General features: G+C 47.3%; 2 protein-coding genes and 1 long non-coding RNA gene across 17 annotated transcripts; all 3 read left to right on the top strand.

Moving 5' to 3' along the window:
- The first annotated feature begins 476 nt into the window (after positions 1 to 476).
- On the top strand, positions 477 to 1,145 carry LOC141040879 (uncharacterized). The gene has a single exon (XM_073506995.1). The coding sequence runs from the start codon at positions 477 to 479 to the stop codon at positions 1,143 to 1,145; it is 669 nt and encodes a 222-aa protein (XP_073363096.1).
- A 53,470-nt stretch (positions 1,146 to 54,615) lies between these two features.
- On the top strand, positions 54,616 to 59,382 carry LOC109766459 (receptor-like serine/threonine-protein kinase SD1-7). 11 transcript variants are annotated; one of them, XM_073508350.1, is made up of 6 exons: positions 54,680 to 55,362; positions 55,466 to 55,562; positions 56,300 to 56,432; positions 58,079 to 58,165; positions 58,704 to 58,775; positions 59,021 to 59,382. In XM_073508350.1, exons 1-2 carry the CDS (start codon positions 54,855 to 54,857, stop codon positions 55,495 to 55,497), a joined length of 540 nt encoding a protein of 179 aa, XP_073364451.1. In that variant the 5' UTR covers positions 54,680 to 54,854; the 3' UTR covers positions 55,498 to 55,562; positions 56,300 to 56,432; positions 58,079 to 58,165; positions 58,704 to 58,775; positions 59,021 to 59,382. The 11 variants fall into 11 exon arrangements, with proteins under 11 accessions (XP_073364441.1, XP_073364451.1, XP_073364446.1 ...); XM_073508345.1 differs by having other exon boundaries at positions 58,681 to 58,775; XM_073508343.1 differs by adding an exon at positions 55,660 to 55,703 and having other exon boundaries at positions 56,300 to 58,165; positions 58,681 to 58,775.
- Positions 59,383 to 62,070: 2,688 nt separating this feature from the next.
- Positions 62,071 to 65,407, top strand: LOC109766465 (uncharacterized). 5 transcript variants are annotated; one of them, XR_012202264.1, is made up of 9 exons: positions 62,071 to 62,433; positions 62,509 to 62,776; positions 62,864 to 62,908; positions 63,010 to 63,076; positions 63,255 to 63,346; positions 63,473 to 63,545; positions 63,859 to 64,003; positions 64,144 to 64,294; positions 64,933 to 65,407. It is a non-coding gene; the product is annotated as an uncharacterized lncRNA (long non-coding RNA). The 5 variants fall into 5 exon arrangements; XR_012202266.1 differs by having other exon boundaries at positions 62,072 to 62,776; positions 64,962 to 64,997; positions 65,243 to 65,407; XR_012202263.1 differs by having other exon boundaries at positions 62,072 to 62,776; positions 64,933 to 64,997; positions 65,243 to 65,407.
- The last annotated feature ends 6,682 nt before the right edge of the window (positions 65,408 to 72,089 follow it).

The raw sequence follows: 72,089 nt of genomic DNA, 5'->3' as shown, positions 1-72,089 counted from the left end.
TAAATGATTTTGTTAACTCTATCCTAGGTTCTCGTGATCACATCCATCCGGAGATTTGTAATACGCCTTTCTTGAGTTGAGGGCCAGGATCTGCTTCACATTGTTCACGGACCGCAGGATCCTTTTATCAAGGGCACCCTGCGTCGTCCCCTGCAGATTCCTCACTCTAGTGGTTTTCTCTGACGTTGATGTAGCCTTTGCTATGTCCCGTTGTTGTATCCTTCCATCGCGTGCCAGCGTGCCGCCTAGTATGCCTAGGATGATTCTCTTGTCCGAACTCATACTAACAACGTGTAAATGGCTCTGTAGATGTATATGTATGTCTTTAATGACTACTGCTTTGTACATACTACGCCTTTGCTCATTGTTCAAGTTACATCATGAATTACACCTGCTCCAACCTCTTGTTAAAACTGCTCCCTGATGTTCTTAGCAGGATGGCTGACGATCCTCCACCTCCACCCTATATTGCCGCAATGATGCAGCAGTTTGAGCTGAATCGTCAGTTTATGACTAGAGTAATCACTCAGTTTCCAATCCAGAATGCTCATCAACAGCATGCCCCAATAACACTGCCAGAATTTGTGCGCCTCAACCCATCCATTTTCCACAACTCCACCAATCCTATGGATGCTGATGATTGGCTTCGTGACATCCTGTTTGAGATGGAGTCAGCTAATGTTGCACCTGCCAGTTACGTCACCTTTGCGACATTTCACCTGAAAGGTCCAGCTGCTCAATGGTGGGAAAGCCACAGGGGCATGCTTCCTGCAGAGACTGTAACCACTTGGCAGGAATTTCAGTTAGCTTTCCGTGCACGACACATTCCTCAAGGTCTGATGGACCAGAAGAAGAAGGAGTTCCGCAAACTTTCACAGGACACAATGACTGTGGATGAATATCAGAGGAAGTTCCTTGATTTATCTCGCTATGCTGCGGATGACGTCTGCACTGATGCCCGCAAGCAGGAGAAATTCCGTGAAGGACTGTGTCCCAATATAAAGCTCGCACTTGTTGCTCATGATTGTGCAGACTTTGCGACACTTGTTAGCCAAGCTTTCCGAACTGAAACCGGACTGACTGAGTACCAGGAGTCGCTCAAGCGTACTCGAGATGCTGCCCCATCCTCGAGTCAGCCTGCTTAGAAATGTCGAGTCTGGATCCCACACAATGTTCATCACCGACCTGCTCCAACACCAAGGCCATCTTATGTTGCACCTCGTCTGCCTCCGCCACCGAGACAGCTAACGATTCAGGGTGCACAGTCCAATACTGTGGCTCCTCCCCATAATGATAGCTTATGCCACAAGTGTGGACATCTAGGACACCTTACCCTTGATTGTCACCAGGGTCAGTCCCAGGATGCACCACGTCCTCCTGTTGACCGTAAGAAGGGTTGTCGAAACCGTCGACTCAGAAACCGTAATATCATACCACCTGTTGTTGTACTTGGCCATGCCAATCACGTCGATGCTGAAAAGGCTCAGAAGGAACCGACTATCGTGTTAGGAACTCTATATGTGAATTCAGTACCAGCCTCTGTTCTCTTTGATTCAGGGGCATCGCATGCTTTTGTGTCCCAACAATTTGCTCAGTCACATGAGTTGTACCTGGAAAAATTACCCACTCCTCTAATGGTTCAGTCCCCGGGATCCAAGTGGCAAACCATAATGGTAAGCCCTCACAACCAAATCGAGATTGGAGGTCTACTTTTTCCGGCTTCTCTCATTGTACTCGGACCTTCCAACATAGACATCATTCTTGGTATGGATAGGTTGACAGCCCAAAATGCTAAGATCGACTGTGCTGCCAAGACAGTACAGCTCACTCATCCTTCTGGCCAGTTGATCAACTACTCAACTCAGATGGTCCAGGATGCCGAGAATCAGATATATGTTCTAAATGCATTGAATGCTTCACCTCTCGAGGGAATAGAGAACATTCCAGTCGTTCATGATTTTGAAGATGTCTTTCCAGAAGAACTTCCAGGAATACCCCCTACTAGAGCTGTCGAATTCGTCATAGACTTGAAACCGGGCACAACTCCTATTGCCAAGCGACCCTACAAGATGTCGCCGCATGAACTCCTTGAGCTCAAGGAGGAAATCGACACTTCACTTCATCAGGGTTTTATTCATCCAAGTTCCTCTGCTTGGGGAGCACCTTCTCTTTTTGTCAAGAAGAAGGATGGAACTAATCGTTTGGTCCAAGATTACCGTCCTATCAACCAGGCAACAATTCAGAACAAGTATCCGCTTCCCAGAATCAACGATCTGTATGATCAGCTTGCTGGTTCCTCGGTATTCTCAAAACTTGATTTGAGGTTGGGTTACCACCAGATTCGGGTTCGTGAAGAGGATATTCCCAAGACCGCCTTCGTTACTCATTATGGTTCATACGAGTACACCGTCATGTCCTTTGGTTTGACAAATGGTCCAGCGACATTCTCTCATCTGATGAACTATATATTCATGGAATACCTCGACAAGTTCGTCGTGGTTTATCTGGATGATATTCTTGTATATTCCAAGAACAAAGAAGAACATGCTGAACATCTTCGACATGTTCTGGAAAAGCTTCGAGAACATCAACTATATGCTAAGTATTCCAAGTGTGAATTCTGGCTACCCGAAGTGACCTACCTTGGGCATGTCATCTCCAAGGATGGTATTGCCATCAACCCCGAGCGAGTTCAGGCTATTCTCGACTGGACTCCTCTGAAGAATGTCAAACAAGTCAAAAGTTTTCTCGGGCTCGCCAGCTATTGCCGTCGATTTGTCGAGAACTTGTCCAAGATAGCCAAGCCCCTGACTGGTCTGCTTCACAAAGGCGTCAAGTTCGAGTGGACAGAAAAATGCCAGGAAAGTTTCCAAACACTCAAGGACAAGCTGACTTCTGCCCTAGTGCTTGCTCCTCCCGATACTAAGAAGGATTTCGTCATTTACTGCGACGCTTCACGACAAGGATTAGGCTGTGTCCTAATGCAAGAGCGCAGAGTGATTGCTTATGCCTCTCGTCAATTGCGTCCTCACGAAGAGAACTGCCCAGTTCATGACCTCGAGCTTGCTGCTGTCATACATGCATTGAAACAGTGGCGACATTACCTCCTCGGTAATCATTGCAGATCTTCACCGACCACCAAAGTCTGAAGTATCTGTTTACCCAGCCAGACCTGAACCTCCGTCAGCAGAGATGGATGGAGATCGTAGCTGACTTTGACATGGGCATTTCTTATACACCAGGCAAGGCTAATGTAATGGCTGATGCTTTGAACTGCAAGTCATATTGCAACCATCTCGAGGTTCGCAAAGTTCAGCCCTCGCTTGTTGAAGAATTCAGGAAGCTGAACCTCCATATTGTTCCTCCGGGTGCACTCGCTCCCCCTCCTCCAGGGTACCGCAAAGTGAACCTCCACCTTGTTTCCCAGGGTTCTCTCAATACCCTGGTTGCTAAACCAGATCTCGTGGATAGCATCAAGGAACTGCAGAATTATGACTCTCAAGTTGAGAAGATTAAGCGCTACCTCGCAGAAGGAAAGCCCTCATTCTTCACTGTTACTGATGATGGCACTTTGTACTTCAAAGGCCGCCTAGTGGTGCCGTGTAAGGAGAAAAACCTAGATATGACTAAGGAGGTTATGGAAGAAGCTCATGACACTCCGTTGTCTATTCATCCCGGTAGTACCAAGATGTACCAAGACATTCGTCAGAGATTCTGGTGGTCTAATATGAAGCAAGACATTGCTCGTTATGTTGCTGAATGTGACGTTTGCCGTCGTATCAAAGCAGAACATCAAAGGCATGCTGGAACTCTGCAACCTATCTCTATTCCGGAATGGAAATGGGACCATGTTGAAATGGACTTCGTCACTGGGTTTCCCAAATCGCAGAAAGGTAATGATGCTATACTTGTCGTCATTGACCGGCTTTCCAAAGTTGCACACTTTCTGGCCGTCAAAGTTACGATCACTGCTAGTCAGCTGGCAACCCTTTACATGTCCAGAATTGTTTCACTCCACGGTATTCCATTGGTTATCAGCTCAGACCGTGGCAACTTATTCACTTCAAGATTCTGGGCAAGTTTCCAAGAAGCTACGGGAACTCATCTGTCTTTCAGTACTGCTTTTCACCCTCAGTCGCAGGGACAAGTTGAACGTGTCAATCAAGTTCTCGAAGACATGCTTCGGGCTTGTGTCATTTCCTTTGGCAAGAAATGGGAGGAATCTCTCCCGTACGCTGAGTTCTCCTACAACAATAGCTATCAAGCTAGTCTGAAGATGGCCCCATTCGAAGTGTTATATGGACGAAAGTGTCGAACCCCTCTGAACTGGTCAGAAACTGGGGAACGTCCACTCTTCGGTCCGGATATTATCCAACACGCCGAAGAACAAGGCTGCGTCATTCGCGAGAATCTCAAGACTGCTCAGTCACGTCAAAAGAGTAATTATGACCGTCATCATAAAGACATGGTCTATCAACCTGGCGAAAAGGCTTATCTTCGAGTCACACCAATGAAGGGTGCTCACCGCTTCGGAATCAAGGGCAAGCTAGCTCCTCGCTATATTGGTCCATTCACTATTCTCGAAAGGCGTGGAAAAGTGGCATACCAGTTGGAACTTCCGTCGAACCTTTCTCAGGTTCACGATGTGTTCCACGTGTCACAACTCCGCCGCTGCTTCAAGGACCCAATCCGAGCAGTGGATCATGAAGTGCTCGAGTTGCAATAGGACCTGTCCTATAAAGAGCATCCGGTCCGCATTCTCGACCAAGCTGAACTCCGCACACGTCAGAAGGCGATCAAGTTCCTCAAGGTCCAGTGGTCACATCACTCTAAAGACGAAGCCACTTGGGAACGCGAGGATCGCCTACGTGATGAATACCCCGCACTATTTCCTTCTACCTCCTAAATCTCGGGACGAGATTTTTGTAGTGGGGGAGAATTGTAACGCCCGGATGCTTATGCTACAGTAATCCCATACTATTGTTGCCACGTCACCGCGTTTACTATTGTTAACCTCGCGATGGTTCAAACACGTTCGAATTCTGAGTTTGAAATTAAGTCAAACGGCAAAAGTAGATAAAAGAAAAAGAAGAAAGCAAACTAACAAAAAAATAAGACCCCCAGGCCCAACTGGGCCAATCAGCCCAGCCGGTCGGCCCACACCTGCTGCCCCCTGGCCTATTAGGCCACTCCCACCCGAACCCTAGCCCCGATCCACCCCACTCCCCCATGCTTCCCTCGCTCCTCCGCCCACCCCCCCCCCCCCACGTCCCGATCCAGATCGAGGGGCGGTGACCCCGGCAACCGCGCCGCCCCGCTCCTCGACGCCGGCGCCCGTCCTCGGCGCCGCCTCGCCGCCGTCGCCTCACCCAACCTCCCCGAAGCCCTCCCTCGTTGCGACGCCCCGGACGTTGCGCCCCAAGCCCCGTCGCCGCTATCGCATCGTTCATCACCGTCCCACGTCGCTCTCCCTCATCGGCTCCATCGAGCCTCGCCGACCCCCTACTCTGCAACGGGGGTGAGCCCTCCTTTCCTTCTCGTTCCGCATCGACCAAACGCCATGGCCGCGCCCTGACCGCGACCCATCGCACCGCCCGCGCCCGTGGCTCGCCTCCCCAGCTTCACCCGCTTGCGGCCACCACCACCGTCGCAGCGACCGCGCGCTACCCGCCCCGCTGCGGCCTGCGCACATCGTGTCCCGCGCGCCCCTCTGCTGCGCACACCGCTCGCACCGTCGGCGCCCCTGGCCGCTACCGCCGGCGCCCTCTCGCTCACCGGACCGCGCGTCCGCGTGCCCAACCGCGCCTCGCCTACCATTGCCCGCTCGACCGGCGCCCCGCTCCGGTCACTTCTGCTACCGACCCACGTGTCGGCCGCGTCCCGGGGCTGCCCCGCCGTGGACTCGCCACTGCTGCCTCCGACGGCCGGCCTCGCCGCACTTCCCCCTGGCTGGTCGCGCCCGGGGCCAGTGCCTGTTCGTGCGGCGCCCACACCGGCCGCCCGTTACGCTCGCCCCGCTAAGGCCACTTGGGCCAATGACAGTTGGGGCCCACGCCCCTCTTAAAAAAAAGAAAAAAAAACCTTAATATATATAACATTAATAAGAATAATATTAATTAATTAATTAGTTTAATTAATAACTTAACTTAATTAACTCTGTTTAGTATACATAATTAACTTGATTAGTTAATTAATACCTGTTAATTAAACTATGGCTATGACAGCGGGACCCACATGTAAGTTTGACCAGTCAACGCTCTGTTGACTGCTGAAATCATGATGACGTCAGGCTGACGTCATAATTCCAATTTTGAATTAATAATAATTTCAGAAAATGTTTAAAACTTTGAAAAATAATATAAAATAATTCGTAACTCGGATGAAAAAGTTTTCTACATGAAAGTTGCTCAGAACGATGAGACGAATCCGAACATGCGGTCCGTACGTCCGCCACACGTTCCTAGCATAGCGAACATGCAACTTTTCCCCTCTGGTTCATCTGTCTGACAAACGTCCGGAACCGGGAAAACTTCCCCGGATGTTTTCCCCCTTCGCTAGTATTGCCTAACGTTTCGTTAGAACACGGCTAGCTCTGCTCGTTGTCCTGTTATACACTTGCTTGCTATGTATTTACTGTTTCTTCCCCCTCTTCTCTTCGGTAGACCCCGTGACGGCTGCCGATGCCGTTGTGATCGACTATGTCGACGACGACCCCTTCTTCCCTTTCAGCGGAGCTTCCAGGCAAGCCCCTCATTTGATCATCCCGATATCGCCCATTCTATTCTCTCATGCTTGCATTAGATTTTTCTACTGTATTTGATTTCCTCTTTCACCATTCCCGATACGGCTCTATCGTTCAACACCTCAAGTGTGAACCTCGAGGGTGGTCCCTCTTACGTTCACCTTGATGATTACATTGAGTGGAATCCTCCAAGGGTGATTCCTTGGGTTTTCCCCTTGATGTTTGGACACACGGATACCTTGACATTACTGGAGACCTTGGTGGAAGTCGGGCGGGCCCGGAGAGCACCCGCAAGATGGTTACGAGGCACGGCCGGGAAGTCAGGCAGCCCTCGAGTGGGCTGGGCTTGCCCTTGCCGTATTTCCTCGAGACGGGGCGATGTGGTCACATTATCGTGAGTCTCTGCTCGTCTCCGCGAGCCCCCAATGCACTAACAGGTTTGGGTATTTGTTTTGAGTTGGCCTTTGGCCTTTATGCACTAACCACCACGCGAGAATAGATATGGGCCTCGACGTCGTGGTATCAGCCGAAACTTTGTCAGATGTCCAGTTCAGCATTGTGGCACGGTCGGATCGTGCCATCCACTACACGGGTGGCGCTGGTATCCACCCTGCACACAACGACCCGGAGTGCAACGGGCGATGGGCCCAGACCCCGGAGTGCATAGGATGTAGACCGATGGGGACCTCTCTGCTGAGCCTAGGTAGGGCTACGACGTGTTGATCTTCCGAGGCCGGGCATTGACCCCAGAAAGGTGTGTCCGGCCAGAGTGATCGAGCGTGTTGGGTAACGTGGTGCACCCCTGCAGGGAAGATCTTTTTTCGAATAACGTGTCCACGGTAATGGACGTTCAGACTTATATCTTGATCTAATACAACTAGAAATGGTTACTTAAGATATGTGGCTCCGGGATTGCTTTCTCGCAGGGAGTCGAGGAAGGATCTCTGGGCATTGTTACTACAACATGCTTGTTAATATAAAATGCTATTCTTTACTCTTCTACATGCTGCAAGATGCTTGGAGCTGCTTGAAGATGCTAGTCTTCGATAGGCTAGGCCTTCCCCTCTATTCTGGCATTCTGCGGTTTAGTCCACAGATACAGCCCTTCCATTTGATACCAATGCATACTTAGTATAGATCTGATGCTTGCGAGTACTTTGGATGAGTACTCACGGTTGCTTTGCTTCCCCTTTTCCCCCTTCTTTCTTCTTTCTGGTTGTTGCAACCAGATGGTGGATCCCTGGAGCCAGATGCAACCACCGACGGATACTACTACATGGAGACCGTCGACGACCAGGAGTAGTTAGGAGGTCCCAGGCAGGAGGCCTTGCCTCTTCGATCGTTGTTGCTTTTCTGTTTGCCTTCTCAAGGCATCCTTGTTTAACTTATGTCTGTACTCAGATATTGTTGCTTCCGCTGACTCTTGTGTATCGAGCCCTCGAGGCCCCTGGCTTGTAATATGAAGCTTGTATTATTTGAATTTGTGTCTAGAGTTGTGTTGTGATATCATCCCGTGAGTCCCTAATCTTGATCGTACACATTTGCGTGCATGATTAGTGTGCGGTCGAGTCGGGGGCGTCACCTAACTTGTCTAGGCTAGAGAATGTTCTTGATGACCCACTACCTATTGATGATAGCTTTCCTGATGAACAATTAAATGTCATATATACTTCTCGTACTGCTCCATGGTATGCTGATTATGCTAATTATATTGTTGCTAAATTTATACCACCTAGTTTCACATACCAGCAAAAGAAAAAGTTTTTCTATGACTTGAGACATTACTTTTGGGATGACCCATATCTTTATAAAGAAGGAGTAGATGGCGTTATTAGACGTTGTGTACCTGAGCATGAACAGGAACAGATCCTACGCAAGTGTCACTCTGAGGCTTATGGAGGACACCACGCTGGAGATAGAACTGCACATAAGGTATTGCAATCCAGTTTTTATTGGCCTACTCTCTTCAGGGATGCCCGTAAGTTTGTCTTATCGTGTGATGACTGTCAAAGAATTGGTAATATTAGTAGACGCCAAGAAATGCCTATGAATTATTCACTCGTTATTGAACCATTTGATGTTTGGGGCTTCGATTATATGGGACCTTTTCCTGCCTCTAATGGTTACACACATGTTTTAGTCGCTGTTGATTACGTTACTAAGTGGGTAGAAGCTATTCCAACTAGTAGTGTTGATCATAACACTTCTATTAAAATGCTTAAAGAAGTTATTTTTCCGAGGTTTGGAGTCCCTAGATATTTAATGACTGATGGTGGTTCACATTTTATTCATGGTGCTTTCCGTAAAATGCTTGCTAAATATGATGTTAATCATAGAATTGCATCTCCTTATCACCCGCAGTCTAGTGGTCAAGTATAATTGAGTAATAGAGAGCTAAAATTAATTTTGCAAAAGACTGTCAATAGATCTAGAAAGAATTGGTCCAAGAAACTTGATGATGCATTATGGGCCTATAGAACTGCATATAAAAATCCTATGGGTATGTCTCCGTATAAAATGGTTTATGGAAAAGCATGTCACTTACCTCTCGAACTAGAACATAAGGCTTATTGGGCTATTAAAGAGCTCAACTATGATTTCAAACTTGCCGGTGAGAAGAGGTTATTTGACATTAGCTCACTTGATGAATGGAGAACCCAAGCCTATGAGAATGCCAAATTGTTTAAAGAAAAAGTTAAAAGATGGCATGACAAAAGAATACAAAAGCGTGAGTTTAATGTAGGTGATTATGTATTGCTATACAACTCTCGTTTAAGATTTTTTGCAGGAAAACTTCTCTCTAAATGGGAAGGTCCTTACGTTATCAAGGAGGTCTATCGTTCCGGTGCCATAAAAATCAACAACTTCAAAGGCACAAATCCGAAGGTGGTGAACGGTCAAAGAATCAAACACTATATCTCAGGTAATCTATAAATGTTGAAACCAATGTTATTGAAACCGTAACCCCGGAGGAATACATAAGGGACACTTTCCGGAACGTTTCAGACTCCGAAAAGGAATAGGTATGTGGTACGGTAAGTAAACCGACTCCAAAACAGTTCTAATGGCAATTTTTCTCCATTTTGGAATATTTAGAAAAATAGAAAAATAAGAAGCAGTCCGGGAAGGACACGAGGCCTTCACGAGGGTGGAGGGCGCGCCCTACCCCCCTGGGCGCGCCCCCTGCCTTGTGGACACCTCGTGCGCTCTTCGGACTCTGTTTTCTTGCACGTTACGTATTTTGGTCGGTAAAAATTCATTATATATTCTCCCGAAGGTTTTGACCACCGTATCATGCAATTATCCTCTGTTCTTGTTTCGAGCTGTTTCTCTGACAGATCTAGATCATCATGACGTCTCCAAGCGCCCCCAAGGACAAGTTCTTCGAGAAGGTCATCAACCCCTACCTCACGGAGGTGCTGCAACACCCTCAAACCATTGAGATGCGTGATGGGTTGCTGCACATCCGCGATGTTGAGGGACCATGGAGGACCGGAAGCGTGGAGACAAGGCTTGAAGCAATGGAGCAACAAGTTTTCAAGTGCCAGGAGATGGTGGAGCGTGGACTTGACTCCAATCACATAATGATCACGGAGTTCACCAACAACCACAAGCTGGATGCCAAGGACATTGGGGAGGCCATCTTCAAGCTCCATGAGAAAATCGAGCACCTCCAAGCCCAAATCTATGACTTGCAAAACCAAAACTGTGAGTATGAATATAGATTCAAAAGGATGAGTTTGGCTGCAGATTTAAGGATCCCGGAGACTCAATCATCTTTCTATGATGGTGAGCCTATGCCTTGGAAGATGGACGACATGCCTACACCATCAACAATCCCTTCACCAGCAAAGGAGATATAATCACATGGGTATGGGCACTCCCCTTGGCAACTGCCAAGCTTGGGGGAGGTGCCCCGGTATCGTATCAACCACATCTCCTTTCTTTACCTTTTTCTTAGTTTGATCCTATTAAGTAGTATCTTGATCTAGTAGAATAAAGTTTTGGTATGATCTAGTTTTGAGTTTTGCTTTATGATCTTTTTTATGTAATCGAGTCCGTGAGCTATATATAAGAAAGATTAGTGTTGAGTCAAGGGCTTGATTATCTTGCTATGATCTTGAGTGAATAAAAGAAAAGAAAAAGAATAAAAAGAAACAAAGAGATCATATTGATCTTATGGAGAGTAATGACTTCACATAGAAAGAGTATGATGATTAAAAATTGTTGAGAGTTGACAAACATAGCTTTGGTCATCGTTGCAATTAATAGGAAGTAATAAAGAAAGAGAGGTTTCACATATAAATATACTATCTTGGACATCTTTTATGATTGTGAGCACTCATTAAAATATGACATGCTAAAGAGTTGATGTTGGACAAGGAAGACAACGTAATGGGTTATGTTTTCTTATATCTGAGATAAAGTATATTGTCATGGATCATCCAACATGTTGAGCTTGCCTTTCCCCCTCATGCTAGCCAAATTCTTTGCACCAAGTAGAGATACTACTTGTGCTTCCGAATACCCTTAAACTAGTTTTGCCATGAGAGTCCACCATATCTACCTATGGATTGAGTAAGATCCTTCAAGTAAGTTGCCATCGGTGCAAGCAATAAAAATTGCTCTCTAAATATGTACGATTGATTGGTGTGGAAGAAATAAGCTTTATACGATCTTGTGATGTGGAAGAAATAAAAGCGACGGACTGCATAATAAAGGTTCATATCACAAGTGGCAATATAAAGTGACGTTTTTCGCATTAAGATTTTGTGCATCCAACCTTGAAAGCGCATGGCAACCTCTGCTTCCCTCTGCGAAGGGCCTATCTTTTATTATTATTTTCTACCTTATGCAAGAGTCATGGTGATCTTCACCTTTCCTTTTTACATTTTATCCTCTGGCAAGCACAGGATGTTGGAAAGATCCTGATATATATATATCTAATTGGATGTGGGTTAGCATGAACTATTATTGTTGACATTACCCTTGAGGTAAAAGGTTGGGAGGCGAAACTATAAGCCCCTATCTTTCTCTGTGTCCGGTTAAAACTCCGTAACCACAAGTATTGCGTGAGTGTTAGCAATTATGAAAGACTAAATGATAGTTGAGTATGTGGACTTGCTAGAAAGCTCTGACATAGACTCTTTCTGATGTTATGATAAATTGCAATTGCCTCAATGACTGAGATTATAGTTTGTTAGTTCTCAATAAAGTTTCTGATTCGTACTTTGCATTGTGAACAGATTATTACTTGAGCATAAGAATTCATATGACAATATCCATATATGTTGTTGTTATGAGAATAATCATGATGCCCTCATGTCCGTATTTTATTTTATCGACACCTCTACCTCTAAACATGTGGACATATTTATCGTTATCGGCTTCCGCTTGAGGACAAGCGAGGTCTAAGCTTGGGGGAGTTGATACGTCCATTTTGCATCATGCTTTTATATTGATATTTATTGCATTATGGGCTGTTATTACACATTATGTCACAATACTTATGCCTATTCTCTCTTATTTTACAAGGTTTACATAAGGAGGGAGAATGCCGGCAGCTGGAATTCTGGGCTGGAAAAGGAGCAAATATTAGAGACCTATTCTGCACAACTCCAAAAGTCCTGAAACTCCACGAAAGTTATTTTTGGAAATAATAAAAAATACTGAGCGAAAGAAATACGTCAGGGGGGCCTCCACCTGTCCACGAGGGTGGGGGCGCGCCCTACCCCCCTGGGCGCGCCCCCTGCCTCGTGGGCCCCCTGTTGGCCATCCGGTGCCCATCTTCTGCTATATGAAGTCTTTCATCCGAAGAAAAATCATAAGCAAGCTTTCAGGACGAGACTCCGCCGCCACGAGGCGGAACCTTGGCGGAACCAATCTAGGGCTCCGGCAGAGCTATTCTGCCGGGGACACTTCCCTCCGGGAGGGGGAAATCATCGCCATCGTCATCACCAACGCTCCTCTCATCGGGAGAGGACAATCTCCATCAACATCTTCACCAGCACCATCTCCTCTCAAACCCTAGTTCATCTCTTGTATCCAATTCTTGTCTCCAAGTCCGGGATTGGTACCTGTAGGTTGCTAGTAGTGTTGATTACTCCTTGTAGTTGATGCTAGTTGGTTTATTTGGTGGAAGATCATATGTTCAGATCCTTTATGCATATTAATACTCCTCTGATCATGAACATGAATATGCTTTGTGAGTAGTTACGTTTGTTCCTGAGGACATGGGAGAAGTCTTGCTATTAGTAGTCATGTGAATTTGGTATTCGTTCGATATTTTGATGAGTTGTATGTTGTCTATCCTCTAGTGGTGTTATGTGAACGTCGACTACATGACACTTCACCATTATTTGGGCCTTGAGGAAGGCATTGGGAAGTAATAAGTAGATGATGGGTTGCTAGAGTGACAGAAGCTTAAACCCTAGTTTATGCGTTGCTTCGTAAGGGGCTGATTTGGATCCACTTGTTTCATGCTATGGTTAGGTTTACCTTAATACTTTTGTTGTAGTTGCGGATGCTTGCAATAGGGGTTAATCATAAGTGGGATGCTTGTTCAAGTAAGAACAGCACCCAAGCACCGGTCCACCCACATATCAAATTATCAAAGTACCGAACACAAATCATATGAACGTGATGAAAACTAGCTTGACGATAATTCCCATGTGTCCTCGGGAGAGCTTTTCTCTATATAAGAGTTTGTCCAGGCTTGTCCTTTGCTACAAAAAGGATTGGGCCACCTTGCTGCACTTTATTTACTTTTGTTACTTGTTGCTCGTTACAAATTATCTTATCACAAAACTATCTGTTACTTATAATTTCAGTGCTTGCAGAGAATACCTTGCTGAAAACCGCTTATCATTTCCTTCTGCTCCTTGTTGGGTTTGACACTCTTACTTATCAAAAGGACTACGTGTAACGCCCACGATGCGGCTATATCTCTCACGTGTCGAGGCACGACTTAGAGGCATAACCGCATTGTGGTTTTGTCGCAAGAAGGGTCATCTTCACACAATCCCATGTAATGAACAAGAAAGGGATAAAGAGTTGGCTTACAATCGCCACTTCACACAATGCATAAATAAAACATACATCATTCAGAGTACACACACAGGTCCGACTACGAAACCAAAAGAAAAGAAGACAACCCAACTGCTAGATCCCTGATCGTCCCAACTAGGCTCCACTACTGATCAGCAAGAAAAGAAACAACACAACGGACAAGATCTTCATCGAGCTCCCTCTTGAGCTCAGCTGCGTCACCTGCACTGTCATCGTCGGCACCTGCAACTGTTTTGGAAGTATCTGTGAGTCACGAGGACTCAGCAATCTCACACCCGCGAGATCAAGACTATTTAAGCTTATAGGAAAGGATGGGATAATGAGGTGGAGCTGTAGCAAGCACTAAGCATATAAGGTGGCTAACATACGCAAATGAGAGCGAGAAGAGAAGCAACGGAACGTTCGTGAAGCTATCAATGATCAAGAAGTGATCCTGAACTCCTACTTACGTCAAACATAACCCAGAAACCGTGTTCACTTCCCGGACTCCGCCGAAAAGAGACCATCACGGCTACACACGCGGTTGATGTATTTTAATTAAGTCAAGTGTCAAGTTCTCTACAACCGGATATTAACAAATTCCCATCTGCCGCATAACCGCGGGCACGGCTTTCGAAAAATAATACCCTACAGGGGTGTCCCAACTTAGCCCATTATAAGCTCTCACGGTCAACGAAGGATAAACCTTCTCCCAGGAAGACCCGATCAGCCTCGGAATCCCGGTTTACAAGACATTTCGACAATGGTAAAACAAGACCAGCAAAGCCGCCCGAATGTGCCGACAAAACCCGATAGGAGCTGCACATATCTCGTTCTCAGGGCACACCGGATGAACACTACATACAACTAAAACGAATCCTCGAGTTTCCCCAAGGTGGCGCTGCAAGTGGCTCTAGTTTGGACCAGCACTCAGAGGAACACTGGCCCGGGGTTTAAAATAAAGACGACCCTTGAGTCTGCAGAACCCAAGGGAAAAAGGCTTAGGTAGTCAAATGGTAAAAACCAAGGTTGGGCCTTGATGGAGGAGTTTTATTCAAAGCGAACTGTCAAGGGGGTCCCATAAATCACCCAACCGCGTAAGGAATGCAAAATCAAGGAACATAACATCGGTATGACGGAAACTAGGGCGGCAAGAGTGGAAACAAAACACCAGGCATAAGGCCGAGCCTTCCACCCTTTACCAAGTATATAGATGCATTAATTAAATAAGAGATATTGTGATATCCCAACAATATCCATGTTCCAACATGGAACAAACTTCATCTTCACCTGCAACTAGCAACGCTATAAGAGGGGCTGAGCAAAAGCGGTAACTTAGCCAAACAACGGTTTGCTAGGAAAGGATGGTTAGAGGCTTGACATGGCAATATGGGAGGCATGATATAGCAAGTGGTAGGTAGCGTAGCATAGCAATAGAGCAATCAACTAGCAAAGCAAAGATAGAAGTGATTTCGAGGGTATGGTCATCTTGCCTGCAAGTCCCTGAAAACAGAAACATCACGGAGCCTAGTTTGCATGCTTGTGCTAGTCACCACAGAGATCACGAAAATACATGGCATACACCTCTGTAAAGATGGCATGGCATACATCAAAACACATGTAGAGCTCATGCCCATAAGATGCACACAATAAATGCAACACAAATAACAAATCCTCAAGTTCCGATAAGTAACAGCAGATAACAGCAACTAGCACTCTTGCATCAGAGATTTGGGCATCAAGATGGACTCAAATGAATATGGTGAAATGGAACAAAATGAAGAGCATCTCGAGACGAACATTTCGATATATTACACGCATGAAACGGAGCTATATGCAGAGAGTTATGATGCGTCAAAGTATGCAACGGAATGTAAAATATTCGGGACTTAGGGAAAATCGAGAGGGGGAGAAAGTCAATCCTTGGTGTGAGATCTGGATCGGGCCTTGAGCTCGGGCCGCCAGAGTTCGGGGCGCTGGGGGAGAGGAGACATTCGGGCGGCGGCCGGAGGGAGAGGGCGAGGAGGAGCGCCGGATGGGGAGGGAGGCGCCGGCGCGCGGGGGCGGCAACCGCGGCGGGAGGCTGGTTGATGCGGCGGCGGCGGCGGGCGAGCTCACCGGAGAGCGGACGCCGGCGCGGCGAGGCGACGCGGGAGGCGGCGGTGGCGCGGCGACGGAGGGAGGAGGCGCGCGGGGCGGCGCCCGCGGGTCGCGGCGGCGGTGGGATGGGCCCCGCGGGTCCGATCCGGGCCTGGCGGGCCTGGCGCGGTGGAGACGGCGGCAGGGTGACGTGGCGCGACATGATTCGCCGGGCGCGGCGGCACAGTTGACGGGCGGACATGTCCGGGCGGGGAGGATTTTGTCCGGTGGCGCGAGGTGGAAGGAGGCTAGGGTTCATCCGCGAAATTTCGGGGGGAGGTGCAAATATATAGGCAGAGGGAGTTAGGAGAGTCCAAACGGGGTGCGGTTTTCGCCCACGCGATCGTGATCGAACGACCGAGAGCAAGGCGGTGGCTTAGAGGGGTTTTGGGCTGTTGGAGGAGGGTTTTTCTGCAACACACAAAAGGACTTTGCGGTTACCCGGTTAACCGTTGGAGTACCAAACGACCTCCAAATGGCACGAAACTTGACAGGTGGTCTATCGGTGGTATACCAAGGCCACTTGACAAGACTCGGTCCATTCCGAGAACGTTCAACACCCGCTCACGAAAGGAAAACAAGAGGGGTGCGCCGGAGGAGGTGGGAGTGCCGGATTGCAAAATGGACAACGGGGAAAATGCTCGGATACATGAGACGAACACGTATGCAAAAACGATGCACATGATGACATGATATGAAATGCATGACATGAACAAAATGCAACACGGAAAACAAAACCCGACCACGGAGGGAATATCATAACACATAGCCGAAAATGGCAAGAGTTGGAGTTACAAATATGGAAAGTTACATCCGGGGTGTTACACTAGGATAGATCCCCTATACTTGTGGGTCATCACCCACCGGCTGTATCTTTGCACGAAAGGAAGTGCCTCCTTGTTATGCGAAAAAAATTATTCCTCCCGTTGACAGTTGGGACCCGTCAGATTTGGTGGCTGACTTGTGGGCCTACTAAGCGGACGAGTACGCAGGGCTTTGTCAACTTAATCAACAAATGATTCTAGCAGCTGGACCGTTGGATGTTAATCCAACAGCCGTGCTCCTTCTTCAACCTCTGTTCTTGCTCCTGTCTCCCGTGGGTGGCACCGCGGCTGTGCTGCCGCACACCCGAACCAGTCAAGTTTCCCACTCCTCTCCATCTGCGACTCCACTGCCCCGTCTTCCCCATCTCCGGGTCGTTCCAGTCTAGGGCCTCGCCGTCGTCCACCGGCCTTTGGTGCGCTCGGCACGGTGTGGTCAACAACCGAGAGTCATCGGAAGATGACTGTACGTGAGGGGCTGACAGTGGGGAGGCACCACGCCCATGGACGCATGCATGCAACGGAACGCGGCGTGGTCAACGTGGTCAAGGAACGACTTCCATCGGAAGTGTATTGTACGTGGAGAGGCTGACAGCAGGGTCCACAGCCGCAGCAAGGAAGTGCATCCTTATTACGCAGAAAATAATGATTCCTCCACCTAACAGCAGGGACCCACTAGACGGGCCACCGTATTTTGCGAAAAAAATGTTTCCCCCCTGACTGCTGCGATCCACCGGACGGGTCACCGTATTTCATGAAAAAAACGTTCCCCCCGCTGTCAGCTCGGACCCACCGGAAGTGCCTCCTTATTACACAAAAAAAAATGAATACTCCCCCTACTAGTTGGGACCCACCTTGGTGGGTGGCTGACTTGTGGGCCTACTAAGTTGACGGGGATGGAGTGCTTTGTCAACTTAGTCAATATGAACGATTCTAGCTCCAGTGATCGTACGATGTCCATCCAACGGCCGTAGTGCTTCTTCAACCTCTGGTCTTCTTGCTCCAGTCGCCCAAAGCAGTGCCGGTCGTGCCACATGCTCCTGCCTCCCGTGGCCAGCTGTGCTGCCGCGGAGACCTCACCGCCCCTACTATTCCCACCGCTGGTCAGGCCCTGCGGCGACGGCAGCCTCACAGCGTAGCCGAACTAGTGAACCCTTGTACTCCTCTCCGCACGGGCTTCCACTGCCGCGTCTTCCCCGGCTCCGCGTCGTCCCCTTCCTAGGCCTCTCCATCGTCCATCGCCCTGGTGCTCTCGGCGCGGCGTGGTCAACGTGGTCAAGGAGACTTCCATCGGAAGAGTACTGTACGTGGAGAGGCTGACAGCTGGGTCCACGGCCGCAGCAAGGAAGTGCCTCCTTATTACGCGCAAAATAATTATTCCTCCACCTGACAGCGGGGACCCATCGGACGAGCCACCGTATTTCGCGAAAAAACATTTCCCCCTGACTGCTGGGACCCACCAGCTACATCTTTGCATGCAAGGAAGTGCGTCGGAAAAAAACAATTCGCCCCCCTGACTGCTGGGGCCCACCAGCTACATCTTCGCAGGCAAGGAAGTGTCTGACAGTCGGGACCCACCTGGTCGAAGCATACGTAGCGTTGTCATTCTGGTCGCAAACGTGTACGTACATACTGGTCGATGTAGAGGCGCGCACGTGTCATAGTAGAGGCACGCACGTAGCATGTACACGTACGTACAACGGCCAAGGTGCAAGAAAGTAAATACGGCCACGTATGTACATATGGGCGGGGTCTCGAACGCCTACTCGCACGTACGTACGGCCAGGGCTCGTGTACATGGCTGGGTCGGAACGAAGAAACTGCGTCGTCGTCGTGTTCATGGGGAGGCAACGGAATGCGTCGTGTTCATCGGGAGGCAACGGAACGCGTGGGAGCCAACCGGCTTGGACGGAACAACCGATGGAAACGAGGCCTGGCGTACCGCAGAACGGAGGAAACGGCCTTGTGTTCGACCGGCCACGTTCGAAACGGTATCCTGTTCATTGGGAGGGGTCTAGTGTACCGCAAAATGGAGGAAACGGACCTCCTATGATCGAAACGGGGGTCCTGTTGATCGGGAGGGGTGTGGCGTACCGCAAAACGGAGGAAACGGACTTGTGTTGGAGCGCTACGGTCGAAATGGGGGTCATGTTCATCGGGAGGGGTGTGGCGTACCGCAAAACAGGACTCCACGGGATACTGTTCATCTCCACCGTCGACCCCCTCCAGCCTCCACGGGCTACTGTTCATCCACCGTCGACCTCCTCCAGCCTCCACCTGCGACAGTTCATCCACGTGCTCCTGTTCATCCAGCCTCCACCGCGCGCTACTCCACCGGCTACTGTTCAACCAGCCCTCTCCACGGGCTCCTGTTCAACCACCCCTCCACGGGCTACTGTTCATCAAGCCCTCCACCGTCTACTGTTCATCCTGCCCTCCATGGGGTGGTCCTGTTCATCCAGCCCTCCACGGGGTCCTGTTCATCCAGCCCCAACCGGCTCGATCGATTGGGGTCATGTTCATCCAGAGGCAACACCACGGGGTCCTGTTCATCCACCCCCACCGGGACTGTTCATCCAACCCCCCCCCCCCAGCAACACGCACTGTTCATCTAGAGGCAGCATCGATCGGCTTCAGTTAGCAGCAGTAACGAAGGAATCGCTCGATTGGGTTCAGTTAACAGCCATCGATCGATCGCTCGGGTTCAGTAACGCGTAGCCTGCAGTGCAATCGCTCGGGTTCAGTTAGAGCCCAACGCCTCGCACCCATGCGTGTGCGTGTACAAGAGAAACGCGCATCGCTCGGCCCCGACCACCCACCATAACCGGGAACACCCTGATATTTTCCTCTCTCTCACTTCTACCACGGTTTTTTCCGTCATGGACGGCCCAAAGAATGTCATGCAGCTTCGTCTCTGGCCCGCCCAGGACGAAAAGCCCATTTTCTGTCATGATTTTTTGTCATAGAAGTAGGACCCCACCACATCTATGATGATACCGGGTTTTGTCACAATTATCGTCATAGAAGTGTCATAAGTATGACAGAAAAAAAATTCGTTCGGCCCAAAATGTCACGGATGTGTCTCTTTTTTGTAGTGAGAAGGAGTTTCTCTCGAAAGAAGTGAGTGGGAGGAAAGTAGAACTTGATGAGGTAATTGTACCTTCTCTCGAATTAGGAAGTAGCTCATCACTGAAATCAGTTCCAGTGATGCCTGCACCAATTAGTGAGGAAGTTAATGATGATGATCATGAAACTTCAGATCAAGTTACTACCGAACCTCGTAGGTCAACCAGAGTATGATCCACACCAGAGTGGTACAGTAAACTTGTTCTGGAAGTCATGTTGCTAGACCATGATGAACCTACGAACTATGAGGAAGCGATGATGAGCCCAGATTCCAACAGATGGCTTGAGGCCATGAAATCTGAGATAGAATCCATGTATGAGAACAAAGTGTGGACTTTGGTGGACTTGCCCGATGATCGGCAAGACATTCAGAATAAATGGATCTTCAAGAGGAAGATGGACGCTGATAGTAGAGTTACTATCTACAAAGCTTGACTTGTCAAAAAGGGTTTTTTGACAAACTCAAGAAGTTGACTACGATGAGATTTTCTCACTCGTATCGATGCTTAAAGTCTGTCCGAATCATGTTAGCAATTGCCACATTTTATGAAATCTAACAAATGGATAGCAAAACTGCATTCCTTAATGGATTTATTAAAGAACAGTTGTATATGATACAACCAGAAGGTTTTGTCAATCCTAAAGGTGCTAACAAAATGTGCAAGCTCCAGCGATCCATTTATGCACTGGTGCAAGCATCTCGGAGTTGGAATATACGCTTTGATAAGTTGATCAAAGCATATATTTTTATACAGACTTGCGGTGAAGCCTGCATTTACGAGAAAGTGAGTGGGAGCACAACAGCCTTTCTGATAAGTATATGTGAATGACATATTGTTGATCGGAAATGATGTAGAATTTTCTAGAAAGCATAAAGGAGTATTTGAAAGGAGTTTTCCAAAGAAAGACCTCGGTGAAGCTGTGTAATGCCCAAGATGCGGCTATATCTCCCACGTGTCAAGGCACGACTTAGAGGCATAAACACATTTTGGCATTGTCGCAAGAAGGGTCATCTTCACACAATCCCATTTAATGAACAAGGAAGTAAATAGTTGGCTTACAATCACCACGTCACACAATGAACAAATTATTCATACATCAATCAGAGTACACACAAGGTCCAACTACGGACGGAACCAAATGAAAAGAAGACAACCCCAAATGCTAAATCCCGATCGTCCCAACTGGGCACCACTACTGATCATCCGGAAAGGAACATAGTAACGACCAAGGTCTTCGTCGAACTCCCACTTGAGCTCGATGGCAGCACCCGCACTGGTATCATCAGCACCTGCAACTGTTTTGGTAGTATCTGTGAGTCACAAGGACTCAGCAATCTTAAAACCTGCGAGATAGAGACTATTTAAGCTTATAGGTAGGGTGTGGTTATGAGGTGGAGTTGCAGCAAGCACTAAGCAAAAATATGGTGGCTAACTTACGAGTACAAGAGTAAGATGAGAAACTACGCATCGGACGCAGAGCTAGAAGTGATCAAGAAGTGATCCTGAACTAGTTACATTCATACATAACCCAACCGTGTTCACTTCCCGAACTTCGTCGAAAACAGACCATCACGGTTACACACGCTGAAAGTGCAACTATCCCTGGGTGGTTTTGGTAATTCCTAACAACATATAGCTCATTGAGCTAATGCTATTTCAAGATAAATATTTCAGGAAAGCTCAATGATTGGCATGGCATGGATTAGAAAGTGGACCCCTCAAAATGCTAAGGACAAAACATTGGCTCAAGCTCAAAGCACAAGACTCTACATTTTACTTTTAGTGATCCAAGATCACATTAAGTCCATAGGAAAATCCAATACTATTAAAAGGGGGTGAGGTGTTGCATAATGAGTTACTTGCTCAAAATGCTTAGTGATATGCTCCAAAAACCCTCAACTACTTTCTCATATCCACATATGTCCCAAACCAAAAGTCAAACTCGGCCCCACCGAAATCTTCTATCTGGCGCCACCGAGTTCACTTGACATAGCCACTGCCACAAACCCTAATCACTTCCGTCTCACCGGTAGGGATCTCGGTCTCACCGAGATGGGATTGCAACCTCTTTGTTTCCCTTCGTAATGTTTCGGTCCAACCGAGATGAGCGATCGGTCCCACCGAGATTGCAATGCAAACTCTCTGTTTCCCCTTCGTAACGTTTCGGTCTAACCGAGATGGGCGAATCGGTCCCACCGAGTTTGCCTGACCAACTCTCTATTTGTCTATTACCAAAATCGGTCCCACCGAGTTTGTGTAATCGATCTCACCGAGATTACGTTATGCCCTAACCCTAATGGAATCGGTCCCACCGAGTTGATCATGTCGGTCCCACCAAAATGCCTAACGGTCACATTATGAACCAAATCGGTCCGACCGCGTTTTATAATTCGGTCCCACCGAGTTTCGTGATTTGTGTGTAACGGTTAGATTTTGTGTGGAGGCTATATATACCCCTTGCTACCTCTTGAGCACTGCGTTGGTTTTCCCTTGAAGAGGAAAGGGTGATGCAGCAAAGTAGCATAAGTATTTCCCTCAGTTTTTGAGAACCAAGGTATCAATCCAGTAGGAGGCTACGCGCAAGTCCCTCGCACCTACACAAAACAAATAAATCCTCGCAACCAACGTGATAAGGGGTTGTCAATCCCTACACGGTCACTTACGACAGTGAGATCTGATAGATATGATAGGATAATATTTTTGGTATTTTTATGATAAAGATGCAAAGTAAAATAAAAGCAAAGTAAAAAAACAACGGAAATAACTAAGTATTGGAGGATTAATATGATGAAGATAGACCCGGGGGCCATAGGTTTCACTAGTGGCTTCTCTCAAGATCATAAATATTTTACGGTGGGTGAACAAATTACTGTTGAGCAATTGACAGAATTGAGCATAGTTATGAGAATATCTAGGTATGATCATGTATATAGGCATCACGTCCGAGACAAGTAGACCGACTCCTGCCTGCATCTACTACTATTACTCCACTCATCGACCGCTATCCAGCATGCATCTAGAGTATTAAGTTCATAAGAACAGAGTAACGCCTTAAGAAAGATGACATGATGTAGAGGGATAAATTCATGCAATATGATAAAAAAACCATCTTGTTATCCTCGATGGCAACAATACAATACGTGCCTTGCTGCCCCTACTGTCACTGGGAAAGGACACCGCAAGATTGAACCCAAAGCTAAGTACTTCTCCCATTGCAAGAAAGATCAATCTAGTAGGCCAAACCAAACTGATAATTCGAAGAGACTTGCAAAGATAACCAATCATACATAAAAGAATTCAGAAGATTCAAATATTGTTCATAGATAAACTTGATCATAAACTCACAATTCATCGGTCTCAACAAACACACCGCAAAAGAAGATTACATCGAATAGATCTCCACGAGAGAGGGGGAGAACATTGTATTGAGATCCAAAAAGAGAGAAGAAGCCATCTAGCTAATAACTATGGACCCGAAGGTCTGAGGTAAACTACTCACACATCATCGGAGAGACTATGGTGTTGATGTAGAAGCCCTCCGTGATCGATGCCCCCTCCGGCGGACCTCCGGAACAGGCCCCAAGATGGGATCTCGTGGGTACAGAAGGTTGCGGAGGTGGAATTAGGTTTTTGGCTCCGTATCTGATCATTTGGGGCTATGTAGGTATATATAGGAGGAAGGAGTACGTCGGTGGAGCAACAGGGGGCCCACAAGGGTGGAAGGCGCGCCCCCCTACCTCGTGGCTTCCTCTTTTGTTTCTTGACGTAGGGTCCAAGTCTCCTGGATCAAGTTCGTTCCAAAAATCACATTCCCGAAGGTTTCATTCTGTTTGGACTCCGTTTGATATTCTTTTTCTGCGAAACTCTTAAATAGGCAAAAAACAGCAATTCTGGGATGGGCCTCCGGTTAATAGGTTAGTCCCAAAAATAATATAAAAGTGAACAATAAAGCCCAATAATGTCCAAAACAGAAGATAATATAGCATGGAGCAATCAAAAATTATAGATACGTTGGAGACGTATCACCCCTCCACCCACTCTTCATTCGTGGAGAGAGCCATCAGAACATGCCTATACTTCCAACATACATTTTCTGAGAGAGAACCACCTACACTTGTGTTGAGGTCAAGATATTCCATTCCAACCACATAAATCTTGATTTATAGCCTTCCCCAAGTTGCTTTCCACTCAAATCATCTTTCTACCAAATCCAATCCTATGAGAGAGAGTTGAGTGTTGGGGAGACTATCATTTGAAGCACAAGAGCAAGGAGTTCATCATCAACACGCCATCTATTACCTTTTGGAGAGTGGTGTCTCCTAGATTGGCTAGGTGTCACTTGGGAGCCTCCGTCAAGATTGTGGAGTTGAACCAAGGAGTTTGTACAGGCAAGGAGATCGCCTACTTCATGAAGATCTACCCTAGTGAGGCAAGTCCTTCGTGGGCGATGGCCATGGTTGGATAGACAAGGTTGCTTCTTCATGGACCCTTCGTGGGTGGAGCCCTCCGTGGACTCGCTCAACCATTACCCTTCGTGGGTTGAAGTCTCCATCAACGTGGATGTACGATAGCACCACCTATCGGAACCACGGATAAAAAATCTCCGTGTCTACATTGCGTTTGCTCCCTCCAAACTCCTCCATTTACCTTCATATGCAATTGTTTTACATTTCGCTGCTATACTCTTAGAATTGCATGTGTAGGTTGATTACTTGATTTGTGCTAAGTTGCTAAAATCTGTGAAGATTTAAAATTGGGAAAAGGCTAGATTTTTATTTGGTCAAGTAGTCTAATCACCCCCCTCTAGACATACTTTCGATTCTACAAGTGGTATCAGAGCTTTGATCTCCATTTGCTTTGATTTCCATAGCTTTTGGTGATCATAGCCTTGGTTTCACAACCTAGGAGAGTATGGCGTCTAGCGAGGGAAATTACCACCGTAGAGGTCCAAAGGTAACACACCCCGAGTATGTTGATTTTAATAGTGATGAAGATGATTTGCTAGGAGATGATGATTTACTTGTTGACAACTCTACTTATGAAATCTATGATGAACTTGCTATTAATCATGATAATCAAGATAAAACAAATGACAGTGATAAGAAGGAGAAACACTCTTAAGTTAGCTTATGAAACTACCTTAGAAGATCATCGAGAACTGTTAAAGACTCATGAGAAGCTACGCTTTGAAAAGATCAACCTTGAGCAAGAGCATGAGTTCTTAAAAGCAATCAATGATGATCTTCGCAAGAAAAGTTCTTCTTACATTGCCAAGCGTTTACTCTTGTCTACTTACATGCCACAAGTTAAATCTAGCAACAAGAACAAGAAAGATTCTTCTTCTAGTAGTAACAACAATCATGCTAAATCCAATGTTGTTGCTTCTAGTAGTTCTCTTGATTCCACTAATGATTCTCTTAGCCAAGTTACACTTGAGCAAGAAAATAGCTTATTGAAGGGAATTATAGAGAAAGGTGTTTACAAGAATCTTGCCGGAAGTAAGCAATTTGAGGAAATTGTACGCAAGCAAGGAAGACACCGGAAGAATCAAGGTGTTGGTTTTGAACGAAAGTTCAATGCCAATGGAGTTGAGTGGGAAGAAGATCAATACCCCAAGACAAAGTTTGTTCCTCAACAAGAGAAGTACGATCCTACTTCTTTCCAAGGAACACAAGCTCAAGATGATCTTCCACCACAAGACCACAAGCTAAAGGGCAAGGACAAGCTTCAAGAGGAGATTGATGCATTCGAAGAAGCACCTAAGGCCTTGGTCAAGTGGGTTCCCAAGACTACATCAAGTTCCACTTCATCAAGTACGACTACAACTCCAAGGATTCCCATCAAGATGGTGTGGATCCCGAAGAAGAAGAACTAGAGAGTTCTTGAGGGTGACTCCGCCAACATACTTCACTCTTATCATTTTGGCAAGGACAAGTGCAAACAACGTCCATATCTTGCACTAGTTCAAGGAGTCACAAACCCTCTTGTTGGTAAAACAAGGGACAAGGGAACCTAATGCATTCATGGACATCATCTCATGTGAATATCACTCTATGTCTATGGATATCCTTGTTTGTTCCTTATGGGACTAACCCGTGTAGGTATTGAAAGTGCAACTCACTCCAAAGGATTGCTCCGAATGATCTACATCAACATTGAGCATCTACATCTTCAACACCTACATGAAGTCATCATCGACAAAACCCAAGGTTAGTTCATCCCTCTTAGGGGGGATATCACATCTAGGGGGAGCTTTACTCAAATCAATTGAGCTAAAGCAACTCTAATGATGTGACCACAACAATGCTTTATGTAAAAGTGGCAACCCCACTTGTGCTTAAACGATAAGTATGACCTATGATCAAATGTTCTCATTTGATTCCTAAGTCAATATACTCATATATAGATGACCTAGTCATCGCCAAATTTCTTGATAGATGCTAGAGTGATTGTGCATGCTTTGTCGCATATTTCATTTGTCATTTTATTGTGCGAGCATGTTGGATGCATATTTTACTCATTCGAGGACATCCATTTGTTGCTTCGATTGTTTGGCTTTTTCACTTTTGCCAAATGGATGGACAAGAGTGCCTAAGAACTCCCTCTAGCTATCTATGCTTTTCTCGTCTCAAACTCTATTCATGCTACATCACAAAGTTTGATCAAGTCAGATTCGAACCACTCTGTGTGGGGAGCACTCGGAGTCCCCGATTCATCATAGACTTAAACTTCCAAAACCTCTTTGTGCATTTCGGTATGACCGAGTCATCCATTTCGGTCACACCGAGATCACTAAGTTGATCTAGGTTTTCAATCTCGGTGCAACCGATTTGAACTTTTCGGTCACACCGAGTTGCAGTAACCGCTTGCGATTCTGCATCTCGGTGCCACCGAGTTGTTCCACTCGGTCACACCGACAGGGTCTCGATATATAAACCCACGGGTGAGATTTTGGAAATTTCTCCGAAACATCTGAGCCCGCGCGTATCCTGCTCTGCCGCCTCGGGTCTCCGGATCGTCTTCTCGCTGCCAGCGACCTCCCGCCGCTAGTTTCCATCGCCGTCAACGGAATTCTGCCCCTCCGTTGCCGCCGTAGCGAACTCCGCCGAACTAGGGTACGAGTTCGATCCTTTGTGCTATTCTTTTACCTCTGATTCGTAGCACATTGCTCTGCCGTGATCATCACCACGTATGCAAACACTCTATCCACTGAAAACATCCCTTAGGTTAGGTTTGATTTGAAAATTTAGGGTTAGGTCTCCGCAGAACTCATCTCGGACCGACCGAGTTGTAGAAATCGGTCTCACCGATTTGGCTTAGGCCATTGCACTTGCACTTTCGGTCTGACCAAAAACTGCAAATCGGTGTGACCGAGTTCGATTCTCTGTGAAACCCTAGCAGTCTCGGTGCCACCGAACTATGACTCAGTCTGATCGAGTTCACTAGTTTAGGTTCCAAAAGCTGCTTCGGTATCATCGAGTTTACAAATTGGTAGATCCGAAATGCTTTCTGTGAAGAACTAAAACTAAGTTTTAAGTCATCTGTTTTGCAAAAACTCTGCACTTTGTGATGCTCATCCACTCTACCTCATCTATATCTATTCACAGGGTCTGCTGTCAGTAATTTTGTAGAGATGTATGATCAAAGTGACAGCCAGAACAGGTCTGAGGAACATGTGCAGATGAGTGAGGGTTCAGATCCCTCTAGCACTTCTGATGATGGCAGCAGGAGCACTCCAAGCAACTTGCCAAAGGCAGCTACCAGATCTAGGAAGAAGAGAACCTCAGAATCTGAGGATGAGGATTATATTGCCACTAAGGAGGAAGTAAGATCCAAAAAGAAGGTGCTGAAAAGGGAGTATGGCACAGCTGCTGCAACAAAGCCAAGATTGAATAAGAAAGCACCAGCAAGAAGGATTCCAATGTCAAAGCCAAGGAAGGTTGCAACAGGAGAAACTATGAAATTCACCACAGAATTTGATGAAGGTGAAGCAGCAGGAGATGACAAAAAGAAAAGGAGGGAAAGAACCACAACTGCAAAAGTTCTTGGCAAGCCCTCAATGATGAGAGATTCTGAAGAAGAGGAAGAGGAAGAGGATGTTGCACCAGCACCCAAAGCTTAGAAGCTCATGGGAGATGCTATGAAGTCAGGGGCTGCTCCATCTAAGCCCAAGCCTGCTCCCAAAGCTCCAGCTCAGAAGCCCACTAAGCCCAAGAGGAGCACCAGGAACATTCCTGCTGAGAGAAGAACAAGGCCCCAGTGCCTCAAGCTGAAGAAGAAGATGATGATTCACTTGTTTTGAGAAAATTGAAGCCCAAGATTCCTGACCATAATGATGCTCATCCAGTAGCTGAAGATATGCACATCAGAAAGGATGCTGGACTAAGATTGTGGAGACAGTCTGATCCTTATGCTGTAAGGAGGAGAACAGCAGTTGACTACGGGTTTCACACAAAAGAACAGCAAGACTTTTATGAAACTATTTTGCTTGACAATAAGCCCATTGTTTGTGACATGAGATGGGTTGATTGGGAATTCATCAAGGAAAATGAAGATCACTTCCCAGGAGTACATGACAGCTTCAAAGCAGGTGGAGTTGACAAATTTGTTGCTCAGAAGCTCACAAAATGGAATGATGAGCTGATCATGCAGTTTTACTCCACTGCTCACTTTTACCCAGATGGGAAAATCATTTGGATGTCTGAAGGTACTAGGTACCAATCCACTGTTGAAGAATGGGCCAAGCTGATCAATGCCCCAGAGGAACATGAGGATGACTTGGATGTATATGGTGACAAGAAGAAGGACCACAACACTATGGCAAACATGTACAAGGAGATCCCAGACAAAGCTTTGGAGACACATAAGCTTGGATCAGTACATTACCTATTGTCTGGTCTGCCTACCATCAACTGGATCCTAAGTCACACATTGCTACCCAAGTCTGGAGATCACAAGATGATCAGAGGACATTCTATCAACCTGCTACAGCTTTTTGATGTACCTCAGAAGTTCAAGGTCATGAGTTTGATTATAGAAACAATCAAGAGGACTGCTGCTGACCAGAAGAGAAGCTGTGGGTATGCTCCACACATTCAGGAGCTCATCAACTCCAAGATGGGCACAAGCACTTATTTGTTGGACAAGGAGCACTTACCCTTATATCCTGAATTTGAAGACAACAAGGTTGTGATGAATGAGGAAGAACCATCTTCAGTGCAAGCACAGGAGAAGAGAGCCAAAGCAAAGGCTGAGAAAGCTGCCAAGATGCCAAGTGTTGAAGAGGCATCTCAAGTTTTCCTGAAGAGCAAGCAAGATCAACTTGCATATCCGATCTAGTCTACACTGAGGATTGAGAAGGGCTTGGCCACCCTGACTCAAAACCAGGAGAGCTTGGAGAGGATCATAGAAACCAAATTTTATGATGTTGATCTGAAGGTAACTGAGATTCAAACATCAGTTGAGCAGCTTCAGGAGGAAGCAGAAGAGAAGAGAGGAAAGGCAACTACAGATGCATTTCAGCGAGTGCCAAGGAGTCAGAGGTCTGCTGCAGTGCCAGTGACAGATTCTAGAGCTATAGCACCAGCAGCTACAGCTCCAGTGCCACCTCCAGCAGCCACTCCACCAGCTCCAACTACATCAACAGATGCCTTTGTCCTTGGAGTTCTCTCTACACCACCTCCTGAAGACCAAGCCTGAGAGACGCATAGCACTATGCATATTTGAACTTTTTGGTAACTTGTTGCCAAAGGGGGAGAAATATGTATAGATCATAGGCTTCGAGAGAGAGTGTCTTGCTTTTTATCTCTCTTGCTTTTGGTTGAATTTTTTGATTGTGTGCTTGTGTGAGATACTTTATGTCCTTGTGAGATACTTGTTTGATCGTGTGGTTGATCATTTGCTACCTTATTGCTTGTTTGGATGATACTATCTTTTATATCTTATATATGATCATTCACTTGCTTGGTGATGAGTGCATGCTTTTAATTTCTATCATTTTGAGCGCTCCACCAAGATGTATGTGACATGGAAGAGTAACCCATGATCCTAATCGATTGTGCATTTGCATTCAAAAGCAAATTTTAAATAATGCACAAATTTAGGGGAGCTCTTGCTTATCACATACTTCTCAAAGCGACGATGTTTTTCAATCTTATGATCATTTGTCGAAGCTTTGATCTATATGTTGTCATCAATTACCAAAAAGGGGGATATTGAAAATGCAACTATCCCTGGGTAGTTTTGGTAATTCCTAACAACATATAGCTCATTGAGCTAATGCTATTTCAAGATAAATATTTCAGGAAAGCTCAATGATTGGCATGGCATGGATTAGAAAGTGGACCCCTCAAAATTCTAAGGACAAAAGATTGGCTCAAGCTCAAAGCACAAGACTCTACATTTTACTTTTAGTGATCCAATATCACATTGAGTCCATAGGAAAAGCCAATACTATTAAAAGGGGGTGAGGTGTTGCTTAATGAGATACTTGCTCAAAATGCTTAGTGATATGCTCCAAAAACCCTCAACTACTTTCTCATATCCACATATGTCCCAAACCAAAAGTCAAACTCGGCCCCACCGAAATCTTCTATCCGGCGCCACCGAGTTCACTTGACATAGCCACTGCCACAAACCCTAGTCACTTCGGTCTCATCGATAGGGATCTCGGTCTCACCGAGATGGGATTGCAACCTCTTTGTTTCCCTTCGTAACGTTTCGGTCCAACCGAGATGAGCGATCGGTCCAACCGAGATTGCAATGCAAACTCTCTGTTTCCCCTTCGTAACGTTTCAGTCTAACCGAGATGAGCCAATCGGTCCTACCAAGTTTGCCTGACCAACTCTCTGTTTGTCTATTACCAAAATCAGTCCCACCGAGTTTGTGTAATCGGTCCCACCGAGATTACGTTATGCCCTAACCCTAATGGAATCGGTCCCACCGAGTTGATCATGTCGGTCCCACCGAAATGCCTAACGGTCACATTATGAACCAAATCGGTCCGACCGAGTTTTATAATTCGGTCCCACCGAGTTTGGTGATTTGTCTGTAACGGTTAGATTTTGTGTGGATGCTATATATACCCCTCCACCCACTCTTCATTTGTGGAGAGAGCCATCAGAACATGCCTATACTTCCAACATACATTTTCTGAGAGAGAACCACCTACACTTGTGTTGAGGTCAAGATATTCCATTCCAACCACATAAATCTTGATCTCTAGCCTTCCCCAAGTTGCTTTCCACTCAATTCATCTTTCTACCAAATCCAATGCTATGAGAGAGAGTTGAGTGTTGGGGAGACTATCATTTGAAGCACAAGAGCAAGGAGTTCATCATCAACACGCCATCTATTACCTTTTGGAGAGTGGTGTCTCCTAGATTGGCTAGGTGTCACTTGGGAGCCTCCGTCAAGATTGTGGAGTTGAACCAAGGAGTTTGTACAGGCAAGGAGATCGCCTACTTCGTGAAGATCTACCCTAGTGAGGCAAGTCCTTCGTGGGCGATGGCCATGGTTGGATAGACAAGGTTGCTTCTTCGTGGACCCTTCGTGGGTGGAGCCCTCCGTGGACCCGCTCAACCATTACCCTTCGTGGGTTGAAGTCTCCATCAACGTGGATGTACGATAGCACCACCTATCGGAACCGCAGATAAAAAATCTCCGTGTCTACATTGCGTTTGCTCCCTCCAAACTCCTCCCTTTACCTTCATATGATATTGTTTTACATTCCGCTGCTATACTCTTAGAATTGCATGTGTAGGTTGATTACTTGATTTGTGCTAAGTTGCTAAAATCTGCCAAGATTTAAAATTGGGAAAAGGCTAGATTTTTATTTGGTCAAATAGTCCAATCACCCCCCCCCCTCTAGACATACTTTCGATCCTACACATGTTGTTGATGTATTTTAATTAAGTCAAGTGTCAAGTTCTCTACAACCGGATATTAACAAATTCCCATCTGCCACATAACCGCGGGCACAACTCTCGAAAGTTTATACCCTGCAGGGATGTCCCAACTTAGCCCATCACAAGCTCTCATGATCAACGATGGATATTCCTTCTCCCGGAACAACCCGATCAGACTCGGAATCCTGGTTACAAGAAATTTCGACAATGGTAAAACAAGACCAGCAAGACTGCCCGATGTGCTGACAAATCCCGATAGGAGTTGCACGTATCTCATTCTCAGGGCACACCGGATGGGCCAGACGTCGGTTGGCTGAGACCCTGGTTGCCCAGGGGGCGCTGGACATCGCCCAGGTTGGACCAGCACTCAGAGAAACACTGGCCTGGGGGGTTGAATTAAGAAATCCTCGGGTTAATTACTCCCTAGGCAAATTTTAGTTGTTATTAGGCAAATGGTAAAACCAAGGTTGGGCCTTGCTGGAGGAGTTTTATTCAAAGTGAACTGTCAAGGGGGTCCCATAACCCCAACCGCGTAAGGAACGCAAAATCAAGGAACGTAACACTGGTATGACGGAAACTAGGGCGGCAAGAGTGGAACAAAACACCGAGCAAAAGGCCAAGCCTTCCACCCTTTGCCAAGTATATAGATGCATTAAATTAAATAAGAGATATTGTGATATCCCAACATATCCATGTTCCAACATGGAACAACCTGCAAGGCACCTGCAACTAGCAACGCTATAAGAGGGGCTGAGCAAAAGCGGTAACATAGCCAAACAACGGTTTGCTAGGAAGGTGGGTTAGAGGCTTGACATGGCAACTTGGGAGGCTTGATAAACAAGTGGTAGGTAGCGCGACATAGCGATAGAGTGAACAACTAGCAAGCAAAGATAGAAGTGATATCGGGGGTAATGGTCATCTTGCCTGAAATCCCGCTAGGAAGAAGATCGATACCATGAAGAAGACGAACCCACGTAGTCAAACGAATCCTCACGAACGCAATGAAACAGGAACTATCGGGAAGAAGCAAAACCGGAAAGAAGCAAACATCATTGTAAACAACCATCACATAAACATGGCATGATGCACAACCAAGTATGATGCATGTCCGGTTTAATGATTCATGGCATGGCAAGTGCAACAAATAATACTACAAATTAAGTGAAGCTCAATATGCAACGAGTTGCATATTGACGAAACACCACATTTGAATTATTTAGTTCACTCTCGTTTATGTACCCAACAATATTAAATGTTGTTAAACATGGCAAGAGGTGAAGCATAATAAAACTACCTATCTAGGCAATTTAAATGGGGCCGGATATAACAAACAACAAATCCGGAAAATCCCCATGTGCATATTTTGGTTATGGTACTGTACTGCCCTAAACCATATTTTTGAGTTGTTAAACATGCAAAGTAATGTCATCATGTTAAACTATGCAGTTTTCTACCCCATTTACATATAAAGTTTATTTAAAACCGAGCGACTGTTATTTAGTTATGAAATAAATCATTTTAACATGTCATTTAGCAAATTAAATGCAAACAGCATCTTAAGCATTTTAAAACATGGATGAAAGCAGCATATTATAAAACTAGATGAAATTCTAAGCATTTTATATGTTTAAAACATTTTAATCCAATGCACGGTTGTGGAGTTATTAAATGCATGATCATGAAGGGGTTTTCTGCAAAACTGCATTCTCTGGATAATTAGACAAATCGCATGGACAGAAGAAAAAAACACAGTCGGGTCGAAACTGGTTGGCCCAACAGAGCAAAGGGGCTGCTCACCCATGGGCCAAGGCCCAGTCGATGGAGAGGCTTGGGCAGGCAGAGCCAGCTGGGCCGAGGCGAGGCCGGATCGGGTCAACGCAGCGAACAGAGGCGCGGGACGAGCCGCTGGTTGACGCGTTCAACGCGAGCGGGAGGCTGGGCGAGGTCGATCCTCCTGGATCGGCGTGACGAGGAGGAAGACGGGGAGCGGCGCGAGGAGGGACTTGGCGCGGGATGCGGCCCACGCGCGCGGTCAATGGCCCTGCTGGCTCGGGCGGGTGCTCGTCGTCTTTGACAGAGCAGAGCAGCGGTAGCAGCAGGAGGGGTCGCGGGGCATGGCGCTGGCAGGACTTGACGAAGGACGGCGGCGGCGCAGGGGAAGTCGACGCGGGGCTGGGCATGGCCCGAAGCAGAGGAGGCCACGGCATTTGATGACACAAGCAGCGGCGCATGGATCTTCGAGGCCATGGTGGTCTCCCTGGAGTATAAACAACAGAGAGCTTAGAGCGAGAGAGAGGTGATGCGACGGGAGAAGGAAGGGAAGAAGGAAAAGCAGCAGGGACGGCGCTCATCTGCTGGGTGCGCCGGCGACGTGGCTGTCCGAACGGAGGCAGGAACGCGGGGCTCCGGCCGAGCACCTGCTCGGGATAGGATCGAGGAGGCTTGCGAGGTTGGGGATAAGGTCGAGCGCGGGAGGCCGGTGCTGGGTTGTTGTGGGAGCTCCTGGACGGTCTCGATCGACGCAAGCAGGGGGTCGAGGGGCTCCTCTCCTGTGTGTTGGTTGTTGCGAGCTAGGCGCCTGGTGGATCGAGGCAGAGGGGCTCGGTGGGGGTGGATTGATGGAAGGATTGGGTGGATCGGGAGGGATCCCGATGGAGAGAGTGGCGGTTGAAGACGAAGTGGATGCGGGATGGATCCCGAGGAAGGAGAGGAGTGGATGACTGGCGGCGGCGCGATGGGACAAGGGGCTAGATTTTAGGGTTGATGCCTAGGAGGTTGGTCTATATATAGTAGGAGGTCCAAAACGAGGGCGATCGGACCCTCCGATCATAATCGGACGGTCAAGAATAAAATGCTAGGAGAGTCCAACAAAGAAACGAAGATATTTTAGACATGTTTGGGGATGATCCGAATCCAACGGTGACAACTGCCCGGGTTGGGTTCGGGACAGCTTTCGGACGCGCACGCGAGGGGGTTTGAGAGAGGTCGACAAAGACAAGGGGGGCTGGCAAAATGTCAACGGAGACAGAGAGAAGCGACACTATGAACGACTACGAGTTTTATGAAAACATGCGGATGCAATGCTCATGATGACATGATGAAATGCAACAAACAAAATAAAACACACGGCAACAACGAAAAACATGGAAGTCGTATGAAGCGTCGGTCTCGGGGCATCACAAGCTGCTTACATGTTGGGCATCAAGATCTATAGAGATAGATCAAGACGCTTGATAAGATTTTTCAATAAGTACATACCTTTTGACAAGATTTTTGAAGTAGTTCAAAATAGAACAGTCAAAGAAGGAGGTCTTGCCTGTATTGCAAGGTGTAAAGTTGAGTAAGACTCAAAACACGACCACGGCAGAAATAGAAAGAGAATGAAAGTCATTCCCTATGCCTCAGCCATAGGTAGGTTCTATAAAGTATGCTATGCTGTGTACCAAACCTATTGTGTACCTTGCCATGAGTTTGGCAAGGGGGTACGATATTGATCCAGGAGTGGATCACTTAACAGCGGTCAAAATTATCCTTAGAAGACTAAGGAGATATTTCTCGGTTATGGAGGTGATAAAGAGTTCGTCGTAAAGAGTTGCACCGATGCAAGCTTTTACACCGATACGGATGACTCTGAGTCTCAATCTGGATACATATTGAAAGTGAGAGCAATTAGCTAGAGTAGCTCCATGCAGAGCATTGTAGACATAGAAAATTTGCAAAATACATACGGCTCTGAATGTGACAGACCCATTGGCTAAGCTTCTCTCACAAGCAAAACATGATCACACCTTACTACTCTTTGGGTGTTAATCACATAGCGATGTGAACTAGATTATTGACTCTAGCTAGTAAAATCCTTTGGGTATTAGTCACATGGCGATGTGAACTAATCATATGGTGATGTGAATTATTGGTGTTAAATCACATGGCGATGTGAACTAGATTATTGACTCTGGTGCAAGTGGGAGACTGAAGGAAATATGCCCTAGAGGCAATAATAAAGTTGTTATTTATATTTCCTTATATCATGATAAATGTTTATTAGTACATGTGTGAATACATAGACAAAACAGAGTGTCCCTAGTATGCCTCTACTTGACTAGCTCGTTAATCAAAGATGGTTATGTTTCCTGACCATAGACATATGTTGTCATTTGATGAACGGGATCACATCATTAGAGAATGATGTGATGGACAAGACCCATCCGTTAGCTTAGCATAATGGTCGTTTAGTTTTACTATTGCTTTCATCATGACTTATACATGTTCCTCTAACTATGAGATTATGCAACTCCCAAATACCGTAGGAACACCTTGTGTGCTATCAAATGTCACAACGTAACTGGGTGATTATAAAGATGCTCTACAGGTGTCTCCGATGGTGTTTGTTGAGTTGGCATAGATCGAGATTACGATTTGTCACTCCATGTATGGAGAGGTATCTCTGGGCCCTCTCGGTAATGCACATCACTATAAGCCTTGCAAGCAATGTGACTAATGAGTTAGTTACAGGATGATGCATTACGGAACGAGTAAAGAGACTTGCCAGTAACGAGATTGAACTAGGTATGATGATACCGACGATCGAATCTAGGGAAAGTAACATACCGATGACAAAGGGAACAACGTATGTTGTTGTGCGGTTTGACCGATAAAGATCTTCATAGAATATGTAGGAGCCAATATGAGCATCCAGGTTCCGCTATTGGTTATTGACCGGAGATGTGTCTCGGTCATGTCTACATAGTTCTCGAACCCATAGGGTCCGCACGCTTAATGTTCAATGACAATTTGTATTATGAGTTTATGTGATTTGATGATCGAAGGTTGTTCGGAGTCCCGAATGAGATCACGGACATGACGAGGAGTCTCTAAATGGTCGAGACATAAAGATTCATATATTGGAAGGTTATATTCGGGCACCGGAATGGTTCGGGTCATATCGGATAAGTTTCCGAGTACCGAGGGTTACCGGAACCCCCCCCCCCCGGAAGCTATTGGGCCTTATGGGCCTTAGTGGAGAAGAGAGAGGGCTGGCCAGGAGGTGGCGCGCGCCCCCTTGCCCCAATCTGAATTGGACAAGGGGAGGGGGCGGCGCCCCCCTCCCCTCTTTCCTTCTCTCCTACTTGGACTAGGGAAGGGGGAAACCTACTCCTACTAGGAGTAGGATTCCTCCCCCCTTGGCGCGCCCCTTGTGGCCGGCCGGCCTCCTCCTCCCCTCCTTTATATATGGGGGAGGGGGGCACCCCATAGACACACAAGTTGATCTTTAGCCGTGTGCGGTGCCCCCCTCCACAATTTTCCACCTCGGTCATATTTTCGTAGTGCTTAGGTGAAGCCCTGCGTCGGTAACTTCATCATCACCGTCACCACGCCGTCGTGCTGGCGAAACTCTCCCTCGGCCTCAGCTGGATCTAGAGTTCGAGGGACGTCACCGAGCTGAACGTGTGCATATCGCGGAGGTGTCGTGCGTTCGGTACTTGATCGGTTGGATCGCGAGGACGTTCGACTATATCAACCGCGTTACTAAACGCTTCCGCTTTCGGTCTACGAGGGTACGTGGACACACTCTCTCCGCTCGTTGCTATGCATCTTCTAGATTGATCTTGCGTGATCGTAGGTAATTTTTTGAAATACTACATTCCCAACGGTAGTAACAAACTGCATCTCATCTTATAACAAGGGAATACATATATGTACTAGCTAACTGAACAGGCAAACATTAGTCAATGGGGAGCACCATGAGAAAATTAAAATCTAAGTGAAGTCGTTGGTCTTGCTCTAACTGAAGTAGTTGGTCTTGCTCTTACGTTGATATTTTTCAGATCTGCATTAGGCCGAGTAAATTGCAAGAAACCACCACTTTGAGAGCTAGCTTATCAGAAAACACTACATTACATTTTTATGATAGAAACCACCACGTCTACGGTAATTGTTTACAAATAACATAGATTGGCGGATTATAGCACTTTAAGCACGTTTATGACAGACGAGTCCCGGTCGTCAAGAGGTGACTTGGCAAAAAAAACGCCACCTGGGCACTTTGACTGGTCAAAATCCCCTTCCATGCCACCCACGCCGTCACCCTCCATCTCCCCCGCCGGCAACCAGCGATGAGCCCAACCGCGATGCTCAACTGTCGCGCCGTCCTCGATTTGGTTGGAGCAGCCGCCACGCCGTCCTCGATCTGGATGGAGCCGCCGCCGCGCAGACCTCGATCTGGATCGAGCCCCCGCTGCACCGACCTCGATCTGGATCGAGCTGCCGCCGCTCTCTCTCCTCTTCTCCGCCCCACGATGGCGGCAAACTACGACAGGGGGAGGCTAACGGCGACAAACACGCGCGCGGAGGGTGGGGAACGGAGTGGCGCACGTACGACATGTCGGCGAGGCTGGGCGCTAGCAAGCTTTGCTCCGGCAACGGTGCTACCAGGCACGCGTCGTTGCCGACCGCGAGGTGGTCACCGGAGTAAAGCAGTTTGTCCCCGTCACGTCCTACAAAGTGCAGGTGCAGCTCGAGTACTTCAGGAGTAAACCCAACTGCAACGGCAAGCAGTGGCCGCCGCGTTTGTTCACCGCCAAGGACGGGTAGTTCTCGTCGTGGAGCATCGCCGCACTCTACACCCTGGGTCGCCATCGTCGAACGCGCCGCCGCATTCTACACCCTCGGTCGCCGTCGCCGAACACGCCGCCCCGCTCTACACTGCCGGTCCCGTCACCGGATGCGCCGCCGCGCGCACAGGAGTAGAAGGAGTGGACCAGTCAAAGAGAGACAGCGGCGTGTCCACATGGCGATTTTTACTAGTCAAAGTGTCAGGTGGCATTTTTTGCCAAGTCACCTCTGACGACTGGGACCCATCTGTCATAAACGTGCTTAAAGCGCTCTAATCCATCGATCAGTGTTATTTGCAAAACAATTATCGTAGACATGGTCATTCTTGTCACAAAAATATAACGTAGTGTTTTCTGATAACCTAGCCCTCAAAGTGGTGGTTTCTTGCAATTTACTCGTATTAGGCCATTAGCTCCAACGAAACCAGTTGTTGGTATCCTTGAAAGATAAATAAGAACATAAGATCCAAAGAAATCCATAAATCACTAACCCAGGAACTTGTGCGGTGTCTGCTCAGCCATGACAAGGTACCAAGTCTTGTAGGACCGCTTCTGTTCTTTGTCGCCGACGGCCAGGCGTACGCGGTGGAGGAGGGAGCGACGGCCGGTTCTTAGGGGACACCCTATTCGTCGCCGACACAGACGGGCGGCCAGCGGGGGTACGTGGGCTTGAACTGTATGCTATACCGGACGCGCCCACGTGACGGCGGCATGTCGGCCTTGGCTCCCGCCGTGCCCCGCCGGCTCTACTTCTCCTTGGCGCGATGGGCCTGGAGCGGCATCTGCTCCGCGGTGGCCTTCCTGGTCCTCGCGGTGGGCTTCAGGATCTTGGGCGGATCGGCCTTTGTGCAATGATGTCCCAGGCGAACTGACTGGCCTAACGATCTCCACCATCGTCACGCCGAGGAGCATCGCCAGCAGCGACATCCGGTGCTACTGGGCCGCGCCCTCGCCGCCTCTGATCTTTGTTGTGGTTTTGCTAGATGGGAAGGCGCTCGTCCATCCGCGTCCCTTGCGGCATGGTTCGCGGGGTAATTGTTTTCAATGAGCAGCAGCAACGCGGCGCATGCGATCAGTTCCCTATTTTTGTGCGGTTGTAGGGATTGCGAACGTGGGACGGCAGAGTTTTCGTCCGCCCACGAAAATTGCTAAACACAGTTTTGGCTGAGGGTTAGTGTAATCTTAATGGTTAGATCAAATTAAGTGATCCTGATCGTGAGGATGTAATCAGTCCGCGTTTTTCTGTGTAGTTTAAGGTGTGTGCACTTAGTGATGAATATGTTTGCTTGTTTAATAGTAGTAGAGAAATGCGGACAATTTTTTAAATTCCCAAACATTTTTCGAATTTATGAAGAAAAATTGTAAAAACAAATTATATGAAATTCTGAATAACGTTTTTAAAGTATGCACATTTTTTAAAATATCTAAATATTTTTCAAAAACATGAACATTTTTTCGAAGCCGCGAACATTATAATTTCTCAAACTTTTTTCATGCTCGCTCCGTCCCAAAATAAGTGACTCAAGTTTGTACTAAGGAGGGAGTATTTTTTTATGTGAACAAATTTTGATAGACAGGGAAATTCTTGAACATTTTCAGAATTTTTGAACAGATTTAAAAATGTGAACAACAATTGTAAATAGAAACATTTTTTGAACTTCCAAACAAATTTTAAAAATGGAACATTTTTAAAAAAATGTGGAACATTATTGTAAAATAGGAAAAATAAACTTCAAAACAGAAAAAAAAATGGAACTTCAAGAAAAAAGAAAAAGAAGAGAAAGAAGAAAAGACAGCGAAACAAATTACGAAGCATGCACATTTTTTAAAAATACGATTTTTTAATGCCAATATTTTTAAAACATGAATATTATTGTATTAGTGAAAAAATATTAATACACTTTTTTCGTTATAACATGAGCATTTTAATTTGTGAAGAAATTTTGAAAATGGGAATAGTTTTTTTCAGTTTCCGGATATATTTTGAGTCTGTGAACAAAATTTCACAATGCGAACATTTTATCTAATTCTATATTTTTTCTAAATTTTTGACCTTGTTTGAGAAGAAGCGAATAATTTTTTAAATTTCTTTTTTGAAATTTCCGCAAAAAGTCGAGAAGAACATTTTTAAAAATGAGACAATTTTGGACAAAAACATGAACATTTTTTAAATTTCTGAAATTTTTTGAAAAAGAAAAGTTTGTCACTTGGAAAAAATTCTGAACTAAAAAAGGTTTGCAAATTGGAAAAATATTTTCTAATTAAAAATGTTTTACAAATTAGAAAAACAAATAAAAGGTAAAAATAGAAAGTGGAAAAGAGGGAAAATACAAAAAACAACTCCCCCCCCCCCCCACCCAACTTTTTTACTTCCAGACATTTTGGATGATGCAACTCTATTTTAAGTTGAGTAAAGTACGCCAAATGGCTTTCCCCTAAAAAAAAAATCTGGAAACTGCACTGAAATGTTAGACACAAAAACATTAGTGGGCCCACCCACCTAGACATTGTACAGGCAGGGGAGAGGGCGCGTGTTCGGTCGATACTCGTCGCCTGAAATATTTAAAGATGTATCTAAAATTTTAGTTTTTTCCTTTTCATTTCTTTTTTAGTTTTTTCTTTGAAAAAGCCTGAAATATTTAAAAATGTATCTAAAATTTGAAAATGTTCAATTTTTTGAAAAATTCATAAAAGTTAAATATGTTCACTTTTGTAGAAAATATTTATGTTTTTCTCAAAAATAATTTAGAAAAGTTTGAAAATGTTCACTTTTTTCTGAAAAGTGTTGTCAATTTTTTCAAATGTCTTCGCTTTAGAAAACAATTATTTCTTGTTTTTGGAAACCAAATAACCCTTTGTAAACTAATAAAATAAAATAAAAACCAAAAACCATAGGCGTCACTCGCTACAATGCTGAACACTAAATGGGTCGGTGCACCTGAGCGCCCTTTCCGAATTGTTGACATCTAGCACGGAGTGCATCACACATGAGCTATTTTCATTTCAGATTTTGTACAATATTTTTCTTTTCATGTTTCCTTTTCAATTTTTAGGTTTTCTTTCTACATTTTATTTCAGAACACCACTCAGCCTTAACAATTCGCCTTTCTTATGGGCGCCGTATTCACGATGGGATCTTGGCGCTTCATGAAACTGTTCAGGGGATTGAGGTTCAACGCCATAAAGGTGTGTTCCTTAAGATAGATTTTCAAAAGGCCTATGATCGCTCTGACTGGTCCTTTCTCCGCAAAGTTCTTGAGCGGAGGGGGTTCAATTATCCTTGGTGTTGATGGATCATGCAGATGGTAATGAGTGGTAGCATCTTCATCAACATTAATGGGGAGGTATGCTCCTATTTTAGGTCTTCAAGTGGGATGAGGCAGGGGCATCATATCCCCCCTCCTCCTCTTTAACTTGTGGTTGACGTGGTCATATTAACCCTGCGGAAGGTGTGACTCACCTCCAGTATGTGGATGATACGATGATTATGGTGAAAGGGTCAGATCTGAATATCATCGATCTTAAGTTCCTTCTCTTCCTCTTTCCGGCCATGTCGGGCCTTAAGATGAACTTTGATAATAGTCCAGTTTTGATTCTGGGGTTTTCGTCTATGGATCACCATTGGATTGTGGAGAACCTTAACTGTAGGTTGTCCTCCTCCCCCATCGTATACTTGGGGATGCCGATCTAAATCCAGGGCATTGACTCACTGATGAAGGGTTTTGCATTGAAGTCAAAGCCGTGGTACGGAAGATTCACCTCCAAAAGAAGTAAATCCACCTGTAGAATATAAGGACTAGGTATCAGCAACTGTAGAAATACAGGTATACACCTGTGGTTGGATGGTTAGAGGGACTGTGGTATCCCCGGCCCACCAGGGTTCAAATCCTGGTGCTCGCATTCACTGGGAGGAGACATTCCCGTTGGCGACGAGGTGCCTACGGTGACTTCGTAAATTTTAAGATGATATGCCGACTCAGTCTTTCTGAGGTGCTCATAGGGGTAAGATGTGCGTATGTACGTTCATAGGGTGAGTGTATGCGCGTGTATATGAACGCTTGCGTCTATAATATGTTAAAAAGAGGTAAACATATCGCTGGTTCTGAGAATTGTACGATATGACTTATTAGTACAAAAGAAAATAAGAGACAATCATTACACTAGTAATAAAATAAAATAAGCACTAAATATTGGCGCCACCATCATTGTAAGTGGTGGTTCTGAACAGCCCAATGTGATAAGCGTCGACCAAATGCGGCATTTGACTGGCTCACGACTTAAGAACACATGTTGTTTTATGCAGTTAGGGCATCTCCGATACCTGAACCACGCTGTTCTGACTGTGAAAACCATCCAACGCGAGTCTGTATATGCGGTCTGGACGTGTTTTTTCCGTAAATCGAAGACAAAAGTGGGGAGCTTTGCAGGAGTCCGGACCGCTGCCACACCAGCTTATGACCACCCTGACCCATCCAAACCCCCTCCCTCGTCCACGCACGCTTCCAGGTCGAAATGCTCAGCGCGACTGCAGAGCGCCAGAGCCGGCATTCATGCCCGGTCAGATTGGACGCGCCCGCTCACTGGTGTCGGCATTGAAGCGGCACCCCAGCCGAAAAAGCCCCGCCCGCGCCGCTTCCCGGTGCAGGCGACTGCTACACGTTCAAATGATATGACGGCCGCCCGTCCGCCTACCGCCCACACTAATGACACGCGGTTGCCGAGGCGTCTACTCCGGCGCCACCCGTCCATCCCTTTGCCACACACCATTGCTATATAAACTGCTGCCCCGGCTATAGCCGCAGTCATTCGCCTCCGATCTCTCTCTGCACCACTCTCACCATGGATTCCTCTATCGCCAAAGCTCTCTAGGACGGGATGACACCAGACTAGAAGAATGAGATGGCCGCCATTGCTGCCAACTAGCTGGTCGACAGGCAGCCCGAGGACGATGACGTCCCAATGGAGGACGTGACCGATGACGAGCCGGCGCCACCCTCCTCCTCTGCGCCACCCTCGTCGATGCATTGCACCATGTGTTGGGGATCGTTGCAGAAATTAAAAAAATTCTACGCATCACCAAGATCAATCTATGGAGTTTACTGGCAACGAGAGGGGAGGAGTGCATCTACATACCCTTGTAGATCGCGAGCGGAAGCGTTCAAGAGAACGGGGTTGACGGAGTCGTACTCGTCGTGATCCAAATCACCGATGATCCTAGCGCCGAACGGACGGCACCTCCGCATTCAACACACGTACGGAGCGGAGACGTCTCCTCCTTCTTGATCCAGCAAGAGGGAAGGATAAGTTGATGGAGATCCAGTAGCACGACGGCGTGGTGGTGGAAGCAGCGGGATTCCAGCAGGGCTTCGCCAAGCGCTACTGGAGGAGGAAGAGGTGTCATGGGAGGGAGAGGGAGGCACCAGGGCTTAGGGTGCGGTTGCCCTCCCTCCCCTCCACTATATATAGGGGCTAGGGGGCGCATGCCCCCTTGGAGATCCCATCTAGAGGGGGGCGGCGGCCCCTCGGGGGGCAACGGCCCCCTTAGGGTTTCCAACCAGGGGGGCGCATGCCCCCTCGGGGGGCAACGGCCCCCTAGGGTTTCAGACCCTAGGCGCCTTGGGCCCTTGGGTGGGGCGCACCAGCCCACCAGGGGCTGGTTCCCACGCCACTTCAGCCCATGGGCCCCTCCGGGATAGGTGGCCCCACCCGGTGGACCCCCGGGACCCTTCCGGTGGTCCCGGTACAATACCGGTGACCCCTGAAACTCTCCCGATGGCCGAAACTGGACTTCCTATATATAAATCTTTACCACCGGACCATTTTGGAACTCCTCGTGACGTCCGGGATCTCATCCGGGACTCCGAACAACTTTCGGTTAACCGCATACTAATATCTCTACAACTCTAACATCACCGAACCTTAAGTGTGTAGACCCTACGGGCTCGGGAGACACGTAGACATGACCGAGACAACTCTCCGGTCAATAACCAACAGCGGGATCTGGATACCCATGTTGGCTCCCACATGCTCCACGATAATCTCATTGGATGAACCACGATGTCGAGGATTCAATCAATCTCGTATACAATTCCCTTTGTCAATCGGTACGTTACTTGCCCGAGATTCGATCGTCGATATCCCAATACCTCGTTCAATCTCGTTACCGGCAAGTTACTTTACTCGTTCCGTAATGCATGATCCCGTGACTAACTACTTAGTCACATTGAGCTCATTATGATGATGCATTACCGAGTGGGCCTAGAGATACCTCTCCGTCATACGGAGTGACAAATCCCAGTCTCGATCCGTGCCAACCCAACAGACACTTTCGGAGATACCTGTAGTGCACCTTTATAGTCACCCAGTTACGTTGTGACGTTTGGTACACCCAAAGCATCCTTATGGTATCCGGGAGTTGCACGATCTCATGGTCTAAGGAAATGATACTTGACATTAGAAAAGTTTTAGCAAACGAACTACACGATCTAGTGCTATGCTTAGGATTGGGTCTTGTCCATCACATCATTCTCCTAATGATGTGATCCCGTTATCAATGACATCCAATGTCCATGGTCAGGAAATCGTAACCATCTATTGATCAACGAGCTAGTCAACTAGAGGCTCACTAGGGACATGTTATGGTCTATGTGTTCACACATGTATTACGATTTCTGGATAACACAATTATAGCATGAACAATAGACAATTATCATGAACAAGGAAATATAATAATAACCATTTTATTATTGCCTCTAGGGCATATTTCCAACAGTCTCCCACTTGCACTAGAGTCAATAATCTAGTTACATTGTGATGAATCGTACACCCATAGAGTTCTGGTGTTGATCATGTTTCGCCCGTGGAAGAGGTTTAGTCAACGGATCTGCGACATTCAAATCCGTATGCACTTTACAAATATCTATGTCTCCATTTTGAACATTTTCACGAATGGAGTTGAAGCGACGCTTGATGTGCCTGGTCTTCTTGTGAAACTTGGGCTCCTTGGCAAGGGCAATAGCTCCAGTGTTGTCACAGAAGAGAGTCATCGGCCCCGATGCATTGGGAATAACTCCTAGGTCGGCAATGAACTCCTTCATCCAGATTGCTTCATGTGCTGCCTCCAAGGCTGCCATGTACTCCGCTTCACATGTAGATCCCGCCACGACGCTTTGCTTGCAACTGCACCAGCTGACTGCCCCACCATTCAAAATATACACGTATCCGGTTTGTGACTTAGAGTCATCCAGATCTGTGTCGAAGCTAGCATCGACGTAACCCTTTACGACGAGCTCTTCGTCACCTCCATAAACGAGAAACATATCCTTAGTCCTTTTCAGGTACTTCAGGATGTTCTTGACCGCTGTCCAGTGTTCCATGCCGGGATTACTTTGGTACCTCCCTACCAAACTTACGGCAAGGTTTACATCAGGTCTGGTACACAGCATAGCATACATAATAGACCCTATGGCCGAGGCATAGGGGATGACACTCATCTTTTCTCTATCTTCTGCCGTGGTCAGGCATTGAGTTGTGCTCAATCTCACACCTTGCAATACAGGCAAGAACCCCTTCTTGGACTGATCCATATTGAACTTCTTCAATATCTTATCAAGGTATGTGCTCTGTGAAAGACCTATGAGGCGTCTCGATCTATCTCTATAGATCTTGATGCCTAATATATAAGCAGCTTCTCCAAGGTCCTTCATTGAAAAACACTTATTCAAGTAGGCCTTTATGCTTTCCAAGAATTCTATATCATTTCCCATCAATAGTATGTCATCCACATATAATATGAGAAATGCTACAGAGCTCCCACTCACTTTCTTGTAAACACAGGCTTCTCCATAAGTCTGTGTAAACCCAAACGCTTTGATCATCTCATCAAAGCGAATGTTCCAACTCCGAGATGCCTGCACCAGCCCATAGATTGAGCGCTGGAGCTTGCATACCTTGCCAGCATTCTTAGGATCGACAAAATCTTCTGGCTGCATCATATACTATTCTTCCTTAAGGAAGCCGTTAAGGAATGCCGTTTTGACGTTCATTTGCCATATTTCATAATCGTAGAATGCGGCAATTGCTAACATGATTCGGACGGACTTCAGCTTCGCTACGGGTGAGAAGGTCTCATCATAGTCAACTCCTTGAACTTGTTGATAACCCTTAGCGACAAGTCGAGCTTTATAGATGGTAACATTTCCATCCGCGTCCGTCTTCTTCTTAAAGATCCATTTATTTTCTATCGCTCGCCGATCATCGGGCAAGTCTGTCAAAGTCCATACTTTGTTTTCATACATGGATCCTATCTCGGATTGCATGGCTTCAAGCCATTTGTTGGAATCTGGGCCCGCCATTGCTTCTTCATAGTTTGAAGGTTCACTGTTGTCCAACAACATGATTTCCATGACAGGGTTGCCGTACCACTCTGGTGCGGAACGTGTCCTTGTGGACCTACGAAGTTCAGTGGTAACTTGATCATGATCATCATCATTAACTTCCTCTCTAGTCGGTGCAGGCACCACAGAAACATTTTCTTGTGCTGCGCTACTTTCTGGTTCAAGAGGGGTCATCTCATCAAGTTCCACTTTCCTCCCACTTACTTCTTTCGAGAGAAACTCTTTCTCCAGAAAGGACCCGTTCTTGGCAACGAAAATCTTGCCTTCAGATCTGAGGTAGAAGGTATACCCAATGGTTTCCTTAGGGTATCCTATGAAGACGCATTTTTCCGACTTAGGTTCGAGCTTTTCAGGTTGAAGTTTCTTGACATAAGCATCGCATCCCCAAACTTTAAGAAACGACAGCTTAGGTTTCTTTCCAAACCATAATTCATACGGTGTCGTCTCAACGGATTTCGACGGAGCCCTATTTAAAGTGAATGCGGCAGTCTCTAAAGCATAACCCCAGAATGATAGTGGTAGATCGGTAAGAGACATCATAGATCGCACCATATCCAATAGAGTCCGATTACAACGTTCGGACACACCATTACGCTGAGGTGTTCCAGGCGGCGTGAGTTGTGAAACAATTTCACATTTCCTTAAGTGTGTGCCAAATTCGTGACTCAAATATTCCCCTCCACGATCTGATCGTAAGAACTTTATTTTCCTGTCACGTTGATTCTCAACCTCACTCTGAAATTCCTTGAACTTTTCAAAGGTCTCAGACTTGTGTTTCATTAAGTAGACATACCCATATCTAGTTAAGTCATCAGTGAGGATGAGAACATAACGATAGCCACCGCGAGCCTCAACGCTCATTGGACCGCACACATCAGTATGTATGATTTCCAATAAGTTGGTTGCTCGCTCCATTGTTCCGGAGAACGGAGTCTTGGTCATTTTGCCCATGAGGCATGGTTCGCACGTGTCAAATGATTCATAATCAAGAGACTCCAAAAGTCCATCTGCATGGAGTTTCTTCATGCGTTTGACACCAATGTGACCAAGGTGGCAGTGCCACAAGTATGTGGGACTATCATTATCAACCTTACATTTCTTCGCATTCACACTATGAATATGTGTAACATCACGTTCGAGATTCATTAAGAATAAACCATTCTCCAGCGGGGCATGACCATAAAACATATCTCTCATATAAATAGAACAACCATTATTCTCGGATTTAAATGAGTAGCCATCTCGCATCAAACGAGATCCAGATACAATGTTCATGCTCAAAGCTGGCACTAAATAACAATTATTGAGGTTTAAAACTAATCCCGTAGGTAAATGTAGAGGTAGCATGCCGACGGCGATCACATCGACCTTGGAACCATTCCCGACGCGCATCGTCACCTCGTCCTTCGCCAGTCTTCGCTTATTCCGCAGCTCCTGTTTTGAGTTACAAATATGAGCAACCGCACCTGTATCAAATACCCAGGAGCTACTACGAGCGCTGGTTAGGTACACATCAGTAACATGTATATCACATATACCTTTGGTATTGCCGGCCTTCTTATCCGCTAAGTACTTGGGGCAGTTCCGCTTCCGGTGACCGTTTCCCTTGCAATAAAAGCACTCAGTCTCAGGCTTGGGTCCGTTCTTTGTCTTCTTCTCGGCAGTTTGCTTACCGGGTGCGGCAACTCCCTTGCCGTCTTTCTTGAAGTTCTTCTTACCCTTGCCTTTCTTGAACTTAATGGTTTTATTCATCATCAACACTTGATGTTCCTTTTTGATCTCCACCTCCGCTGATTTCAGCATTGAATATACCTCAGGAATGGTCTTTTCCATCCCCTGCATATTGAAGTTCATCACAAAGCTCTTGTAGCTAGGTGGAAGAGACTGAAGGATTCTGTCAACGACCGCGTCATCCGGGAGATTAACTCCCAGTTGAGACAAGCGGTTGTGCAACCCAGATATTTTGAGTATGTGTTCACTGACGGAACTATTCCCCTCCATCTTACAACTGTAGAACTTGTCGGAGACTTCATATCTCTCGACCCGGGCATGAGCTTGGAAAACCATTTTCAGCTCTTGGAACATCTTATATGCTCCGTGCTGCTCGAAACGCTTTTGGAGCCCCGGTTCTAAGTTGTAAAGCATGCCGCACTAAACCAGGGAGTAATCATCAACATGTGTTTGCCAGGCGTTCATAACGTCTTGGTTTGCTGGGACGGGTGCTTCACCTAGCGGTGCTTCAAGTACATATGCTTTCTTGGCAGCTATGAGGATAATCCTCAAGTTCCGGACCCAGTCCGTATAGTTGCTACCATCGTCTTTCAGCTTGGTTTTCTCTAGGAACGCGTTGAAGTTGAGGTTGACATTAGCGTCGGCCATTTGATCTACAAGACATATTGTAAAGATTTTAGACTAAGTTCATGATAATTAAGTTCATCTAATCAAATTATTAATGAACTCCCACTCAGACAGACATCCCTCTAGTCATCTAAGTGATACATGATCCGAGTCAACTAGGCCGTGTCCGATCATCACGTGAGACGGACTAGTCATCATCGGTGAACATCTTCATGTTGATCGTATCTGCTATACGACTCATGTTCGACCTTTCGGTCTCTTGTGTTCCGAGGCCATGTCTGTACATGCTAGGCTCGTCAAGTCAACCTAAGTGTATTGCGTGTGTAAATCTGGCTTACACCTGTTGTATGCAAACGTTAGAACCTATCACACCCGATCATCACGTGGTGCTTCGGAACAACGAACCTTCGCAACGGTGCACAGTTAGGGGGAACACTTTCTTGAAATTTTAGCGAGGGATCATCTTATTTATGCTACCGTCGTTCTAAGCAAATAAGATGTAAAACATGATAAACATCACATGCAATCAAATAGTGACATGATATGGCCAATGTCATTTTGCTCCTTTTGATCTCCATCTTCGGGGCGCCATGTTCATCATTGTCACTGGCATGACACCATGATCTCCATCATTGTGTCTTCATGAAGTTGTCTCGCCAACTATTACTTCTACTACTATGGCTAACAGTTAGCAATAAAGTAAAGTAATTACATGACGTTTCAGTTGACACACAGGTCATAAATAAATTAAGACAACTCCTATGGCTCCTGTCGGTTGTCATACTCATCGACATGCAAGTCGTGATTCCTATTACAATAACATAATCAATCTCATACATCACATATATCATTCATCACATTCTTCTGGCCATATCACATCACATGACACATGCTACAAAAACAAGTTAGACGTCCTCTAATTGTTGTTGCAAATTTTTTTTACGTGGCTGCTATAGGTTTCTAGCAAGAACGTTTCTTACCTACGCCAAAACCACAACGTGATATGCCAATTTCTATTTACCCTTCATAAGGACCCTTTTCATCGAATCCGATCCAACTAAAGTGGGAGAGACAGACACCCGCTAGCCACCTTATGCAACTAGTGCATGTCAGTCGGTGGAACCTGTCTCACGTAAGCGTACGTGTAAGGTCGGTCCGGGCCGCTTCATCCCACGATGCCGCCGAATCAAGATAAGACTAGTAATGGCAAGTAAATTGACAAAATCGACGCCCACAACAACTTGTGTTCTACTCGTGCATAGAAACTACGCATAGACCTAGCTCATGATGCCACTGTTGGGGATCGTTGCAGAAATTAAAAAATTTCTACGCATCACCAAGATCAATCTATGGAGTTTACTAGCAACGAGAGGGGAGGAGTGCATCTACATACCCTTGTAGATCGCGAGCGCAAGCGTTCAAGAGAACGGGGTTGATGGAGTCGTACTCGTCGTGATCCAAATCACCGATGATCCTAGCGCCGAACGGACGGCCCTCCGCGTTCAACACACGTACGGAGCGGAGACGTCTCCTCCTTCTTGATCCAGCAAGGGGGAAGGAGAAGTTGATGGAGATCTAGCAGCACGACGGCGTGGTGGTGGAAGCAGCGGGATTCCAGCAGGGCTTCGCCAAGCGCTACTGGAGGAGGAAGAGGTGTCACGGGAGGGAGAGGGAGGCGCCAGGGCTTAGGGTGCGGCTGCCCTCCCTCCCCTCCACTATATATAGGGGCTAGGGGGGCACATGCCCCCCTTGGAGATCCCATCTAGAGGGGGGCGGCGGCCCCTCGGGGGGCAACGACCCCCTTAGGGTTTCCAACCAGGGGGGCGCATGCCCCCTCGGAGGGCAACGGCCTCCTAGGGTTTCCAACCAGGGGGGCGCATGCCCCCTCGGAGGGCAACGGCCTCCTAGGGTTTCCAACCCTAGGCGCCTTGGGCCCATGGGTGGGGCGCACCAACCCACCAGGGGCTGGTTCCCACGCCACTTCAGCCCATGGGGCCCTCCGGGATAGGTGGCCCCACCCGGTGGACCCCCGGGACCCTTCCGGTGGTCCCGGTACAATATCGGTGACCCCCGAAACTCTCTCGGTGGCAATCGGTACGTTACTTGCCCGAGATTCGATCGTCGGTATCCCAATACCTTGTTCAATCTCGTTACCGGCACGTCACTTTACTCGTTCCGTAATGCATGATCCCGTGACTAACTACTTGGTCACATTGAGCTCATTATGATGATGCATTACCGAGTGGGCCCAGAGATACCTCTCCGTCATACGGAGTGACAAATCCCAGTCTCGATCCGTGCCAACCCAACAGACACTTTCGGAGATACCTGTAGTGCACCTTTATAGTCACCCAGTTACGTTGTGACGTTTGGTACACCCAAAGCATCCTTACGGTATCCGGGAGTTGCACGATCTCATGGTCTAAGGAAATGATACTTGACATTAGAAAAGTTTTAGCAAACGAACTACACGATCTAGTGCTATGCTTAGGATTGGGTCTTGTCCATCACATCATTCTCCTAATGATGTGATCCCGTTATCAATGACATCCAATGTCCATGGTCAGGAAACCGTAACCATCTATTGATCAACGAGCTAGTCAACTAGAGGCTCACTAGGGACATGTTATGGTCTATGTGTTCACACATGTATTACGATTTCCGGATAACACAATTATAGCATGAACAATAGACAATTATCATGAACAAGGAAATATAATAATAACCATTTTATTATTGTCTCTAGGGCATATTTCCAACACCATGGCCATCGACGAGGCCCGTGCCCATTACACGGACATGGTGCAGAAGGAGAGGGAGGAGCAATTTCGAAAGGCGCAGGCCGCCGCCGCCTACAGGCACCAACTCCTACAGGAGCACCTGCAGGTGTAGGAGCAGCTGGCCGCCGGCAGGGCGATCGCGCCGGCCGCTGACGTGGCGGGGCAAGAGGTGTTCCTAGAGTCCTACCGCTTCGCCCACTGGCGGAGGTGGCGGCCGCCTACAAGGACTGCAACGAGGGAGGCGGACTCGATGTTCGGTGAGACCGACGACGAGGACGACATCGCCGGCTCCAGGAGGCCGTGCCCCGCCAGGACAACCACGAAGACAGCACGTTCGCGGGCGCCGACGGCAGCGAGGAAGAGTAGTGCACGGCAGGTCGCCGCCACTCGGGTCCCAGGAAGGCCACCGCTCCTCCTCTCCCGTCGACGCCAAACTTGGTGGGCTGAGCATCGACGGCCGATTAGTTGCTTGGCAGCGATGTCGAGGTGGACAGCTTCAGTTCTCGGGGCTCCGGAGGTGGAGGTTACGGAGGCAGAGTTGGAGAGCGGTGAGGTGGAACTGGAGAAGGCGAAGTTTCAGTTCTCGGGGCTCACGGCCGGACACGGGGAACGAACGCCGGCGATCATAGTTAGGTTAATTAATTATACCTCCAGAGCCAGACGAGCACCGTTTCTAGTTGAACGTTGAAGTATGTCCAAAATGTAATGAAGTCTGACATATTTATATGAAATCCGGTCGTGTTTGAAGGATTTTCGTCCGGTTAGTTCGAATCTAACATTCTTAAGAAGTTGATCCCCACTTTTAACAATTCTCTTAGCATGCACACTGTCCACGTCATCAGCCTACCACATCAGCAATTCCTCATCCATGCACCCACTCATGAGACAGGCATCGTTCCACTCTAGACCGCATGCAACAAATAATTAGAAAAAAAATGTCTATCGCTAGACTCCGATGCAGTCGCGTCCATATATTTAGAGGGCTGGAATATTAGAGAATTAATGAAACATGCAAGCTATTGACAGGAATAAATTTATCCTTGATTGGAGCGATCAGTGGCACAACAGAGACAACAATGCATGCTCGGGAAAGAAGGACCTGATTTTGCTATTCACGCATGCGGATCGTGCTAGGGAGAGGAACGAGAGAAAGGGCACATGCAATAACTGCCCGGATTCTATGGGATTATGAGTGTGCATGCGCTATTATTTTCCATAACTGTAGGAATCTTATTAGGCATCTGCTAAATGTGAATAAATTGCTGAAAGCCATCACATTTGTACTCCAAAACCATCACTTTTGCTGAAAATAACAAAACACCATCAACTCTGCGGCAAGTGAGTAATAGATTGCACTAAACGAGCTATGAGTCACGACTAACAGGAAAACTGACTGGCTGGCCCAACATGTCAGGCTTACTTGGCAAAAAATAAACACATGGACGGTTAACTAGTCTCTCACGCTCTCTCTCTCACTAGTCTCCCTGGCATTTCGTCGAACACTTTCCGTGTGCACGCACATCACCTACTCCCTCGGATCCGGCAGCGCAATGCCGACCGCCGCCACCGCGCCATGCACCATCTCCGCGGGCCTCGTCGGCGCCGGCCAACCGCTCGACGGCGCCATCCACGCCTCGCCTCCATCCACGCACAAGATGTGGAGCTCGACGGCGCCGGCCCTCCGAGCCCCGGCCTCGGCCCGGCTTCCCCTGCACGGTCGCGCCACAACCCGCGCCGCCCCCTACAGCCACCACTGACGCCGTCGACCCTCCACGCCCGGCCTTACTCCCCCCAGTCGCCTTCGCCGTCGATGGACACGACGGGAGGGACGCTCCACTGCCTCCCTTCCCTGCCTCATCAAGCCTCCTCCAGCCGCCGTCATCGGCCACGACGAATTGCCCCTGACCTTATCCGCTCTCGTTGTCGGCCACCTGGTGAGCCCTCGTGTGCCGCGTGCACGTGTTGCACCTCGGCCGTGCTTCCGCAAGCCCAGAGCGCCACGCGCGCGTCCTCATGTGCTCGCCCGCGTGCTCCGACGTTGCAGGCGTAGGCACGGGGCTCGCCGGCGAGTGCGAGGCGGCAGCGGCAGTGCGGGCCCGGGGCTCGTTGGCGAGCGCGAGGCTGCAGCGGCGTTGTGGGCGCGGGGCCCGCCGGCGAGTGTGAGGCGGCAGCGCGGCGGCGCGGGGAAAGCTAGACCGGGGGCGTTGAAAGGATGCGGCGTCGGAGATAGCTGCAAGGGGCAGGGCGGCCGCGCAGGCGAAATCGAAGGTGTGACAGGTCCGGCGCATCGCAGACCAGAGCCGGCGGCCTGGCGTTGACTACGTAAGAAAAAGAAGAAGTAAAAGGGAAAAAAGATGAGAGGCTGACTGGTGGGGCTAACTTCCACCTCAGCGTATAGTCCACGTAAACATGCCAAGTCAGCCTGACATGTGGGGCCAGCCCGTTAGCTTTCCTGTTAGTCTCGGCTCACAGCTCGTTAAGTGCAATTTGATACTCACTTGCCACGGAGTTGGTGGTATTTTTATCAGACTAGTATGTTAGTTGGGAGAACATGAGCGTTCTCAGAGCTTAGCGACTCTCGGCCGTCGGATCGTTTACTTGATGCGTTTTGAACCGTCGGATCGACCCGGAGCTACTGCTACAATGAACAGTTACTCCCGTTTCGTGCCACCGCGCGTAATTCCAGCGCCCCCACAAGGTCATTTTTGTCATTTCGCGTCATGTGGTATAAAAGGGGGCCGCTGGAGAGGAAACCTAGCCGCCGTCGCTCCTCCCGCACAGCCGCACTCGCGCCGCCCCCTTCCTCTTCCTCCCGCCTCACCTCTCTCTCTCCTTCCAAACCCTAGGCCCGAGCCCGCCATCGCTGCTTTGCCCTCCCTCTCTCCGACCCGACCCGCCACCCTCCTCTGCACCTTCGCCACCGGCCATGTCCGCCCCCACCAGCAGCTTGGCCCGGCACCGAGCGACGCCGAGAGCTAGCCGCATCGGGCGGTGTTGGCGCCGACGGCGCCGTCCGCGTCCACGCGCCTCTGTCGTCTCCTTCCTTCCCCCGGCTGGCCGCATCCATATCCTCTCTGTCGCCGTCCGACCCAGATGCGGCCGCAGTCCGCCGGCGCCGCAGGCGGAGGAGAGTAGAGAGGCGCCGCGGGTCAACGGCGTCAGGTGCGTCGGCGCCACGCGGCTCGACTGCCGCAACGGCACCAACACCTTCGTGCTAATTACGCGCGGCAAGGTCCCCGACATGACGGCCGCCGTGGTGGACTTTCGTGCCATCCTCGCGGACTGCGCGCAGAGGTGCCTGGGTGGCTGCTCGTGCACGGCGTACGCCAGCGCCAAGCTCAGTGGCGTGCCATGGACCAGCACACTCGAGGTCCTCCGCGTGTTCCCCAACTTCAGCCGGGACCTGTATGTGCGCCTTGCCGCTTCTCATCTTGGTATGTGCCTGCAGCCTGTCTACCTATGTGTATGTGCCTAACTTGCCGCTGCCGATCTCTCCTCACTAACTGCCCATCAATCCTCCTCTTTGGCACTCAACAGGAGGGTCACGGCCAATGCTCTCCCCGATCTAACTACACGACCAGCCAAATGATATGCCGTGGATTCACTGTCCAGTTTGTCAGTCTGGGTTCATAAGGTGTTTGTTCTTCTCCAATGCGTTCTGTTCATGCTTCATGTGATTCAACATGTATGTTTGTTCCTATTGATTACAGATTATACTAATGCATCTTCAGTTATCAAGGGTCTGGCATACCTTGGCAGCTTAGTGGGGAGTGAGGTCTATCCTCCATTCCTATTTATTTTTGCATCTTTATGTAATTATGTTGTTCATGGAAACATTTATTTGGGACAGTTGCATGATAGAAAACTACATGTTGGTAAGTTACAAATGTGCCATGAATTCTACTGTCCTTGAACCTGCTTAGTTAAGTTGTCTCCGTGCTCAATTTCGTTAGTTTTCAACATGTGAAGTGCCCGTGTAGGTTTTTTAAGCTGCGGCCTGATTCTAAGTATCATGTGTAGGAGTGTTTGACCAATAGGTAGAATTTAACAAGTAAATTGAAATTGTTGGGTCTGCAGCTGCTGCTCCTTTGGATTGGTTGGGTCTGCACCTGTTGCTGTTTTGGATTGGCTGGGTCTGCAGCTGCTGCTCCTTTGGATTGACCTCTATTTGGTTTATGCATTCCATTTTTCTAGGTGGATCAGTATGACTAGCTAGAATTCATATAGAACCATATGTGTATGTAAGTGTAAGTTAACCACACTTAGTAGGATGGCTTTATATTTCTCCTCAGGTGGGGAATGCAGCGATCGGCGAGTCATCTCCCTCCTAAATAATTGTTTCTGATAAACAACGATGCCTTTCTTACACAGGTTGTTTGATGCGTTTGTGCTCGTCGGCGGGACGGTGCAAGGCGCAACTCCGACGCGGTTCCTCGCCGGTTGGACGGCGTTCAGGCGCAACCCCGGCGCGCACTGAGTATTGCCTCGGCTACAACCTCCCTCGGTGAACTCCATCTTCCTCCTGCTCCTCTGCTTTGGCTACTGTATCCAGAAACATGAGACGGATCGAAACCTGAGCGTTCTCAGCGATTAGAGCATTCTGGCCGTCCGATCGTTTCCTTGATGCTGTTCTGGCCGTTGGATCTCGGGCTCGGTCGCTGTGGGCCGTCAGATATTTACCCGATCGTCTCCAACCGTCGGATATTTTCCCCTGTGAGCGGTGTCCCGCCCGGCCGTGCCAACGCGCGTTATTTGGGTGCCCCCCGAGGGTATTCTCATCATTTCGCTTTGTCTGTGGCGGTGGCGTTCGTGCTAGGGCGATGATGATTAACTGTGGCTGAAATAAGTTTGCCTTTGAGCAATCGAGGCACCTGTGGGGTATCAAGTTGGGTCCTCCCTGTTGTCTCTGGAATCCTTTTTGATCCTGTGATACCTATTGATCTGTCCTTGGATGGTCATTCTTGTTGATTGATAACCAGGGCAGCTCCATTGTATAAACAGATTGATCTGGTGATAAGAGATGATGGGGGTAGGTTATATGATCGAGGAAAGGCGAATCTGAGCCCACTATGCAATGAACATCAAACCCTTTTTATTTGTGTTTAAAGGCGTTGCTTACTTATGCTCCAGTGTTTATAGCCGTCTTATGTAAAGATTTATTCTCTCTTATAACTTTATTGCATAAGTTGTTCTTGATCTTTTATTGTTTGTTGTTGGTCCTTGATTTAGTCTGGTTAGGATTTCTTCTCTGTCTTATGTAAAGATTTCTTCTCTCTCATACCAATGTTTTGTCCATGTAGTAACAGATATATATTTCAAGCATGACATGAATAAACCTGAATGGTCTTTGAGATGAGATGCATGGTTGTACAATATTGGGTACTAAGTTAGAGATCGGCTGTCCCTATGAATGCAAACTATTGTTAGCTATAAATATGTTTGCCTCCTACAGTGTTTGGCCTAATTAGTTATTGGGTTGATTTTGGTAGTTCTACTTTTTTGCTGCCAACAATCTGCAAGTTAATGTTCAGGGTGTGCTTTGGCCTTGGGATTCTTTACTGTTTTTATTCTAGATGTGGTGGTCTTATTAGTCAGATCAACATTTCTTTTATCGGGCTTTACATGGCTAATATGCATATCCGGTAGAACAGAGTCTGCTCATGCATTCTTATGCTATTTTCACGTGTGTTTATCTGTCTTGTGTTCAGCTGGTTTCCCTTCAGTCAGTTCATTGCATGAAACAAGCACTATAGCTGACATGTAACTCGAGTGCCTGACATGTAACTTGAGTATTCAGTGCATATAGTTTGTGCCTTTGTGTATGCACATTTTTCTTTCTTTCTTAGAAAGCTGCTATTTTCATTTATTTGGAGAACACCTCTGAATTTTTATTGCACATGAAACGAGTCGCTGTCACTACCCAGCACATGAGTACTCAATGTGTGTATTTTGAGGTCTACGTCTTCAAAAGAAATTTGACTATTTATTATATGGGGAACTATAGTTAGTAGCGTGTAACTAGACTCCTATTTGGAGCAATGGCATCGTTGATACTGGTCTCTGATTTATGATTTGATCCACCGCCCCTCCAGCCTGCCCCTCCAGTACCGCGGTTTTTTTTTTTGCATGAGGTTTCTGGATAATTTGCAGTTCGGTCGGTGCCGTGGCGGAGGGTTGTCTTGTGGTTTGACCGGAGAGGGAGCACACCAGAGGAGCGATCTCGTCCCCATTGGTCAGGTACCCTTCGTCTCGCTCTCGTTCGACCTCTCCAAGAAAGTTATATAGGTAGAGTAAGCTAATTGTGTTTTCCGGGTGCTGTATAGGATACTACGGTTAAAGATTGTTCTCATTTATATTGATGTTGCTGATTATCAAATCAATGGCTGTTATCTAGAGTGCTTATCCTTCAGATTTGATGTACTATGTCTTCCAGCTTATACTATATATGATTTCTTTCCATGGTTTTTACTAATTATGGATATGTATCTAATTATGTTATTTTGGCATCAATGAATTACTCACCTAGCATTTATTCTGCTATATGTAAACAATCATTGGTTCTTTCTTTTCTATCTAAACTGAGAAATAATTCTAATCAGTTGTTTTTTTATTTACTGTCTAAGTATCATTCTTACCTAAAACTTGTGCCAAAACTGTTTTTTCTTTCATATGTGCCATAGATTATCCAACCCCCTCTGCTTCTGTACAATTTTGTCGACTTATCTGGCATATTCTCGGCCGTGTGGAACCAGCACATTTACCTGCGAATCTCCAGGCTATGGTACCAGCGGGGTGGCTTCGATGATGGCCCTGTCAAGAGTATACATATGGTCATGACCGACGAAAGGTGAGTGGTTATTTTGTTTTCTGTTTTCCTTTTAACAAAGCATACACTGTTTACACTAGGGGTGGCTGACTCTTCTATACGTTGTCTCCTTAGGAGATCCAAGAGCTTCTCTTGGTTGTGTATAATCTAAATAGGCTAAATTGTAGCTTTTTAATGCTGATGACTGTATCTTTTGACATTGCTCTCTAGGGTTATATGCTTCTTGCTGGTTGTTTAACATATTCTGCATGTGTGCTCTTCTATAGGGAAATCATGCCAACGGGACGGTGCCTAATGAGGTCATAGACATGTTTGTGGACACTTTGAATGAGAGAAATTTATACAAGCGTGCCAGGATCTATGTGAGGCAGTGGAAGGCACGTATACGTTATGGTTCACTAGATCAACAATTGTCCATCACCTTGAGGGTGTTCCATTTGGTCATGTCTATTAACATGCTTAGTTGCTTCTTCTTTATTATGTTTCTGCTCCAATAACTTTCTCATATTATATCACTTTTGTTATTAACCATCGTATCGAATGGCTGCGCTTTTGGTTTTGAGGTTCCTGTCGAGTGACTTTTTTTTAATCTAATGAACGAGCTGAGATCAATTATGCCTTATAGTTTCATGCTGGTACTGAGTGGTATTATGTCTCACTTCTATCACGTTTGAATGTTTCTCTTTCGCTGTATTGTTACCATGTATGAATACATATGATATACATGTGCTGCTACTGGCTAAGCATTCCCTACTTGACCAAAAACGTTTGGACCGGCACCCTCGCGCCAAGGCGCGATCCCGATCTAGTTTTCAACAAAAGCGGTGGTTTTGGAGTACCCTCGTCACAAATGTGATGGCTTTCAGCAATTTACTCGCCAAACGTTCGTCCTACCGTATTAGTCCGATCTGATCAACGAACCGCCGAAGGTTCCTTCATATCCCTGAACGAACAAAGCTCCACCTATTCCCTCATAGAAAAAGAAAAAAACACACATTGGTTCTTCTCATGTTTTCGTCTATATATATACCCCTCTCTCTCTTTGTATTGCGCCACGGCCGGCCAAGCTTTCACAGGGTCGTCGCCGTCGGAGACCCATGCTCTGCTGCCGGATCTCTACCTCTCTCGGAGCCTGGTGATCCCCGCCGTCGTGAGCTATGATGTTCTAGGACCTACGCCCAGGCATGCACCTGACGAGCTATATTCTGCCCAACCGCAATCACACATCTCTCAATTTCCCCCCTCTCACACATTTTAGTTTAGTATTTTGTACTATTATTGCTCTCGGCAGATTGTTTTGTAGAATCACAAGTTCACAAAGTATTGCATATTATTCGAGTTCATTTTCAGGTAATTTGTTCCCTGGGATAACTATTCCATTCTGAATTTTATGGGTCGTTATGTTCTATTACTCGAGTGATACAATTGTGTGATAGACATTTTTTTCTTCCCAAAGTGCAGGGTTCTTCTGTTGTCACAGCAATCACCTACCAATATAAATGAAAGGAAATATGAAGTACTCTTATTAACATAGTTGCATTCTCTCTGAAATTCAGTTTAACTGTATGGTGCCTATAGCCCCACTACATGCTTACTCACAAATATTTGGTTGAAATAAAACACCCTGAATAACAATTCTAGCGTAAGAGTTTTTCTCCTTGCACAGAGGATCAGGTATGAGTTGTTCTCATTGTCCTTCAATTTCATTACTATATGTTTACTGGTAGTGTGATAAAAAATATTTAGTAAAGTAGAGTACTTATGGAGTAGGGCGTTTTGGTGCCCAGGCTCATCTGCATCCGGTTAAAAAATAATTCATAAAAAATTCAAAACAAATTCAAAAATTCCAAATAAAATTTGTGTAGTAGACAATTTGATGCGTCAGGCCCGCTCCAAATTTCAAGTCATTTGGACATATGATCAGCTCTCAACAAAAAAGACAAATCAGGCCAAAACAGTACATGAACAATAAACATTTTTATAGACCCCGAATTTATCTTTTTTGCTGAGAGCTTCTCATATGTCCAAATGAATTGAAATTTGGAGCGGGCCTCACGCATCAAATTGTCTGCCACACAAATTTTATTTGGATTTTTTTTAATTTTTCTAGTATTTATTTTGATTTTTTTCGTCGGCGCGGGTGCAGAAATGGATTTTCGAGTACTTATGTGTCTACTCAGCAACCATCACATTTTGTATAGGTTTAACTACCGTTCGCTCAATAAGTGGATCAAGGTGGAGAATGCAAGGTAATTCCTATTCGGGTGCATTAACACCGTGAGGGTCACAAATTAGTATGCAATCTCTCTGTTTCTTGCTCCGATGCACTTCTAATACACAACCAAATGAAATTATCTAGATTTTTTATGAGAAAATTTTCATCATAATATGTGTTATTCTCTTAATATTGGCAATGCATTCTTCTAATTACGCAACTATGGAGATACTCTACAATATATTATTTGTCTGACTTTTTATACAATTCAAATGTTCGAATAGACATATATTTATATTTCCTTTCATAAGTTTTCCTATTTCTCACTCCATAAATCCTTTTATATAGTACTATAAATTCACGCTGCAACGCGCGGGTTGTCATCTAGTTGTTATAAAATGTATGCGGCTATCATTGGATGACGGCCTCCCATATCCGTGTCTTAAAGAAAATTTGCGGGTTGCTGTTAAAGATGCCCTTAGAGCCAACAACAGTGGACTCGTCTGTAGTAAACGGTAGTAGACTTTTTTTTTTTCCAGAAACAATCGCAAGTTGCAACTTGCAGAAAGAATCATTAGTACTAGCTGGCAGCTGCACGTCTACTTGTAATTCCGAAGTCTTGCCCAGACACAGTACATATATGCACCTCATAGGGAAGCAAATAAGATGGCTCATGAAATTGCTAGGTTAGTAAAATTTTCAATCATTACGGACTGGTTTGAGGAGCCTACGAGGGACATTGTTTATTTACTTATTGACGATGTAACAATTATTTTTAATTAATAAAGTAGTACGTGTTTATCTAAAAAAAGAACTTTACCGGCGAAGCAGGGCAGTTCCCAACAAATCCGGAGTCTGGACTGCCTCCCGACGGCGTTGACCAATGGCTTCCAAGGTCGACGTCGCCGATCGCTTCGACGTCTCCGGGCTGACGCACATCAAACACATTAACGTGCGCATCAGGGGCGTGCTCTCGCGCAGTACACGTCGGATTAGCTGCAGACAAAAACGCTGCCGACGCAAGCTCGTTATTGGGCGCTTTTAGACAGAAGAGAGAGGGGCCACCTTGAAGGAACTTCCTGTGGCTTTCCCTTTTCCTTTTCCTCTCAGCACGCAACGCCCCCGACTCCACGCAACGCCCCCAACTCCATGTCCCGTCAAAAAAGTCCCCCAACTACATGTCGGCCACCCCAAATCCCGGCGGCGGCGGCCGCCGCCGGAAGTGGACGAGCGCCACACGGGCGCGCTGGGGCTCTACCTGCACCCGGACTGCCGGACATCGACCTCAAGAAGCTGTGTTGGCTCATCCTCAAGGCCAAGCTCGTGCCATGCCTCTCAATGGATCGATAGATAGAGCGTCGCGGGTGGAGAGGCGGCCGGCCGGTGGAAGGGGCAGCCTCTCGATTATTGGTTCTCGGAGGTGCGACAAAGCCGAGGAAGAAGCCGGGCGCCTGATTCCCCGCGGTTCGTGCTGTTCCTCTCCTCCATGCCCCCTCTGCAACCTCTCCTCACCATTCATGGCCATCGGAAGGACCGCAGGAGGCAGAGCAGGGCGGCTCGAGCCTGCGATGAGCTTCTCGACTGGAGCTCGCCGTCGGTGGCGAGTGCGGGTGGCCAGCTCGCGCCGTCTCAACACTCTGCCTCTTCCTCACATACGACTCGCGTCGTCGCTGCGTTCCCCATTCTTTTCCCGTGCTTTTCGATTGGCCCGGCGGTGAGCTGCAGTGCCGCTAGCTCATCGGCGACGGCTACGACGCCATCTGTGCCGTCCCTTGGTCCCTTCCCCCCGGCAGCAACCTTCTTGACGGTGTGGTCTTCCTCCTCCCTCCTCCCTTAATTTCTAGAGTTTTGAAGTTGGTTCAGTAGTTAATTCACGGTCCATGAGTTTGTGTAGAACGACAGGCGACGGTAGAAAGAGCCATTCCATGACGAATCTCTGGTGTGATGACTCCTTCCTCTGTTTCCCCGGTTCTGGATTCAAGTTCCCAAATGGATACTGTTTTTTCTTGATTGTGACTTTTGGAATTTTCAATTTGATAGATGAGAGGGCAGCAAAATGTGATCAATCAATGGAGACAAAGTATTTGTCCAATTGTTTGCAAGGGTGGTGAGAATCTATTGGCCGTCGTTTGTTTAGTGTCATAATCTTAGAGCTTTTTCTGATTCTCTAGAATGTTGAAACAGTCTGGCTGTTTCAGTTTACGTCTTGCATGGTCAGTGCAGATGAAGTTTTTTTTGGATTAATGTTTCCGCCCTAACGAGTTCCTTCCATTTTTATGTCTCAGGCTGTATGATCTCCGCAGATTGGCGCTTCTTTGTTCTGCCGGTGGAGATTCAGTGTATCACTGCAAATTCCTTACACCGGCAGTGTATCATAGCAAGTTCCTTACACTAGCAAATTCTGTGTTTTTTGTATTTTTGTCGATGCAAGCCTGTTCTTCGACTATAAAAGGAGCAGAGATTTCTTTCTTGTCAAGTCTAATCCTTTTTTGATGCATTGCAGATTGCTATCAAACTCTCAAAAAGGAAAATCAGCTTTATTCTAATTTGGCAAAGCTTGGAGGATATTTTTACAGGTTCAACGCTTGCTTTATTGCTTTCTTACCTTCCGTTCTTCAAGACAATATTTTCCTAGCAGTGCTCGATAACTTTAAATCCATATTTTTGTTCTTTGCATTATCATAAAACGGTGTTGTTCTATCTTTTTGTTTTTTGATTGATCATCAGCAACGACAATGCAACCTACATGTCCTACTTTTACTACTGAGCTTACCATCAGAACCACAGCCCAATGAGAACATTCTAAACTAACTGAAGATGGCTTCCTTCCCTTTTATGGTACATGCTTGGGAATACTAATTATAGCTGACAGAAAATGTGCTTTTTTAGCATGAAGATAAGATGATGGGAAGGGATGATCTTCATGAGCCTCAGTGGTACTATCATATTATCATAACTGCTGCAAAGTTCATATAATGATCCCTGTTTCAGACTCAGATCAAAGGAACAAGCTGATCAATACGTTTCAGCCATGGTTAGCCTCTCTTGCAATTTTCTGATGTCAGGTTTTAGCCATAATTTTTGTGATTAGGTTGATCACCTGCATCTATATATCTTTCTACTATCAACAATATTTTCTCAAAATTGTCATAAGCATGTTCCTTGAATATGTAGGAATACTGCGTCAAGATAAAAGATCGAGTTGAGCATACTGCGATGTTTTGACAGGAGATTCCGTTAGCTTTCAGACAAAGTAATCCAGTAGATAGGTCAACAGATTTTGAAGGAACAACAAGCCTTCAATGAACTCAGCCGGTAATAGAAGGTTTGTTTCTGCCTAAATCTTAAATTTTCAATTTGTAAGAATCTGTTTTGACAATGACATGAAACTTGTAAGTCACATCGTTTCATCCATACTCATGCATCAACATGTTCCATAGAAAACTTATACAGAACTGAATCAAAAGAAGCTGCTTTAATTTTAAGAATTTGTTGAATCCTAAAAAATGTGAAACCTATCTAAGGAAGTGCTTACCACATCGGCACACAGCGTGTGCTTAGTCACAACTTTACATACATCATTGCTCAGTCTCCATCATATAAACTGATACCATTTCATTTTCATTCCCTGCACTCTATCTTCCTATTTGATCCTACAATTGGACTCATTCAGTGTACTATTGCCTTTTCTTTTCACTGTGAGATCCATGCCTCATTACCTGTATGTGCCATTCTGTGAATTGAGTCCAGTACTAGCTAATTCCACTTAGTACAAGATGTATGCCTGATTATCTATGTGCGCAATTTGTCAAGAACACACTGGTAAAGTTTTATCACTGCTGCTTGCCCGGTTACTCTCCTCTCAGACTGCATAATTGAATTACCTCAATATTATGTTCTATTCTATTCAATCTCATATATGCCGTTTCCATTACAAGCAAATATCTTTCTTATTTCTCACAGTAGCAATTCTCTCAACACATGCTCCACAGCACGACGACGGCGAGCATCCGGAGAAATCATCTGCAGTAAGTACGTGCGCTGTTCATAATGTTTAGTACGACTGGAAAGAAAACAACAACCTGCGGCTGCAGAGATCATAGTGTACAAAATGGTGGCGAAGGTTACATATAGGGGACTGCTATTACTTTTTAGGCAAAATTCGGAGTGCTTTATGCAAGTGGTTGTCATACGTTCAGATTTGTATATTCTGTTGCTCTCATTTAATTTGCAGTAAGCTGACTTTGTTTCACTTTTGATTTCTGTTGGTTAGTACATCCTAAAGATTGGTGATGGAGATGCTACCCAGTGCATGAGTGGATTCATAGCCATGGACATTCCTACTCCCTATGGACCTATCCGGTAAAATTATGCGCGGCTTATGTTCTCAGTGTTGGAAATATGCCCTAGAGGCAATAATAAAATGGTTATTATTATATTTCCTTGTTCATGATAATTGTCTATTATTCATGCTATAATTGTGTTATCCGGAAATCGTAATACATGTGTGAATACATAGACCACAACATGTCCCTAGTGAGCCTCTAGTTGACTAGCTCGCTGATCAACGGATAGTCATGGTTTCCTGACTATGGACATTGGATGTCATTGATAACGGGATCACATCATTAGGAGAATGATGTGATGGACAAGACCCAATCCTAAGCATAGCACAAAGATCGTGTGGTTCTTTTGCTAGAGCTTTTTCAATGTCAAGTATCATTTCCTTAGACCATGAGATCGTGCAACTCCCGGATACCGTAGGAGTGCTTTGGGTGTGCCAAACGTCACAACGTAACTGGGTGACTATAAAGGTGCACTATGGGTATCTCCGAAAGTGTCTGTTGGGTTGGCACGGATCGAGACTGGGATTTGTCACTCCGTATGACGGAGAGGTATCTCTGGGCCCACTCGGTAATGCATCATCATAATGAGCTCAATGTGACTAAGGAGTTAGTCACGGGATCATGCATTACGGTACGAGTAAAGTGACTTGCCGGTAACGAGATTGAACAAGGTATTGGGATACCGACGATCGAATCTCGGGCAAGTAACGTACCGATTGACAAAGGGAATTGTATACGGGATTGATTGAATCCTCGACATCGTGGTTCATCCGATGAGATCATCGTGGAACATGTGGGAGCCAACATGGGTATCCAGATCCCGCTGTTGGTTATTGACCGGAGAGGCGTCTCGGTCATGTCTGCATGTCTCCCGAACCCGTAGGGTCTACACACTTAAGGTTCGGTGACGCTAGGGTTGTAGAGATATTAGTATGCGAAAACCCAAAAGTTGTTCAGAGTCCCGGATGAGATCCCGGACGTTACGAGGAGTTCCGGAATGGTCCGGAGGTGAAGAATTATATATAGGAAGTCCAGTTTCGGCCACCGGGAAAGTTTCGGGGGTTATCGGTATTGTACCGGGACCACTGGAAGGGTCCCGGGGGTCCACCGGGTGGGGCCACCTATCCCGGAGGGCCCCATGGGCTGAAGTGGGAGGGGAACCAGCCCCTGGTGGGCTGGTGCGCCCGCCATGGGCCTCCCCCTGCGCCTAGGGTTGGAAACCCTGGGGGTGGGGGGCGCCCCACCTGACTTGGGGGGGGGGAAGTTTCCCCCCTTGGCCGCCGCCCCCTGTAGATGGGATCCCAGGGGCCGGCGCCCCCCCAGGGGGCCTATATAAAGGGAGGGGGAGGGAGGGCTGCTGTACCCTAGCCCCTGGCGCCTCCCTCTCCCTCCCGTGACACCTCTCTCTCCCGCTTGCGCTTGGCGAAGCCCTGCCAGGATCCCCGCTACTTCCACCACCACGCCGTCGTGCTGCTAGATCTCCATCAACCTCTCCTTCCCCCTTGCTGGATCAAGAAGGAGGAGACGTCGCTGCTCCATACGTGTGTTGAACGCGGAGGTGCCGTCCGTTCGGCACTCGGTCATCGGTGATTTGGATCACGACGAGTACGACTCCATCAACCCCGTTCACTTGAACGCTTCCGCTCGCGATCTACAAGGGTATGTAGATGCACTCATTTCCCCTCGTTGCTAGTAAACTCCATAGGTGGATCTTGGTGATGCGTAAAAAATTTTAAAATTCTGCAACGATCCCCAACAGTGGCATCATGAGCCAGGCCTATGCGTAGTTACTATGCACGAGTAGAACACAAAGCAGTTGTGGGCGTAGATGTTGTCAATTTTTCTTTCCACTACTAGTCTTATCTTGTTTCGGCGGTATTGTCGGATGAAGCGGCCCGGACCGACCTTACACGTACGCTTACGTGAGACAGGTTCCACCGACTGACATGCACTAGTTGCATAAGGTGGCTAGCGGGTGTCTGTCTCTCCCACTTTAGTCGAAACGGATTCGATGAAAAGGGTCCTTATGAAGGGTAAATAGAAATTGGCATATCACGTTGTGGTTTTACGTAGGTAAGAAACGTTCTTGCTAGAAACCTATAGAAGCCACGTAATAACTTGCAACAACAATTAGAGGACGTCTAACTTGTTTTTGCAGCATGTGCCTTGTGATGTGATATGGCCAGAAGATGTGATGAATGATATATGTGATGTATGAGATTGATCATATTCTTGTAATAGGAATCACGACTTGCATGTCGATGAGTATGACAACCGACAGGAGCCATAGGAGTTGTCTTTATTTTTTGTATGACCTGCGTGTCATTGAATAACGCCATGTAAATTACTTTACTTTATTGCTAAACGCGTTAGCCATAGAAGTAGAAGTAATCGTTGGCGTGACAACTTCATGAAGACACAATGATGGAGATCATGGTGTCATGCCGGTGACGAAGATGATCATGGCGCCCCGAAGATGGAGATCAAAGGAGCAGAATGATATTGGCCATATCATGTCACTATTTGATTACATGTGATGTTTATCATGTTTTGCATCTTATTTGCTTAGAACAACGGTAGTAAGTAAGATGATCCCTTATAATAATTTCAAGAAAGTGTTCCCCCTAACTGTGCACCGTTGCGAAGGTTCGTTGTTTCGAAGCACCACGTGATGATCGGGTGTGATAGATTCTAACGTTCGCATACAACGGGTGTTGACGAGCCTAGCATGTACAGATATGGCCTCGGAACACACGCAATACACTTAGGTTGACTTGACGAGCCTAGCATGTACAGACATGGCCTCGGAACACGGAAGACCGAAAGGTCGAGCATGAGTCGTATAGAAGATACGATCAACATGGAGATGTTCACCGTTCTTGACTAGTCCGTCTCACGTGATGATCGGACACGGCCTAGTTAACTCGGATCATGTTTCACTTAGATGACTAGAGGGATGTCTATCTGAGTGGGAGTTCATTGAATAATTTGATTAGATGAACTTAATTATCATGAACTTAGTCTAAAATCTTTACAATATATCTTGTAGATCAAATGGCCCACGTTGCCCTCAACTTCAACGCGTTCCTAGAGAAAACCAAGCTGAAAGATGATGGCAGCAACTATACGGACTGGGTCCGGAACCTGAGGATCATCCTCATAGCTGCCAAGAAAGATTATGTCCTAGAAGCACCGCTAGGTGAAGCACCCATCCCAGAGAACCAAGACGTTATGAACGCTTGGCAATCACGTGCTGATGATTACTCCCTCGTTCAGTGCGGCATGCTTTACAGCTTAGAACTGGGGCTCTAAAAGCGTTTTGAGAAACATGGAGCATATGAGATGTTCGAAGAGCTGAAAATGGTTTTCCAAGCTCATGCCCGGGTCGAGAGATATGAAGTCTCCGACAAGTTCTTCAGTTGTAAAATGGAGGAAAATAGTTCTGTCAGTGAGCACATACTCAGAATGTCTGGGTTACACAATCGCTTGTCTCAGCTGGGAGTTAATCTCCCGGATGACGCGGTTATTGACAGAATCCTTCAGTCGCTTCCATCAAGCTACAAGAGCTTTGTGATGAACTTCAATATGCAGGGGATGGAAAAGACCATTCCTGAGGTATATTCAATGCTGAAATCAGCGGAGGTGGAGATCAAAAAGGAACATCAAGTGTTGATGGTGAATAAAACCACTAAGTTCAAGAAAGGCAAGGGCAAGAAGAACTTCAAGAAGGACGGCAAGGGAGTTGCCGTGCCCGGTAAGCCAGTTGCCGGGAAGAAGTCAAAGAATGGACCCAAGACTGAGACTGAGTGCTTTTATTGCAAGGGAAGTGGTCACTGGAAGCGGAACTGCCCCAAATACTTAGCGGACAAGAAGGCCGGCAACACCAAAGGTATATGTGATATACATGTAATTGATGTGTACCTTACCAGTACTCGTAGTAGCTCCTGGGTATTTCATACCAGTGCGGTTGCTCATATTTGTAACTCAAAACAGGAGCTGCGGAATAAGCGGAGGCTGGCGAAGGACGAGGTGACGATGCGCGTCGGGAATGGTTCCAAGGTCGATGTGATCGCCGTCGGCACGCTACCTCTGCATTTACCTACGGGATTAGTTTTAAACCTCAATAATTGTTATTTAGTGCCAGCTTTGAGCATGAACATTGTATCTGGATCTCGTTTAATTCGAGATGGCTACTCATTTAAATCCGAGAATAATGGTTGTTCTATTTATATGAGAGATATGTTTTATGGTCATGCCCCGCTGGTCAATGGTTTATTCTTGATGAATCTCGAACGTGATGTTACACATATTCATAGTGTGAATACCAAAAGATGTAAAGTTGATAACGATAGTCCCACATACTTGTGGCACTGCCGCCTTGGTCACATTGGTGTCAAACGCATGAAGAAGCTCCATGCAGATGGACTTTTGGAGTCTCTTTGTCAGGTGGTTGGTGCGACATATGCCAACGGGTGGCTTATCATTGTGGGTGCCAATAAGACGTCGCCGGTGCCTGGAAACGGGATGAGGCGAAGACATGCACGCCAGCGGATCTTACCCAGGTTCGGGGCTCTCCGAGGAGATAACACCCCTAGTCCTGCTCTGCGGGGTCTCCGCATGATCACTAGATTAGGAAAGGTAGCTACAATCGCTCCTAGAGCTGTTTTGGGGTTCAAGGGAGAAGAAGAACAAGGCTAGCTCTAACTTCTCTCTATCTATGGTGTGTGTGCTATGCTTAGAAGCCAACCCTTTGCATGGGTGCTCCGGGGGGTTTATATAGGCCTACCCCCCGGGGGTACAATGGTAATCCGGCTGGGCACTGGTCCCAGCCGTCAGTGTCTACGTTCGCCGGCTTCTCCGCCGGCTGTTGGGTCCCGCCGACTGGTGGGTCCCGCCGGCTGCCGGCTTCTTGGTCGACAGGCCGGCCCCACCGCCTAGGTTCTTGTCGGCGGCTGCTTACTGTAGCCTCGCCCTTGATGATGAGGGCTTCGTCGAGGTAAGCGTGGCTACAGTGGGCCGCCTCGGGGGCTCTCACTGTAGCCTTACCTCGTCTTGTCTCCTTAATGTGGCGCATGCTTCGAGGGAAGGGGTAGCCGGTTTCTGGGGCCGGCTACGCCCTTGGCCGACTGGGAAAGGCCGGGCCGCCTTTACGCCTCTCTCTGGCTGAAGGGGCCCGCCGCCCGCGGGCCGTACGGGAGTCTGTCGTGGATGACGTTGAGGCTAGCATGGCTACAGTGCCGAGCCGCACGGGAGGCGGCTGTCCCGTACGGCCTCCTGTAGCCATGCCTGCCTCGGGCTTCGGAGGTAGTGGGCCGCACTGTGGCCACACCCCGTCTTGTCACCGTTATGTGGGAGCGGCTTTTGGTGGTTGTGGTCTCGGCCGGCTTCTTGGAGTCGGCGTTCTTTGAGGCCGACTTCTTGGAGTCGGCCACCCCGCGGTTGTCTAGGGGAGGGAGGTCGCTTGAGGCTGGGCCGCCTTCCGGGAGTCGGCTTCAGAGGCAGCCGGCCAGGGAAGGGGGTCCAATGCTTGGGGCGTTGGGAGGCCCAAAGGCCTGATAATTTTTCTGAAGAACCAGGGGTAGTCGGTTAGGCTACCCGTGGCCATTTACTCCGACAATAGTCCCCGAAGCTGATTGGGCTTCGAAGTTGAGTAGGAGTTGAGAAGCTCGATCAGCTTCCCATCTTAGCAAGCCGGCAGCTGGGAGCCGGCTTTGGTTAGGCGGGCCGCCTGGGTCGAAAACTTCCGAAGTCGGAGGGCGGGAGCCCGCCAGTACGTGCACCGGGCCGCGGGCCGGCCACTTGCCGTCTGCGAACCACGTGGCCCCTCTTGGCCGGAAAGCCTGCCAGCCCACGCGCGCGACGGGACGTCGCTGCAGGGAGGGGGCCCACCACGTCCGCGCCCTGGCTCATGCGCGGATTGTCTGCGTCCCGAAACCGCCCGCACGCCTTATCGCGGCAGTTTCGGCTCGCCTTTATGCGCAATAATCGCGAGGCGTGGGGGGGAGTGGGTGCAGTTAATCCCACGACTCCCCCCACGTTCGGCCTCCCCGGCCTTGCCTCGCGAGGCTATAAGTAGGGGGAGGTGGAGGGCGGCAGGCCCTCGCACGCTCCTCCTACCTCCACCATATTCTTCGCTCGCCGTTTCTTGCAACAGCGCTTCGCCGCCGCGCTCTTCCACCGCGCATTCCTCCGCCGCCGCGCTCGCTTTCGCCATGCCTCCCGCCACGGAGCACTATGGCGGGGATTGGGACGGCTCCAACGTCCACGACGACCACGTCGAGTTCCTCCGCAACACGCGGCGGCTGCCCAGCGCGGACAAGGTGGAGGTCCGCCTCGTGCCGACGAAGGAAATCACGCCGGAGCCGCAGGAGGGCGAGCGGGTGGTCTTCCGCTCGCACTTCTTGCGCGGCTTCGGCCTGCCAGTGAGCGCCTTCTTTCGCTCCTGGCTCAATTTCTACCAGCTCCAGCCACACCACCTCACCCCAAACGCGGTGGTGCTGGTGTCTGTCTTCGTCACCTTGTGCGAGGGCTACCTCGGCGTCCTCCCCACCCTCGAGCTCTGGGGGGAGTTCTTCCAGTCCAAGCTGGGCACGCGCATGCAGGGTGTGCCGGCTCAGACTGGCGCCTTCATCGCGTCGCGGAGGTCGGTCGCCGACAACCCCTTCCTCGTCATCACGCTGATCCAATCGGTGAAGAAGTGGCAAAAATCGTACTTCTACGTGCTGAACATCGCCCTGCGGGGCGACTACATCAACCTGCCGGCTTACGTAGCCG

This window comes from Aegilops tauschii, chromosome 2 (genome assembly GCF_002575655.3).
Source record: "Aegilops tauschii subsp. strangulata cultivar AL8/78 chromosome 2, Aet v6.0, whole genome shotgun sequence".
In the NCBI taxonomy this organism is placed as follows: domain Eukaryota; kingdom Viridiplantae; phylum Streptophyta; class Magnoliopsida; order Poales; family Poaceae; genus Aegilops; species Aegilops tauschii.
This window is presented reverse-complemented; position numbering and strand designations above follow the sequence as displayed.

Coding starts and splice junctions, on each gene's coding strand:
- LOC141040879 (XM_073506995.1), top strand. CDS start 477: ATGATGCAGCAGTTTGAGCTGAATCGTCAGTTTATGACTAGAGTAATC.
- LOC109766459 (XM_073508340.1), top strand. CDS start 54,855: ATGTCCGCCCCCACCAGCAGCTTGGCCCGGCACCGAGCGACGCCGAGA. Junction 55,363..55,465: donor CCTTGCCGCTTCTCATCTTG/GTATGTGCCTGC, acceptor GGCACTCAACAG/GAGGGTCACGGCCAATGCTC.